This window comes from Juglans regia, chromosome 12 (genome assembly GCF_001411555.2).
Source record: "Juglans regia cultivar Chandler chromosome 12, Walnut 2.0, whole genome shotgun sequence".
Classification (NCBI taxonomy): Eukaryota; Viridiplantae; Streptophyta; class Magnoliopsida; order Fagales; family Juglandaceae; genus Juglans; species Juglans regia.
This window is the reverse complement of record NC_049912.1, coordinates 8,933,050-9,005,138: the sequence shown is the minus strand read 5'-3', so window position 1 is coordinate 9,005,138 and position 72,089 is coordinate 8,933,050. Positions and strand designations below refer to the sequence as shown.

At 38.3% G+C, this 72,089-nt stretch overlaps 2 protein-coding genes across 5 annotated transcripts; both read left to right on the top strand.

The window, feature by feature from the left end:
* Positions 1-35,876: 35,876 nt before the first annotated feature.
* LOC109001473 (probable inactive purple acid phosphatase 29) lies at positions 35,877-39,380 on the top strand. 3 transcript variants are annotated; one of them, XM_018978779.2, is made up of 4 exons: positions 35,877-36,524; positions 37,088-37,482; positions 37,642-38,092; positions 39,022-39,380. In XM_018978779.2, exons 1-4 carry the CDS (start codon positions 36,227-36,229, stop codon positions 39,054-39,056), a joined length of 1,179 nt encoding a protein of 392 aa, XP_018834324.2. In that variant the 5' UTR covers positions 35,877-36,226; the 3' UTR covers positions 39,057-39,380. The 3 variants fall into 3 exon arrangements, with proteins under 3 accessions (XP_018834324.2, XP_018834306.2, XP_018834316.2); XM_018978761.2 differs by lacking the exon at positions 39,022-39,380 and adding an exon at positions 38,425-38,685 and having other exon boundaries at positions 35,898-36,524; XM_018978771.2 differs by lacking the exon at positions 39,022-39,380 and adding an exon at positions 38,449-38,685 and having other exon boundaries at positions 35,899-36,524.
* Positions 39,381-55,862: 16,482 nt separating this feature from the next.
* LOC109001379 (WAT1-related protein At3g30340-like) lies at positions 55,863-58,287 on the top strand. 2 transcript variants are annotated; one of them, XM_018978630.2, is made up of 6 exons: positions 55,863-56,110; positions 56,750-56,812; positions 56,936-57,052; positions 57,143-57,551; positions 57,725-57,876; positions 57,976-58,287. In XM_018978630.2, exons 1-6 carry the CDS (start codon positions 55,911-55,913, stop codon positions 58,148-58,150), a joined length of 1,116 nt encoding a protein of 371 aa, XP_018834175.1. In that variant the 5' UTR covers positions 55,863-55,910; the 3' UTR covers positions 58,151-58,287. The 2 variants fall into 2 exon arrangements, with proteins under 2 accessions (XP_018834175.1, XP_018834184.1); XM_018978639.2 differs by lacking the exon at positions 56,750-56,812 and having other exon boundaries at positions 55,884-56,110; positions 57,976-58,154.
* Positions 58,288-72,089: the final 13,802 nt, after the last annotated feature.

Here is a 72,089-nt window from a genome sequence, read left to right as displayed (position 1 = left end):
TAATACTATTATACGGTCTAATATATTATTTAGCTTTACTAATATATAAGTCTATAACTATTTAACTAATAGTCTAATACTAATAGTTTAATATAGACTATAGTTATAGTTATTCTAATATAGTTATACGAAATCACTAAAAGTTTATAACTAATACTAATATATAACCATACTAATAGGCTAATACTAATACTATTATATAGTCTAATATATTATATAGCTATACTAATATACAAGTCTATAACTATTTAACTAATAGTCTAATACTAATAGTTTAATATAGACTATAATTATAGTTATACTAATATAGTTATACTAAATCACTATAACTAATACTAATATATATAATATAACTATACTAATAGACTAATATTAATACTATTAATCTATTATATAGTCTAATATATTATATAGCTATACTAATATATAAGTCTATAACTATTTAACTAATATTAATAGTTTAATATAGACTATAATTATAGTTATACTAATATAGTTATACTAAATCACTATAACTAATACTAATATAGTGTTGGGAATAACTGTATATCTAAGACTAACACGAAGTATAGTAGCGGAAATAAATGAAAGAAATTGATGACAATCACACAGAAAGAACACCAAGAATTAAGTGGTTCGATTCAAAATGAGCCTACGTCCACTGGTGGGGTCGGTATCGGAGATTTCACTATCAACAAAGAATCAAAGATGGAGTATAGATGAATACAACAAAACTTCACAAGGAAGTTATCTCTCAAACTCACTCTAAACTTCTCTCTCAAGAAAACACTAAAAAACAACACAAAAAAGTGATTTTTGAAGTCTTTTGAAGAAGTGGGCGTCGTTTGGTATTTATGGGAACAGTGAGAATTCACTTCTATGAATATTGGCTCGAGCGAACACTCGAGCGAGTGTCGAGCGAACGTAGGTTTAGTACACTTCGCTCAAGCCAATAGTTGAGTGAGGGTCAAGCGAAGCTCTCTGTCTTCATATTGCTCGAGCTGAATGTCGAGCAATGCTTGAGCGAAGCTCTCTGTCTGAATTCGCTCGAGCTGAGTGTCGAGCGAATGTCGAGCGAAACTCTCTGTCTTCATATCGCTCGAGCTGAATCTCGAGCGATGCTTGAGCGAAGCACTCTGCCTGAACTCGCTCGAGCTGGGTGTCGAGCGAGGGTCGAGCGAAGCTCTCTGTCTTCATATTGCTCGAGCTGAATGTCGAGCAATGCTTGAGCGAGGCTCTCTGTCTGAATTCGTTCGAGCTAAGTGTCGAGCAAATGTCGAGCGAAGCTCTCTATCTTCATATCGCTCGAGCTGAATCTCGAGCGATGCTTGAGCGAAGCTCTCTGCTTGATTTCGCTCGCTCGAGCTGAGCAAACCTCCGCTCGAGCAAACATACGACAAATGCACTGTTCCATCTGAATTCAAGCCACCTCTTAACATATATAACTATACTAGTAGGCTAAATGTATATTACAAATATTTATATATAGTGACAAATATTTATATATATAACTATACTAATATTAAATTTATTACAAATATTTATATATAGTTATATTAAATTACTATAGTCTATTAAATGTATTACATTGAAAATATATTAAATGTATCAGTATTACAAATATTTATATATAGTTATATTAAATTACTATAGTCTATTAAATATATTACATTGAAAATATATTAAATGTATCAGTATTACAAATATTTATATATAGTTATATTAAATTCATAATATCATTTAAGAATAAAACACATAGTCATTACACGGGTCCCGCAAGCTTCAGTGTTCAGCCTCATTGAATCATTAGTCAATAGTCATTGACTTATTACACTTCAAGTCTTCAACCCTAAAAAGTTAAAAACTAAAAGTAAAATCGCCTTATCTGCTCCAGTGCTCCAGCCTCCAGCCTCCGTCTCTCACGCAACGCCGTTTCAGCTCAAATCTCAGTCCCTCCCGCTCTCAGTCTCTCCCTCTCTCAGTCTCAGACTCTCAAGTACTCTCTCGTCTCTCCCGAGTCCAGTACTCGTCTCGTCTCTCCCGCTCTCATCTCTTAGTCCCCTGGGTAAGTTTTTTTTTTTTTTTTTGAAATTACATATTAAGATTTATGTGATTGGATTTTGTGATATTAAGATTTTTGTGATTAGGTTTTGTGATATTGAGATTTTTGTGAATATGTGATTGGGTTTTCAATTTTGTGATATTAGGGTTTTTGTGATTGAATTTTGTGATATTAGGATTAAGTTGAGGATAATTTATTTTAATCGTATCTCACAGAATGGATGTAAAAGTTGAGGATAATTTATTTTAAGATGCTAAAGTTCGTTCAGTTATTTCTTGTGGCAGACAGTTTCAAATCAAAGCACATAAAAAGTAATACAAAAGACAGTATACTAACGTTACCGTGTTTATAACCAACACTACTTAGTTATGATATTAATAATTTAATATATGTGCTATAAAGTTAAGTTCTTGTTCTAGGGTAATATAATTTCTCTACTGTGATTTTAGGGTAAATTAGTAACTAATCATTATTGGTTGATAAAAGTTACTAATCATTATTATTTTTTCTTAATGTTTATCAATTTTTTCTTAAAAGTTGCTCAACAATTAATGTTTATTTTTGTTACTAAAGAATCACATATGTATCCTTCAAATGAAACAGAAACACACGGCAATATTCAACCTACAATGGAAAGGAGTCAAAGGACTATGGAATCAATGGCGACTAATGATCCGCTTTCTCCCAAATCTAATGTAAGTAAAACAGATTTTTTTAAATCAGTTTCTTTATTTTATAAACAAATTTTTAATGATAAACTATGAAATTTACATTTTAAAAAAATCGAAAAACCGGACCGGACCGGACCGGAAACCGGTAAAACCGGAAGTACCAGTTTTGGAGGATAACCGGTGCGTAATCGGTTTTAAAAAATACAAAACCGGTAATTACCGGTTCGGTCTTAGATTTTGTCCAAAACCAGACAGGACCGGATCGGTTACACCCCTAATCTTGACTTTTTTTGTGTTGCATGTGAACAATAGAAAGGAGAAGACTGTCATTGGTGTGGCCGGGTCTTTGGTGGTGCAGTAACAACCTTAGTGCAGTAACAACCTAAGGTCATGGCTTAGGGTGTGAGTTAGGTGGTGGGCAAGATAACGACATCAATTGGCCATGGTGTAAAATGTGTGAGAGGTGGCGTGCTTCTACTGCTGGTTACTAAGGCTGTAAAAATAAACCAGAAAATTGATCCGACTAATTAAACCGGTTTGGTCCAGTTCGTAATCATTTCGGTCTTGTACTAGTTTCTAAAAATAAAATCTAGTTGGAAACCACTCTGGTACCCCTTTTCACATTTTTAAAATAGGTTTGAATCAAATCAGACTGGTTTATATATATATATATATTATTTTTTATATTATATATAAGTTTTTTATATTATATTATAGATATTATATACTAAACTACTAATTAATATAAAATAAATTTTTAATCTTAAACATGAACATTAATATTAAGTTATTAATATAAACTTTCTTTTGACATATATCAAGGATATATACATTTTTGGCATAATAAATTATAATATATATTATTTTTGTAAATATATTTTTACACATTTGATCATATATACTCATATAAAAAATCTAAACTTTATATAGGCTATAGTTAAATTCAATACTATACTAGTATGTGTTAATTATTATAGAATAATGTATACTATAATATAAGTAGATTAATAGTTTAGTATAAGTAAACATCATATTATTATTGACATAAATAATCCGTAAAATCAAAAAAATCGGATTGGACTTGATCGAAACTGAAAGTTTTGGTTTCAGTGGTAAATTGGGCCTGTATCGATTCTTAAATTTCTAAAACCGGTGTATATCAATTCGGTTCTAAAAAATATCCAAAACAGGATTCAAACAGATTACACCCCTACTAGGTTGGACCACTTAATAGGTCTGATTAAATTCTTGGGTTTGATTATATTTTTTAGAAACGATAGTTGTAGTCGTGAGTACGTAAGTGCCGCACAATCACTTTGAAAAAGTGAATAAATACGAGACCTACGTGAAAAAAATTAATTTTTTAATAATAAACCTTACTCTTTTTCAAAATGACTGCATAGTAATTACACACTCTACAACTACAGGTAGCACTACTCTATAAGCATGACTCAGAAAATCCTAATGGTCGGATAAAAAATAAGCATGACTCGTTCAATAAATATACGTGGGTTTTAAATGATTTCTTGGGCCTATTACTCGTTAAATATGAGTCTATTTATTCAATAAATTTCAAATGGGCTTTAACTAACTTATTTGGCCCAATAAAAATCTGTAGCAAAATTTGGAAGCCGTCGATCTATCCAAGATTATCAAATAAACCTCTATTGGGTTTCCTAAAATACAGTGAAATCCAAAAGATCTCTTCTCTAACCTAAAAAAATAGGAGCCCACCGATCTAAGAATGACCAATAGGCTTGTAATGATTTACGGCCTGGTGGGTTCAATGAAATTATAAATTGGGCTACTTGTTACAATAACATTATTTGAGCTCTTCCAAGATAAGGATCTTCAATATTATTCCATCTTTCCACAATAATATTGGTCTGTACTAACCTCATTTGCTCTATTTAATGAAATGAATAACGGGATCTTCGAGGAATATGAACCAACGTCGGAGGAACTTCTATGATTCTCTCTATTACCACTGACTATGTTTTTTTATATTTCAAATAGAGAATACTTTTGGCGCTATAAAAGAATTTTATAAAAAGAAATTCATAAACTAATGTGACTTTATGTGGTACATTAGATTGTAAAGTTACTTTTATTATAAAGTAGATCTAACGTATAATACATAATTATGTCAGTTTGGAAGTTTATTTTTATAAAATCCTTTTGTGGTCGTAGCTAGCACTTCTCGAAAAAAAAAAGAAGGAAAAAGTCAAGTTTATTTTTAGGGTTAATTACACTTTGCCCTCTCGAACTTTCACTCAATTCACAATGTACCCCGAAACTAATAATTGCATCAAAATGAATATGCTTACTTTCAAAACTTATCAATTCCCCATTCCGTCTACCAGTAGAGTGAAATGTAATGGAAATTGCCTCCACCTGCTTCTCACGTGCATAACATTCACTGCAAAGACAAAATCACCCCTGACTTCATCTACTTTATGGCCCCCATGCTCTTCATTGCAGTCAAAATCCCTCAAAATTTACCACACTTTGCATCTGGGCAATTGGGATTCTAGGGCTTGTATCTCGTGGAGAAGTAGAGTAGGGGCTTCGCATCCATTTGCTGAAGATTGGTGTGTTCCCTCATTTTTTTCTCAGGTGAAAGAACTATAGCATAAGCAAGTGATCCAATTATTCCAATTCTGCCATGATATTGTCTTAATCTTAATGTTATCATGCTTAGACAATGTTCTAGTTTATTTGCCATGATATATTGCCTGGATCTAGATATGCCATGACTTGGACTCATATACACAACTAACACGTATATTTCAGCAGGTTGTGAAAGATGTCCACTGTGATGTCCCCAGATTCCGCTTGGGATTGGACGGACCTCTGAAGCGTCGGGACATACAACCCAAAGTTACCTCCCCCGTTCATGACATATAAGATGCAATATTTCTAACATGCATCTAGCATTATGCAATATTCGCAGCGGATAATTTTTTTCTTTAGCAATACTATGCACCAAACTAAAATATCTCAAATACTTAAAACATACTCCATACTTAACGACATACTAAACAACTAAGATCACAATAATAGTCCATAAGGTTGTGATCAAAAGAGTGCTAGAGATTGAACTCTACAAATACAAGTAGAAATCTGAGGTAACTATTGTAATACCATCTACGTCGCACCGTCGCTTAGTCGGCCGTTTCTAGTTGGTCGATTCCCGGTTCTCCTTCAGATCCTATAACAAAATCTACCATTTGGGGGGAATGATAGTTGAGACTACCATAGTGAGATTTGATACAAATCTCAGCAAGTTAACGGAAAACTTCCACACAGGTTAATGATGCATGCATGGCAGTAAAAACATGAATGCATAATCAAATCATAAGTAATCATAGCATAACTTGACATACAACATAACATAACTGGCATAACTTAAACTGAAACTGAAGCTTAGCATGAACGTGACTTGAAACATATCATGGACTTGAAACATAGCATGAACGTGAACTTAAAATATAACATGGACTTGAAACATAACATGAACGTGAACATGCATAATTTGAACATGAACTTGAGCATGACATAACATAAATGTGAACTTGGAACATAACGTAAACGTGAACATAACATAACATGAACTTGAGACATATTCTTGTCTCATGGGATTACCATGATTGCGTGAACGTAAACTTGAACATAACATAACGTGAACTTGAAACATGGCTTGAACGTGAAATACATGAACTTGAAATCTTATTCAATAGACTTAATCATTAAAGTGACCATATGGGTGCTACACAGGTCCCCTTGAGCCGTGTGTCCCTGCCGATTACCGCATCACATCACAGGTTTCTATACCAGCTGTGAGTGCGTTAATACGTACTCCATAGTTGTTGTGGCCCCACGTATTCTACGTGTCACAATTGTTGTGTCTCACGTAGTGTATGCTCCACAGTTGTTGTGGCCCCATACTTCATGCTCCATAGCTGTTGTGGCCCCATGACTTATTTGTTTGTGCCACACTTACTGTGGACACACGTAACATAATGTGTGGCACCATCGGCGTTAGTGCCTGGCGCGTTCTAGTGACCAGATAATTAGGCCTCATTCGCAACCTGTTGACTGTACTTCGTCAACCCAGGGAATTTCACACCTATTTAGACACTCCAGCATGAACAAAAGAGTTCCACTAGGATATTACCCCATCCTAGCGCCTCGGGTTGTGATTGACATGAATAACTTAACTGGCATACATGACACTTCCTAATGTGACGTAACATGAACGTGACATAAAAGACAAAATTCTTGACGTAGCATAACGTGACATGAACGTAAGATGACAGACATGACATACTTCAAGACATAAATGTAACAAAGAACATTTCATAACATGGTATACATGTAACATGCAACATTTCATAACATGACATACCATATAACAGACAACATTTCTTAACATGGTGTAACATGTGACAGTGAATATTACGTGATATGAAATACATGTAATAGATGTCATACTTAACTTAACATGACATACTTGCAATGTATAGGAATACGTGACAGAATATCTTTTGTAACAGATGAATAATTCATGACAGAATAAATTTTGTGTAACAGATAAATATGTAATGACTTGGCATGGCACATATGATAACATGCATATATACAATTTAATTCCCTTACTTAGCACTCATATACATTAAACTGATAGTAAGTTAAAAGCTAACTTACCTCGATCATCGTGTTCTACTAAAATAAAGCGCGAAACAAGAGGAACTGTAAGAGGGTATTCTAAAAGTTAGAAATTAATTACTAACAATTAGAAATGTGAAAAGAGACAATTTAGAGTAAAATTACCATTTTACCCTCTACATGTGGGCAAATGACCATTTTACCCCTAACTTAAGGATTTGACATCCCAATTCCAAAAATTACCAAAATTTACATTCCTTATGTAAATTTTGTCCCAAACTCAAATATCAACTCAGAAAAATTTAAAACCAATCTCAACTATAAAAAACTCACTATGGCCAAAACTTACATAGACCATTTCTCTTGATTTTGGTTGCAATTTCTTCCATATTCAAAACCCATGATTAAACCAAAATTTTGTAACAAGGATCTTCCTATCCTAAGTTTAAAAATACACTTAAAATAGCCATTAAGAAAAGCTAATCATAACACCAAACTTTTTGTAAAAAGATCCAAACTTTTTAACAAAAAGTAAACCCTTAAATCACAAGTTTTGACCTTAATAAAAACATATCCAAGAATTCCAAAAAATCAGATCTTACTTCTAACATATTCATAACATCATCCTAAGATCAAACATGCTTTAAATCATCAAACAAAACTCACCAAAAATCATAAAACAACACTTGGAGTTTTTGGTTTTAAACTTAGTCCAAAACAGAAACTGTTTTTCCCAACTAACTTTGATCAATCTCTTGATCCATGGCTTAAAGACATGTGATCTTCAAACTAACACATCACATGGTTTAAAAATGTGTCCTAAAGAATATCCAACCATCAAACTTAAAATCACATGGCTAAAATTTAATAAAACACGGATCTAACTCAAAAACATCAAATTTTAGGCCTAACCGAAATCATCTTGCATAGAAAATTATATATTTAAAACTAATACTAAATATCTTCGAAATAACATCCTAACATGTATATAAGAGGCTTAGGATCATCATATAAAAATATCAAAGCATTTGGAATAAAATCAAACCACAAAATATTCCAACTTCCAGAAAACAGAAACTGTTTTTCCACTTCCAGTTTTCAAGTTTCTAACTCTAAGAAAATCTAACATCAAAAGCTTTATTTATGCAACAAAACCTCAATGACCATTCATAAACACATGTTAACAACACTCCATAAAATTTTCGGACCAAGATATATCCATTAGCTTGGTCAAAACTTCCAAAACATAACATACTCTCCAATTTCACGCCCAGAATGACCATTCCATGGTTAAAAATACTTTTGACCAATCAAATGACATGGAATGAGACTAATAAGATATCCACGGAAACTAGACTCAAATACGAACAATTTTATGAAGGAGTCATTGTGAGCTAATACTTACAAAGGATCGAAAATGGCCACGCAACAAGACCCAGAAATCTGCCCGAGAGCTCTTTTGGGTTTCTCTCTAAGAACGGGGGAAAGAAGTGATAAAATGGAATGAAAAGTGCCTTGCACGACTATAGACTCCTGGAGGGGGAAGTTGTGGGCTGAAATGACCCTTGATTGGAGGTGTCTATGTGACATAAAGTGGAGAATAGTGAGGGGCAAAGACTGCCTGCAGCAGCTATGAAAGATGGAGGTTGATGGAGTGGATTTCTTCTTCACAGCAAGGCACTATTGGGTGCAGCCAATGGCAGTGGGTGGTCTGCCATGTTGGGGAGGAAACTTCTCCAAGAAGCTTTGCCAAGGTGTCCAATTTCGTGGCCCTTGGTGGGCCCCACCAAGTGGGCTTCAATTTGGGGTTTAAAGGGGGTTTGGTTAGGGTTTGAGATGCTATCAAGCCCAAAATCAATTTTTCTTGGCCCAATCAAATTTCAAAGATTTAAAAGGTTGGATAATGATGTCATAACAAGGATTTGATTAATTAATAGCATGTGGAAGTGATTTAATCAAGTGATTAAACACAATACTAGAAATCGGGTTAAAAAGGGTTTGGAGACCAACTTTAGGGTTTGGGGAAACCGTTTAGGATTTCGGTTTCAACCAAACTTTAAGGGTTTCAATTGGATTCCAACCATTTAGGATTTTGCTAGGGTGGGAATCCTCTTTGGTCTGGCACAATTTAGTTGATCAGATGAAACAAAGCTTTGCTTATGTGACATGATCTCACACCTTGACTTCCTTCACAAATCTATCTAATGGTTTCTCTTTGTACCAAGTCTCTAATATTATTCATTATGTGTGGCTAAGATATTTCCAAGTGTCGAAATAAAACTCCTCCAACTTAATTTGGACATTTCACACTGTGATTTTGAAAACACTGCACTCGGTGTGCTTATCGAGGTTACTATTCACTTCAAAAAATGCATAATAAAATTAGTACTGAAAAATTCTAAATATTCATATTAACCTATAGTGAAAATCATTTACCGAAATTCAATCCCGAAGTACCCCTAAAAATAATTTCACAATTTTTAACAGACGTTTCGTCCGGAATTATGAAAATAAGCTATTGCGCCATAAAATCCTAAATAATCCATTGAGTCTAATGGCGTAGACCATAACGCATTCTGACACTTCTAACTACCTCAAATAATTAAATTCACATTTATAGCACCATAGTGAGTGATAACACTGACTATGTTGACAGACTAAAACCTGTGCGATTGGTTGATTCGTAAAAACTTATGGGGTTTTCATGAGATTCCTAAAGTCAATAGAAATTCCACCAATGAATTTCTAGAGGGCTGTTACATCCTCTGGTTCATCTAGCACAAATTGGGGTGGTAAAGCACCACCAAATGACCCATTTTGTTGTTGCAATTTGCGTGCACGTCTAAGAGTGTCAACTACGGACGATAACTACGAAATGAAGATCCTTATGATAGGTGTTGTACATTTTTTTATAGGTGTTGTACATATTGGACTCCTAGTTGTCAACGTGGGGGTGGAGATAGGTGTTGTACATTTTTTGATTGGGTAGATGATGATTTTTGCTCCACGTGCAGAGATATTGTTGGCCAGATACGAGATAGACTCCGGATACAGAGTCGTGAGCTAAATACTGAGAAGTCGGAATTGGAGGCTAACTTGGTGTTGGAGAGGGAGTGCATGGAGCATATCCAAGCACTGTTGTATAAGGAGAAGGAAAAATCTAAAGACTTACGCAAGAAATACAATAACTGCATATGGTGTGGTGTCACTGTAATTGTTATGGTTGTTGCTGTTATCTACATGAAAATGTCCCATGATGGTGATGAAGGTTGCAAGAATTTAATGATAGCATAGGATTGGTTAATGTAATTCTCTAGATGTGTATTGATTGTGGTTGTTGTTTTGAATTTGATTATTCTATTGGACATCACTTATCGGGTTGACTTTGGTTGTTGTATATAATTTGGACTTGTATTGAATTTGGTGGCAAGAACTTACTGTGTGCTGTTGGTGACTATTAGGTCAGACTACTGCTAATTATTTCATAGCTTTATCATATAGCATACATAAGTCTCTTGCCTCTCACACATAGCAAGAGTAGGTTGTTCCCTATCCAAAAAACCTCAGTACATAGTAGCAGAACAATGGTGGTTATAATGATTAATAATAATGTCACCATACATATCAAAATCCTTGAATTGGAATGTCACCATCACACCATAAAATCAAAAAAGCATAACTATTGGATCATTACAACAAAAGTAGTATATGTCCCTTTCCTAATATCTAATGTAGTCTATTTTTATTTCATGTGTACAATAGTAGTCAATATTGCCAGTTTGGTCTCTTCTGTTTCCCCTTTTGATTTTGGTTCATCCTCTCCACACGTGAAGATGACTCCATACCATTCCCTTTATACACTGATGCATTAGCCTTGGTAGGAGGCACTTGTACCAAGGCACTTGGGTGTTGGGTGGCAGTTGACTAACTCTGAATTGCACCCCTCTCCTTCCAGGATTGCCTCAAGAACACAGTTTTCTTTGTGCTGGATTGCTTGTATCGACATCTAAGTCAACCAACACAGGTGGCCGTGTACTAGTCTGTGAGTGGTGGCCGTCAAGTCTTGCAGACCGCCTCCTGGGTACTCGTTTGGCGATCAACTTTGGCACACGACCCACATTGGCTTGCAGTTAACTTGTTTGGCCTACTGCCTGCAAAGGCTCTGATAGGAGAGTCTGCATTGTTGGACTTGTTTGGCATGCTGCCTGTGAAGGTGACGACAGTGGAGTGTGCTCAGTTTGCCTAGATTGGGTTGTTGGCTGTGAAAACTCAGACAATAGAGATTGTGAAATGACCTAGTATCACATTTAAATGTAAATAAATGAAATCAAAATTCTCAAAATTGTTGTAAATTAATACTGTATAGTAAATAAGGAATATTTAGCCACTAAGCAGTTCGTTTGGAAATGAAGTAGCTTAAAATTCGGTTGCAGAAGTAAAGGAGGGCATGCTTGCATCCCGACGCAGACATTTTCTTCTATTGTGACTAGCTTTCTTACACCTCGAACAGGTCATATAAAGACCAGTGTTCCTCAATTGTTTGCTTGTTGTTGATCGTCCTAATTTCTTCTTCGATGTTTGTTTGGCCTATTGGGTTGCTTTCTAACCTCAAGAGCAGTGGGCTTCTCATATGTGGCAGTGAGCCACTGATCCTCACTAGGTATAGGGTAAATTAAAGACTTATATGCTACCCTCCACATCTCTACACTATAGTAATGATGCACATATTCCTTGGGGTCTTGGTCAGAATACACAATACATGAGTATGAGGGCATGTAATACCTTTCTTGTCCCATCTCAAACATGAGCAGGTCCTCTTGCCCAAATCAGCCACATATTGCCTACCAGCATTGTTAATCTCAAACTAACCACCTCCAACATACGTTTGAGTGTAATAGATGGATAGTTCATGCATAAGTTCAAGCTTATCAACTATTCGAGATGTTATTCTGTTCTCTCATTTACCAATTCCTTCCTTTTGCAACTGATACCACCTCATCAGTTTCTTCTGTATAGTCTCCACCATAATCACAATTGGCTTATCCAGTGCTTGCAGAATATACGTGTTGAAACATTCGCTGAGATTATTCACTACTAGGTCAGACTTACAAGATGTGTTAAACCATGTTTTAGACTATTGTGATGGGTCTATGACTTCAAGTAGTCATATGCAGTCTCACTAAGGACTTTCAGTTCCTCCATAACTCTCTTAAAGTCCCCCTCTTGGTGTATGTTGTGGTTGCCTGTCACAATTTCTCCTTCAATGCCACACCCTTATGGCCAACATCTCGAAAATTGGCATATAAATGCCTCACACAAATACGACTGTCATTGTAAGGCACCAACTCCTTCATTGCTGGCTTTAATCCCTACAAGAAATATTGGATCTGTGGCTCATTTAATAGGTTGACTTAACAGAATATAATTAAAAGTAGTCAATTATCATACCAAACATAAAGTAAAAAAAGGGATTTATTGGACCAAACAGATAAATTTGTCCCTTTTCCTATGCAAGGAACCACCTCTGTCACAACCTGACAATAGAAAACAACAGCATACAATAACACCTCGGATAGTTGTTCTCAAACTGGGACCACTAAAGCCACTCAGCCATACATCCAGCATACAACATTGGACCCACCCATGTCCAACATTGGACACAGACATCCTCAAAACTGAAACATTTGCCATGCAAAATTCACGTATAACGAATTGAACATATGTCCATGCACAAATATTGAAGATACGCACAGATGAAACAATAAATAAGCCCACAAAATAGAAGCTCCCAATTTTTTATGCTATAAACCCTAGCTTTTCCTATGCTTAAAGTTAATAATGCCTAACCCTGTAAACAATATATACACATGCCAAATTACTCATTTTCACAGGAAGAACATACAAATTTGATGAAGACAGAGATAAACTCACTTCAAGATTGACTCATCTCTGCGACACCCACTGTGCAAAGAAGATAGAGAGAAATTCAATGAAGACCACCCAAAATGTTTAAAGCCACTCACATTGGTGCATTTACCACGAAACACCAGTTCTCCTTTAGTTTGAGGTCGATGAAGTCAGGGATCTAGTTTGGTCTGGAGAGAAGAAAAGTTAGGGTTTTCGAATTTTCTCCTTCAGTTTGGGGTCGATGAAGTCAGTGGTTATTTTGTTTTTGGGTGAATATTATGCACGTGAGTAGCACGTTGAGGCAAATTCCATTACATTTCACTCTACTGGTAGACGTAAGGGGGGATTGATAAGTTTTGAAAGTAAGTGAGTCCACTTTGATGCAATTATTAGTTTCGGGTCACATTGTGAATTGAGTGAAAGTTTGATGAGGTAAAGTGTAATTAACTCTTATTTTTGTAAAGATTAAAATTAGACTTGAATGGTCTTTGGGATTGTGAAAATGGAAAGCTTTTTTTTTATAATTGAAAATCAAGGGCTATTTATTCAACAAATGGTCATTTAAATAGTAGGGAAAGTGTAAGAATCAATAAAAAAAGTGAAAAAAAAAACTACGGTAATTAGGAAAATGCTGAAGCGGCTCGATAAGGGCAAAGAATTGTTTATTTATTTATTTATTTTTTTGAAAATAAACTATTTCATTCATCATAGTAGTTGCTTGATACAAGGGGGACAGTCCTCAATCATTATGCAATCCTCTTGGCAGCTAAGAGCAAATTTTGCCAAGTGATGTGCAATTACATTAACTTCCCTATGGACATGTAAGATTGACCAAGAGAGGAACTTAGAAAGCAACATCTTAATATCTCTAATAACAAGGCCAGAATCACTCCAATTATCTTCCTTGTTTTGGATTGCCTTCACCACCAACAAGGAGTCACCTTCGAGTATTACATGCTGAAAACCCAGATCTGCACAGAAGGAAGAGGCTCTTCGAGTTGCTATGGCCTCACCAAGAAGTGGATCCGGGATCAGGTCCATCGAAGAACATAAGGATGCCAAAACAGCTCCTTCTGAGTTCCTAACAATTACACCAATCCCCACCCTTGAATTGATTTTATCAATGGCAGCATCCCAGTTGGCTTTGAACATATCTAATGGGGGAGCAATCCATCTGTTAACTCTAGCAGCTTGTGTTACTTTCTGTTTAGTACCATTCTCAATCCACAATTTAATAGAACTCAGTTCTGTTTGGATAAGTATTGACACCTGATAAGGGGATTGGAATTGCTGTTCAAAGAGCCAATTATTCTTCCTACTCTAAATGGTTTTTGCAGTAACAGCAAATTCTATGATTTCCAATGGAGAAAAGTGATCCATTAAAAATGTTAGAACATCTTTAAAGGATCCTTCATGCAGGCTTGATTTCTGGATTCTTTTTGAGCTCATAGACCATACATCCATTGAAGCACCGCAAGACCAAATAGCATGAGAGACTGATTCTGGGTTCAAAAAGCAGATTGGACAGAGAGGTGAATCTACTATCTTTCTTTTATGCAAATTCAGCTTAGTGGGGAGGGACTCACAAGCAGCTCTCCAGAGGAAGGATTTTATTGCTTGAGGTGCTTGGATAGCCCAAACTTTGTTCCAAAATCTTGAGCTTGAATTTTGAGTTGAAGATTGCCCCACTTTGTCTTCTATCAAAGAGCCTTGAAGGTGATAAGCACTCCTTACAGAAAATTTCCCATTGCTCGAGCACCTCCATGTCAGCATATCTTGACTCCTGCAAGGGCTAATAGGGATCTGGCTAATTAGTTTTGCTTCAGAGACAGAGAATATGTTATAAATGAGATATAGATCCCACTGCATGGTAGCTGGGTTAATGAGCTCAGCAACTTGGGCTTCAGCCTCTAGAATATGGACATGAGATTGCACTTTAAAAGTAGATGGGCATGGCAGCCATTGATCCTGCCAAATTTTGATTTTTCTTCCATCACCAACTTTCCAAATCAAACCTGCCTTAATTACTGGTCTGGCTAGAAGGAAGCTCTTCCACACATAGGAATCTTCCACACATAGGTAGTAGATAAGCAAACTGTACATTTCCATTTATGCTATGCTGCCATTGAAATCATCAAAAACACCCCTTGTTGTGTAAGAAGGGACAAAACTTATGCCTTCCTGGTTTCAATACTTGTGCTTCTTCAACGGAAAATTTAATAGGTTCCTTCTCTTCTTTTTTCCCTACCCATTATGACCTTTCTCAAGAATCAAAATGCTAGAGCTTGACCAAAACTAACCACAATTGCCACGTAAGACAGTTTGGCATCCTTGGTTGTTCTCAAAGTAACTCAAGAATCGATGCTTAACTCAAAAGCTGTGAAAATAGTGTCATGCATTTTTGTAAGAAATTAAAGATTATATATTGTTGCTTTATAATAATAGTTAACCTTTAAGGTAATTGGATATTTAGACACTTACAGATATTGTACTTATAGTAAATGACAATTATTTTCTAAATTATTGCATAAGTATGACCCTTTATTAGAAGTTGTATGGCAGGACTTGGTTTAGAGAGACGAGATAGAGGCCTAGACAGTCATGAATATTTGGTTTATATTTATAGTTATTCCATTAAACACGTGATTTTGAAAAGATTTTAATCGGTATTCTTAACCTTAGAAGGATGGGGAGTTTAAGATATAGTATAAATAATTAAATCTAGTTCTTCCTATTATTTTAGATATTTTAGACAAATGATAATTTTACCTGATATTAGAGATAGAGGTCTTGAATTAGAATCTTGATTCTACAACACTCTATTAATTAAAAATTCACGTGTTGAGCTTACTTATTGAGATGTATTATGATTGACTTGTCTGCAATCTTGAAATGTATTGCAAGTTGGGCTGTAAGGCTTGAGTGAATAATAGTGCTATATATATGCCATGTGGCTCGTCTTATTTAATGAAATTGTCGTCTTATTGGGGTGCGTTTATTATTGAAGATATTACTGCCACGGGCCATGACAGAGTAAGGAGTTCACGGACTAAACGGTTCCTAAAATTCAAAGATTTTCTTGTGCTTCTAGTTCTGATGGCATGTTCAAATTCGGCGCTTGCCGTTGAACATGTGAAGGAAAAAATCAATTAGCTGCCAAGAATGATCATCATGTTCAACGGTTGTTTCACTGTTTCGTTTCACGTGATGTGTGTAAGTCTATGCATGTCTGTTTTTTTAATATAGTAATGATATATATAATTTTAAAATGTGGGTATTGTAGTAAATTGTTACAATTCCATATCGATTAAATATAAGATTGGTTGATAGTTTATAAACTTCTAGACACCCTTCCTTTATAAGCTAGTTTTCAAGGAGGAGTTCTACCTAATGAGTTTATAACAAATGGTATCAGAGCCACTCCACATCTAAGGCCATGTTGCGACGGTTGCAATCGTATGGCTCGGGAGTGATGCCGACATGGCAGTATTTGCCCAGAACTAGGAAAAAGACCTAACGCACAGCCAGTCTGTGTGAGTGTCGGGACAGCCGTGGACGTCGACTGTGGAGCGTAGTGATTGTTATGATCCTACATCAACTAAGTATGGGATTGGTTGATGGTTTGTAAGCCCCTAAGCATCATTTTCTTATAAGCTAGTTTTCAAGAGTGAATTTTACTTTTCAAACATAAATCTATGAAAAAATTATTTAAAAAAAAAAATAAACTCTAGACTTTTCAAAAATAAAAGGTGCGAAACTCATGAACCCTGAGACTGAAAATATAATTTATCTTCCCAACGTATCACATTTTCACCTTTATATGCCCGCTTTTGTTTATTATAAGGCGAAACTCGTGATGTTCATGATCATATACATCTCGAAAAATGTCAATGATTACATCAAATTTGTCGTTTTTGTATTTTAATTTTTTTTTATTTAATAATTAATGAAGTGATTATTAATAAAATTTTATTTTTTTATTTTATTTTTTTAATGATTAAAAATATTTTAAAAAAACAAAATAAAAATAACAAACTAGGAGTAAACGCTGCATTAGTCATACATACATCTCATGCGGAAACAAACTGCAACTTTTTCGATCATCAGTTGACAAATTCGATAGGAAAATTTTATATACTATACTACTATCTCATTTTTATTTTATTAAATAAAATGTGACATATTTATTACTATTAAATAATTATTTATTATATATTTTTTTATTATATAATCGTGATGTATATGTCACGTACTACCATGATCAAAATAAGATGTGCCTACACTATTATTTTTGGAATAATTTTATGAAAAAAATGGACTTTTGTAATTAATTTAATATTATAATCAAAAGATTATTTATAATTAATTTTAATTATAAATAATTATTTTATTAAAATTAATTGATTATAAATAAACAATTTTCTTACGTTATACAGTTAGATGCATCGAGTGCCTACACTATTATTTTTGTCGTTGGATCCAGAATTTCACAAGTTTTGATATAACTGAGTAATAAAATATAACATTTTCTTTTGTACGATCATTCGTACAAACATGCAATTTTATTTTTTTTTTAAATCTTTTGATGCAATGCATGTACTCCACTATTTGGATTATTCTAAAAGATTTTTCTCTTAGAGCATAACTCCGCAAAAAAATTTAATTTTAATATCCCATTGTTGGAGACCCTATAGAGGACTTTTCCTGCCAACTAAGCTCAGCGCTTGTTACAGCTTTGGCTCGAGGGGGTGGGAGCTTCGGCTCCTTCCCCCTCTCCCCACCTCCGTCCGCTCTGTGCATATAGCCGCTCCGTTTTATGTTGTTTTGTTTTGTAGGCTAAATAAGGGAGAATAGCGGCTTTGGTCTTTTCGGCGACAATAGATCAGCACGCGCCTCTCCATGGTGTTGCCTAGCTACCGATCTTCAAGTCTACCGAAGACGATGCCATACGGAGAGGCAAGTTGCTCGCACGCGCGGCCAAAAAACTCGGAGGCGTTCGGTGAGTGGCCTTCTCGCGACGCCAGGAGGCCCTCCACCGTCGCCACGCGTGGCGCCTCTGGGGTCTGTGGGTCTGGAACTTCCAGGGTGGCGCATGTACTGCACGCGCCTCCGTAGCCGATCGGAGCTTTTTCCTTTGCTGTTGTTTTTAGTTGTGTTCCTTTGTATTTTCTTGTGTCCTGTTTTTTAAAAAAAATAAATAAAAAATTTTGTCCCTTTCGGACCTTGGTCCGAACTGGTGTTATGTCCCCATCTCCGCTTTGGCGGTGTATGGGGTTGGTGCACCCTACCTCGCGTAGTTGGGGTATGGGTTTTGTCACCAGGTTATTGTTTTACTCTGTCGGGGACAGAGATGTGAACGACGGATCTCTTAGACTTCGGTCTTTAGAGTTCTGTCGTCTGAGCTAGACCATGTCAGCCACGAAAGTGTGCTGAGGAGCTATTAACGTTTGTAACTGACTTTTTTAAGTCAAAGTTGTATGTCCTTTTTATGAATGGAATGTGATCCTTTATTATAAAAAAAAACATATGGTCACAAGCAATCATTTACGGCGACCAAAATTCACTGTGAATGATTGTTTGTGACCATGATTGTTCAAAACATATTTCCGCAACAAAATATCGCCAAAAATAGTATGTTACAAAGAAAAAAAAAATAGTATTGAAACATAATACTAAATAAATAAATAAACAAAGCGTAATACATTATATTACAGTCCATATAGCAATTACGCAATTGTCTAACTATACAATGCCAGATTTCAAGCTAGAATTTAAGAGGAGAAAAAAATAAACCATGTAGAGACATAATTCAAGATACAAACTTAGGCCTAGTTTGGATAGCAAGAATCTCCTATCTCATCTCATTCTATTTCATTTCAACATCTAAATACCATAAATATAAATACTTTTTAATTTTAAATCTTCAAATTTTTCATCTAATTATTACTTAATCATTATAACTTTTCAAAACTTCCAAACAAAACACAAAAGACAATTCATCATTTCAAATTCTAAAACAAAAATAATATTAAAAAATAATATTTTAACAATATTTTAATTTTATAATATTTTTATTCAGCTTTTCTCTCTTATTTTTCAAAACTCCATAAAATATATTAACTTAAACTATTTTACTACTATTCATAGATAATCCAATTTCATCTCAATATCTATGAGGGAGGGCCCAAAGAGGAAAGCCAGCTGTGGGTTGAGAGCCTGAGTCAGAAGACCAGGTACCAAGCTCAAACCAACCCAAGAAGGCCTTTTGACGCCAAGCTCGGATATGCCATGGAGAACATTTTGGGATTCGGCAACCTATCGAGCCCTACCGTATGGCACCAAGTGGGACACCCTACTGAAAGCGGACGGCTGGGCGTGCCCGATCGTGGTCTCGTCAGACTCAAGGCATGTCGCATGCAATGCACACGTCAGAAGGCCCGGCACGCAATGGCGTGCCCCTAGAGCATGTAGGACGGCTCAGCCACGACTTGACACCCAATCTTGGTCGAAAGGTGGCAGCATGTCTGAACTAGCACGACCTGACATGCCACGATCTCCCTCGGCCGCCTAAGCTATGGACTGACACGTTGTTGCAGCAGGAAGTGAGTGGTAGCAGGATTGACTCAGGTTCGACCTGACACGCCACGATCTCCCTCGACAGTGGAGCTCGGATAAGGTATAAATAGCAGTCTTCCCTTCCACGGGCGGTCTCTCTTGAAATCCTTTACTATTCTGTCTAATCTTCTGAGCTTTCTCATCACTAGAGAATTATTCACTGACTTTGGCATCGAAGTGATCTCAAACTTCACCGGAGTCTTTTCATTCTCTTAGTTGCAGGTGGTGTGGAGCTTGGTTATCACGGTACTGCTTGGGCTGCAAAACACGACATCAATAGTGACACCGTCTGTGTGATTTATTTTTACATAAAAGCGTGTATTTCACGTGCCGACAACAACGTGGTCCCAAACTACACGAAGGGGAGACTGCTAGGAGGAAACGATGGAATCAAGACTCGCGAGCATAGAAGAGACAATAAGAAAGCTAACGGAAGAAACTAGGATGCTCTGCTAGGAGAACGAGGCCCTCAGGCTCGCCAATGAGGAGCTGGCGGGGGGAGGAGAACTGATCGACAACGATAATGTGGATTCGCTGCAGGCCTCTACGAACACTGCTGCAGAAGAAGAGAGAAGCGAGATGCATCTCAAAATCCGAGAGCTCGGGGACAAATGTGCATAAATGGAGAACAAAATAGACACCCCATCCATTGTAGACCAGCTACTCATTAGTACCGACCTCCCGTACAGTGCTGGAGTCATGGTAGTACTGCTTCCCCTTAAGTTCAAAGTCCCCCAGATGGAAGCGTACGACGGGTCCAAAGACCCTCTGGAGCACCTGGAGATGTTCAAGACCCATATGACCTTGCATGGTTTCCCAAGAGAAGTCACTTGCCAAGCCTTCCCGCTAACACTAAAGGGGGCCGCCCAAACCTGGTTTGGGTCACTATCATCAGGAACGATAGAAAGTTTCGAGGAGCTCGCCCACCTCTTCATGACATAATTCCTGGCAAGTCGTAAGAGGAGACGCCTGGCAACTTACCTCCTAAAGTCAAATAGCGAGACGACGAAAATCTGAAGTCATATCTCTCGTGATTCAATTGGGAGCGTATGACCACAAAAGACCAAGATGAAAAGATCACATTGGCGACCCTCCTAGGAGGAATCTGGCCACGGAATCCATTTATGTCAAAGATAGCATGAAAGACTCCTACCATGCTAAGGGAGTTCATGGACCGAGCAGATGTGTTCATCAACGTTGAAGACACCCTTGAGGCCCTGACCGCCCCACGACGATCCTAGGTAGAGCAGGTGGATCGAAAGGTGTTAGGGCAAAGAGGAGGCTGCTACCGTGGAGGGGAAAATAGGGGGGCACCAGATGCGAAGAGAATGAGAGAAGCGCTAGCTCGGCCCCAAGGGGGAGCCACACTCACATAAACCTGGCAGTGGAAGGGAACCAACGCTCGAGCCCCAAAAGAGAAAGACCCCAAGAGGTGGAGAGCCACCTGTATTGCGAGTATCACATGAACAACCGACATAGCACCCGAGACTGCTATGCCCCGAAGAGAATAAAGGAGAAAGAGCAGTGGAACCGGGCGTGACGGTCGGAGAACTAAATGGATTAACATGGAGGTGGGCTCTAGGGTTTCCAGCAGGGAGTAAGCCCAAGAAAGCAGGGAGCAAGGGATGAGACGTGGAGAAGCCCCCTAGTGGAGGACAAACCACTCAGGGAGATCAGCACAATCACCGGTGGATATGCCGGAGGTAGAACCACTTCGTCAGCCCAAAAGGCAAACGCTCGAAGGGCACGCTACGAGGAAGTGTTCGCAGTCGAAAGGGGTGCAAGCAGGCCCTTACGGTGCATTGGAGGCACCACGACAACCTTCGATGAAGGGGATGAAGAAGGCATCATCCACCCATATGACGATGCATTGGTGGTAATAATGCAAGTGGCAAACTTTAAAAATTGAAGGATCCTAATCGACAAAGGTAGTTTGGCTGACATCATATTCTGAGAAGTCTTTGTCAGAATGTGCATCAATCCATATCGACTATGCCCAGCTCCAATGTTGCTCAAGGGCTTCATGGGAGACGTCGTTCAATTGATAAGAGCCATCACTCTTTCAGTCATGGCAGGGAAGGCGCCCAGGACCATGGCCACCATGACCGACTTCTTAGTCGTCAAGACCCCATCCTCGTACAATGCCATACTGAGACACCCCACCCTGAACAGCTTGAGGGTAGTAACGTCCACTTACCACCTCAAAATGAAGTTCCCCACTGACTTGGGGGTGGGCGAAATCAACGATGAGCTGGTCCTAGCCTGAGAATGCTACAACCAAGAGCTGAGGCATGAAGTCAAAATAGTCATGTCCATTGAAAGGATGAAAGAAGCGCCCAAGATGGGTTCACCTCCGGCCTTGACCAAATGGGATGAAGAAGTCCGCGATGAACAGGCCCTTTGGCTGGCTACACCCAATGAGCCTTTGGAGTTGGTGACAGTCGATCAGTAGAGACCATAACGACAACTCCAGATTGAGACTAAGTTGGACCCGAAGATGAGAGCGGCACATATCTCTTATCGAACATCGAGACATGTTTGCCTGGAGCCACGAGTATAATGCCCAGGATCAACAACTCCATCATCGAGCACCAGCTCTGCGTCGACCCAGTGGTTTGGAAAATCAAGCAGAAATGAAAAAGTTTTAGCGTTGAGAAGTATGGGGTGATAGCCGAGGAGGTAGACCGCCTCCTAGAGACAGGATTCATTCGAGAGGTCTACTACCCGGAATGGTTATCTAATGTAGTTTTGGTGAAGAAGGCCAATCGGAACTGACGGATGTGTGTCGACTTCATCGACTTGAATAAAGCCTGCCCAAAAGGTAGCTACCCTTACCGCGCATCGACCTGATTGTGGATTTGAAGGTAGGGCATCCCCTCCTTAGCTTTATGGATGCCTATTCTCGATACAACTAGATCAGGATGAACCTGAGCGATGAAGAGAAGACAATGTTTATAATAGACCGAGGCCTCTACTGCTACAAAGCAATGTCATTCGGCCTGAAACCTACCAACAGTTAGTCAACCGAATGTTCAAGCAGCAGATCGGCCAAAATATGGAAGTATACGTAGACGATCTGTTAGTGAAAAGTAAAGAGCCCAGACAACATTTGGCAGATCTACGGGAAGCATTTTTCGTCCTCCGGCAATATCAAATGAAGCTCAACCCGTTGAAGTGTGCATTTGGAGTGGAGACAAGTAAGTTCTTGGGGTTCATGATCTCCGAGAGAGGGATTGAGGTGAATCCCGAGAAGGTGGAAGCAGTGATGGGAATGCCTTCCCCCATAACCTTCATGAAGTCCAGAGGTTGGCTGGATAGGTAGAAGCCCTGAACCGGTTCATCGCTCGATCAACCGACTAATGCCTACCCTTCTTCAAAGTCTTAAGGAAGGCCCAAGATTGGGATGAGACCTGCGAAAAAACCTTCACCGATTTGAAGTTGTGCCTGAGTCACCCCTCACTGCTAAGCCAGACAAGACCTGGGGAGACCCTGACTGTGTACTTAGCAGTGTCCCCGCATGCCGTATCAATCGTACTTGTTTGGGAAATGGAAGAAGGGTAGAGACCCATCTATTACATGAGTCGAGCCTTCTGCAGAGCAGAGGCAAGGTACCCCCAGACGGAAATGTTGGTATTCGCCCTAATCATCATAGTCAGAAGATTAAGACCGTATTTCTAGGCCCACCCTATGAAAGTGCTCACCGATCTCCCTCTCAAGAAAGTGTTATAGAAACTAGACACCTCGAGACGGCTCACCAAATGAATGATTGAGCTCAACGAATTCGATATGGAGTACCTGCCTCGAGACGCTATCAATGGACAAGTGTTGGCAGATTTTGTTACTGAGTTCTTCACTAGCTTCCCAGAGGAAGTCCCGGATGCACCCCAAGGAAAGCCTTAACAAGTTTACGTAGGCGGCTCGTCTTGCCGGGCTAGCGGGGTAGAAGGGTTGCACATCATCACCGAGCAGGGAGAGGAGCACAACTATGCAGTTAAGCTGGCCTTCAAAGCAACCAACAATGAAGTCGAGTATGAAGCACTCTTAGTAGGAATGTCAGTTGCACGGTTACTAGAGGCTGAAGAAATAGAAGTAAGGGCAGATTCCCAAGTGGTAGTTAGCCAAGTATTGGGGCAGTTCACCACGAAAGGAGAAAGGCTGAAGAAGTATCTCCAACTGGTCTGCAACAAGCACAACCGTTTTCGCTGCTTTAGCCTTCAACATGTGCCAAGTGGAGAAAATCAAAAGGCAGACTGCCTGGCGAGGGCTGCGTCTGGGCAGGAGGAACTTCCTCTTCTAGAACACACTGTGGTCAGGATGGTCGATGCCCCATCCATTGGGTTGGAAGTGTCTGTTACGATCCCAACACCTTTCGAAGGGGCGACAGACATCCAAAGCTTCCTGCAGGAAGGGCAGCTGCCCAGTGACCTGGAAGAAGCATGAAAGGTCAGGAATAGGCGGCCCGATTCAAGCTGCTGGAAGGATTTTTGTACAAAAAGGTTTCTACGAGCAACTCCTTAGATGCCTCTCACTGGATGAAACTCAATACGTGCTAGCAGAGATCCTCGAAGGAATTTGTTGAAGCCACTTGGGAGGAAGGGCGTTAGCTGCAAGAGTAATCCAGGCTGAATACTACTGGCATCGTTCTCTCAGAGATGCGGAAGAATTTGCCAAGAAATGTCAGAAGTGTCAGGAGCACGGGCAGATTCCGCATTGCCCAAAAGAGGAGCTAATATCAATCACAGCCCCGTGGCCTTTTGCCCAATGGGGTCTAGACTTGATTGGCCCTTCTTGATGGCAAGGGGAGGAGCCAAGTTTGTCATAGTTGCAGTCTACTACTTCAAAAAGTGGGTCGAAACAGAGGCTCTCACAAGCATCACCTCTAGACCATCACGAAATTCTTGTGGAAGTCGGTAGTCTGTCGATTCGGCATACCTCAGAGCTTCATATCGAACAACAGGAGACAGTTTGACTGTACACACTACTTGAAATGGTGCACAGAGCTCGGGATTAAGGTGAAGTACTCATTGCCAGGGCACCCTCAAGCCAACGGATAGGCTGTGACAACCAACAAAATCCTCCTATCCACCCTCAAGAAAAAGATTGTGGCGCACAAAGGAGCGTGGGCAGAAGAACTCCCAATCTTATTAGAGGTGAGACGCCCTTCGCTCTCACCTATGGCAATGAAGCAATAATTCCCGTAGAAGTCGGAATGCCCACATTCTGTATCCAACACTTCCAACCGGGACACCACCAACGAAAGGCTAGCCGAGAGCTTGGATGTCGTAGAGGAGAGAATGGAAGAAGCAGCAGTGTGAACATCAAGTAACATGCGAAAGGCATAATAATACTTCAACAAACGAGTCAGGCCGCGCTCCTTCAAGGTAGGCGACTTGGTACTGCGACAAACAGGAATAACTATTCCGAAAGAACGAAAGTTGGGACCACGGTGGCAAGGCCCTTATGTAGTCACCGCAAGCAACCGAGTCGGCTCCTATGCCTCAAAGATAGCCAAGGACACGAGCAACCTCACCCCTGGAATGCCGAACACTTAAAGAAGTACTATGTGCAGAAGTATAAGGCAACACTTTGTACGAACAACTATGAATGAATGAGAACGTTTGGATGTTTATCTCAAATCTCTTATTGTCTAAACAATAAGCTGAATCCTAAAATTTGCAAGAAGACGGGTCCTTGGACTTAGCACCGACCCCCTCCAATTAAGCCAAGTCCTTACACTCACAAGAAAAAGGGTCCCTTGACTCTATAAGTTGAGTCCTCGCACTCACAAGAAGACGAGTCCCTGGACTAGCTGCGGGGTAAGGTCCCAAGTCCGCGAACTTGGCACCGACCCCTATCAAATTAACCCCAAGTCCTTACACTTGCAGGAAGATGGGTCCCTCAACTCGCTATGGGTAAGGTCCCAAGTCCTTGGACTTAGCACCGACCCTCCGTCCAACTAAGTCAAGTTCTTACACTCGCAAGAAACAGATCCTTTGAATCAATAAGCGAGTCCTCACACTCGAAAGAAGACGGCTCCCTTGACTCGTTGCGGGGTAAGGTCCCAAGTCTCCGAACTTGGCACCGACCCCTCGTCCAATTAAGTCAAGTCCTTACACTCACAAGAAGATGGGTCCCTTGACTTGTTGAGGGGTAAGACCCCAAGACTCAGGATTTGGTCGCAACTCCCCGTCCAACAAAGCCGAGTCCTTACAGTCGCAAGAAGAATGGTCCCTTGACTCGCTAAACATAGTACACTCGCAAAAAGACAAGTCCCTTGACTCGATAAGCCGAGTTCTCACACTCGCAAGAAGACGAGTCCATTGATTCGCTACAAGGTAAGGTCCAAAGTCTCAGGATTTGGTCCCTACCTCCAATCCAGCAAAGCCGAGTCTCTCGCAAGAAGATGGGTCCCTTGACTTACTACAGGGGCTGTAAATCTCAAGATTTGGTCCAGACCCCCCATCCAGCAAAGTCGAGTCCTTACAATCACAAGAAGACATGTCCCTTGACTCGCTAAATCGAGTACACTCACAAGAAGATGGGTTCCTCGACTCATTGCAGGGTAAGGTCCCAAGTCCCCGAACTTTGCACCGACCTCCTGTCCAACTAAGCCGAGTCCTCATACTCGCAAGAATACGGGTCCCTTGACTCATTGCAGGGTAAGGTCCCAAGTCCCCGGACTTAGCACCGACGCCCCATCCAACTAAGTCGAGTCCTTACAATCGCAAGAAGACGGGTCCCTTGACTCGTTAAGCAGAGTGCACCCACAAGAAGACGAGTCCCTTGACTTGCTAAGTCGAGCACACTCGCAAGAAGACGTGTCCCTTGACTCGATAAGCCGAGGCTTAACACTCGCAAAAAGATGGGTCCTTTGACTCACTGTGAGGTAAGGCCCTAAGTCTCAGGATTTGGTTCCGATCTCCCATCCAACAAAGTTGAGTCCTTACACTCGCAAGAAGACGGATCCCTTGACTTGATAAACCGAGTCCTCACACTCTCAAGAATACGGGCCCCTTGACTCGATAAGCCGAGTCCTCACACTCACAAGAAGACGGGTCCCCCAGCCCAAATAAGTCGAGCCCTAGTCAGAACCAGGCAACAAAATAAATAAAAGAGAGAGAGATGGAGGAGAGAAAAAGGAAACAAAAGAACACAACAGTTGCGAGAAACAAGTATTCGTTTGATTCATCAAAACATACACAGTTACAAGAAAAATCCGAGGAGTGCTAAACAAAGTACTACAACAAGGGAGGGGGGGGGGAGAGAGAGAGAGAGAGAGAGAGAGAGAGAGAGAGCCCATCACTAGGATGAAGGAGGGAGAGGAGCGCTTGAAGGGAACGAAGGAAACCCTAGCTTCCCGAAGTTTTTAATGAAAGCTTGCGCCTCGGAACTTGGAGGAAGGGAGGACAAAGACAAGGTGTGAAAATCCAGCTCGGGGTTATGCAACAGGTGTAGGTGCATCCGCTTATGGCCATCTTGATAGTCGTAAGACCAGGCTACATCCCGGCCAGTGTTTGCATTCGCAATCTGAGATCGAAATTCCCCAGAAAAATTGGTGATGTCCTCCAGACGAGACCTCAGGCTGACAATCTCCATGTTGCAAGATAGGACGTCAATGTTCTTTTGGATCCCCGACTGCGAAAGCTCACAGATGTGTGCCACCTACTGCAGTTGCTCTCTTAAGTGTTGGGCCTCCTGAGATTGCCTAAAATGCCCGAACAACAACCTTGAGTGCTGTTCAACGACTTGGGCCCCGACCCCGTCTAGATTCCTCTAACTCTTTTCGGGCAGACTCCGTCTCCTCCCTGGACTCTCGTAGTTCCTTCTGAACTTACTCTAATTTCTCCTGAGCGGATTCCATCTCCGCTTCCCGAGTGACCAAACTCCATTCGGAAGCAATGCGAGCCTCTTCGAGTCGTTTCTTCGCCAACGCCAACTGAAAGACATCCCGATCGGCATCGCACAATAAACGTTTGAGAGTCTTCTTCTTCTATTTGCGCCTCGCAGCAACCAGCTCCAGGTGCTGGTTTTGTTCCTTCACATATACCACCTCGTTGATCAACTCCTTTCGCTTGGTCTTGAGGTCTTTTATTGTTCGAGCCGCCTGCTTTAGCTTGAAATACCCAAAGCTCCCTAAGGTCCCAAGCTCCCAGTTGGCCTTCTCCAACTCTCTAGTTCCTCCCCGATCATCGTGGCCAACTTGTCTGCAGCCTACAAAAAAAAGAAATAATACAAGTAAAAGGCGAGGGACTGGAAAGGGCTTGGGAGAGTATGCTAAATGAAGGAAGAGCATACCTGGGTGAAAAGGGGTCACAACATTTGGCCTAAGTGCTTAGTGGCATGGGCACGAGCCTTGTCCAGAGTCGAGGTTGGGGCCTGCGTTCGCTACGCCCCGAAGGAAGATGAAGGGCCAGCGACCACTAGCTACCAAGAAACATCCTGAAGGGATCACCAGGTCTTGCCGCATGGCCTGGAGGCCACAGGAGATAAAGCTTCAGAGTCATCATCGTCACTTAGATCTATGATGTTGGGAGGGTCTTAGGAATCTGGGCCGCAGTCGGTCCTGCTCGGCCCAGTAGACGAAGGAGGGGGAACAACCCCCGTGACTAAAAAGGTAGGTCTGGCGGCCTCCACTGAGATCCAAACAGCAGTAGGAGCTTTGGGTCTCAGCCCTTTGCTTTCCTCACCTTCTCCATCTCATTCTTCTCCATTTCGTCTTCTTTATCTTTTTCTCCCTCATCTTGGAAGACGAATTCTGCCCTCATCCCTTCTTGGCTTGTGGCTCGACAGGGGTTTGGCTTTGCCTCTTGGCCCGAGCTCTGAGGTCATCTCATCTTCATCGCCCTCAGTGTCTCCATGACTTGTGTCCCAGGAAAGAGTCTGCTCTGCGTCTCGGGGCCCCACTGCTGAGCCTGCCTATGGTACCCTACAAGCCATCTCCTTCATAAGAGTGTCCTCAAAAGAAGTGAAGGGCTCGAATGAGCTAGGCCCATGAGGGAGGGGTGCACTACAGTGTAAAAAAAATGCCGCCTGAAGGTCGCAGGCATCCAATTAATCTGTAGAAGGAAGCGGCGGGTCATGAAAAGGATTCGACAGGAGTTGGCCGAGGGATCATCGGAGTAGAGGGTTCGGCAGCGAAGCCTGAACTGCTAGGAAATGACTTTGTGCTCCCCCACGTTGAAGGAACCAGAATCTCTGCACGTGTGAACTCTCGGTCGAATTGCATTTGGGAATGGCTTCTGGGTTTCCTGGCGCGACCGTGGTGAAGAGAAGAACCCCTAGCCCCACCACTTTGCTGAGGCGAATCATGACATACCTTGGTCGTTTTGCCCGATGACTGGAGGAACTCGAGGAGCGCTTCTGGGCCCAAGGAGAGGGGATAAGAAATTTCTCTCGATAGCATACAAGCGATCGGGCGCGGACAGGTAATTGCAAATGTTCTCGTTCGAGAGGATCAGATCGGTCTACGACTCGTCAGGATGGACCCGCACCCAAGCTGTCACCGACTCCAAGTGGGCCTCCTCCTATTAATTGAGGGTAAGTTTCAGGCTCTTTGCGAAAGGGGGGAATCCCCAACACGCCTGGATGGGATACTCCTTGTGAGCAGCCTCCCCCTCGGGGTACTCCCAGTTTGAGTCCGACACAAAGAAAAATTTCCGGAACCACTCCTTTATACTTGAGTGGTGCTGCTTGAGCGAGGCGATCTTTCAAACCGAAGATTGGGCTTGGAAACTACAGATGCGTCCCGACCGGTAGTTGCGGCGGTATATGTACAAGAACTCTCGAGTTGTTGGATCAGGATATTTTTCAGGAGTCTTGCTAAGTACCATCCGAAAGATGATACAACTCGATATAAGGAGCTGCCACACATTGGGTGGAGCTGCACCTGGGCCAGCCCAAGATAATTTATAACCTCATGAACTGGATGGCAGAACGGAAGACGGAGACCTTTGGCGAACATTAACTCGAAGAAAGCCACCCTCGTCGCGGTACCGTCAGGACTCACTACATGCTCCCCCCTCCCCCCAACCTCCCGATGACTCTCTAGAACAACAGAAGGATGAATGTTGTACTTGGAGTGGAATGCCCTGAGGTCGCCACCAGAGATGGAGGAAACCCAACATTCCCGCCGAAAAAGGGAGGAACGAGATCAGCCTTGGGTGCCATGACAGTAAAAGGGGTGCAGTAAGGAAAGGAGAAGAAAAGTGCAATGACTTGGAACATGGTGGTTGAAAAAACAAAGGAGAGAAAAACGCAACGGCTGGAGATAGAACGGGAGAAATGGTAGGAACACGGTGGCTAGAGAAGAAACACGATGGCTGGAGGAGAAACAAAGTGGAACGACTGAGGCATGAAGAACAGTTGAAGGAATAAATGGAGGAAGAAGCAGGAGAGGAGAACCTTATATAGGAGAGGAAGGCTGGAGGGAGCGTGGGAAACGAAGTGGTATTGATGAAAATGATGTCAACAAATGACAGGCGGCACCAATAGCTAAAACGACAGCACACATGACAATTGTCGAGTCAAAAGAGTGGACGACACATACCAATGAGGTACAAGGGCGTGAACTAAGACGACTGGCACGTCCAATCAATCGTAGGGAAATGGGATGATCATAGGAAACGAGGAGAAGCATTTATTGGACGAGCGAGTGGCCTCGGGAAGCCGAATCAGCAAGAACCTAACGGGTGGCCTCGAGAAACTTGAAGTGATGGAAGCGTTGCCCAAGATTAAAAGTGTTATGAATTCCCACTACGTGCCCATGATAGGAATTCGCGGGGTACTGTGAGAGAGGGCCCATCCTAGAAAGGCCCAGGCCCAAGGAGGTCAAGCTACGTAACCCCAGGCCCAAGGAGGAAAGCCAGCCATGGGCTGAGAGCCTGAGCAAGAGGACCAGGTACCAAGCACTAACCAACCTGGGAAGGCCTTTCGACGCAAAGCTCAAATATGCCAAGGAGAACGTTTCAGGACTCGACAACCTACCGAGTCCTACCATATGGCACCAAGCGGGACACCTTACTGAAATCAGACAATTGGGAGTGCACGATCGTGGTCTCGTCAGACTCAAGGTACGTCATATTCAATGCACATGTCAGAAGGCTCGGCACGCAATGGCGTGCCCCTAGAGCATGTAGGATGGCTCGGCCACGACCTGACACCCAATCCTAGCAGAAAGGCGACATCAGATCTAACCTAGCACGACTTGACATGCCACGATCTCTCTCGGCTGCCTAAACCACAGACTGACATGCTGTTGTAGCGAGAAGTGAGTGGTAGCAGGACTGACTCAAGTACGCCCTGACACGCCACGATCTTCCTCGACAGTGGAGCCCGAATTAGGTATAAATAGCAGTCATCCCTTCCACAGGAGGCCACGCTTGAAACCCTTAAGTATTCTCTAATCTTTCTGAGCTTTCTCATCACTAGAGAATTATTCACTGACTTTGGCATCAAAGTGATCCAAGACGTCACCGGAGCCTCTTTATTCTCTTAGTTGCAGGTGGTGTGGAGCTTGGTTATCGCGGTACTGTTCGGGTTGTGAAACACGATATTAACAATATCTACATGAAGTTTAAGAACATGAGAAAGAAAATGCAAAAGCCTATTAAAGCTAAACCTATGTTAACCAATAAAAATTACAACAAGAAATTTATAAAAAAAAACTCCTAAAACTCAAGGAAATGACTGGACCAAATAGATAGGCTAGCATTTGTAATGATTTTTGTTTTTAAGTTTCTACTCAAAGAATCCTGCATTGACAATGATAATAACACATGAACTTTTGAATATAAGGACCTATATTCACAAGAAAAATGAAAAACATCAACCTACATCCTCAACACACCGTGTTGAGTTGAAGAAAAAAAAAAAAAAAATTCTTAAGAGTGTGCTGCGGCTTCCGGCTGATGCCCAACATTACCCTATTCACAATGATAGTATGATATTCAATATTGAGAATTTCAAAACTATTTAGAATGTTTATTGCTTTTTTATTGGCATCGGTGTCTGATATATGAATGCACCTTGGTGCTTCAAAAGTGCGGAAGAAAAATGTCAAACTTAAGTCGTTCGGTTCATACGCCTCGTCCCAAAATCATAGAGCTCTTATTTTAGAAATAATCAATTCTATCCCTGAAGATTTTTTATTTATTTTTTAATCTTATAAGGATATTCCATTTAAATCCCCATTGATAATAAGTTTCAATCTGCATGCATCTAAATTACGTTATGATTTTGTCACCCATCACAAGAAATATAGAACTAAATAATATAGAAATAAATATTAATATATAATATTAATAAACATCAATATTATAAAAAAAAATAAACAATGGTATTAAATATTCATAAATCTAACAATTTTCTCTAAAAAAAGGCCAGAATCCCTGTTATTGCAACAATAGGGAAAATGCATGGGAAGCCGAGAGTTCTATCTAGAGTGTGTCGAGGTAGCTCCACATTGGTTGTGGAAGGAGTTGGTGGTTAATTTGTAAGTGTGAAGGAAAATTTTACCTCTTGAACTAGCTTTTGAAGTTGAGAGAGGTCTAAGACCACCCAACACTAATATCAAAGTTTAGGTTTACCAACACTCTTAGGCTCAACAGTTCGCAGGAGAAATGAGTTATCGTTACTCTAATCCAAGGTCTGATTTGTGAGGGATAAATTGTTGAGGTTGTTTCACATCAATTGTAGAAGAGGCTATGGTCAGTTTATAAGTGTGACGGAAAGCCTTACCTCTTGAGCTAGATTTTAAGATTGAGACAGGTAGAAGACCACCTAGCAGAGTGGCTCGAAAAAATCTTAAAAAATAAAACATTAAATACTTATTTGTGATTGAATTTATATTCTTATACAAAGCATGTATAAAAGGATTCAAAACCCATCTCAACTTATCTCATCATTACAACTTTCTCAAATTTCCATACAAAATATAATAAACAATTTAACTTTTTCAAATCTCAAAACAACTTTTTCAAATTCCCACATTAAATATAATAAATAATTTAACTTTTATTTTACTATTTACAAACCATCTCAATCCATCTCAACTCATCTCTAAATCCAAACCTCTCATTAGTAGAAGAACGCTAGTATAAATGAAAATTGTGACTTTTAAGTTCAAATATAAAAAGATCAATTTTACTATTTGAACTCAATAATTCTTCAATAAAGAAAAGCTATTAACCTCATAATGAACTCAAAGAATAATGTCCGAGATCGGTACAATTAACAAGTCAAAATAAAAACAATATATCTCGATTATATATAAGAAAAAAATCAGAAATCAATTAAAGGGAAACTTTTAATATTCACAACTATCTAAATTCAAGTGTTTTTTTAAATTAAAAAGTACATAATATATAAAAATTAGAATTATATTCACATAGACCATGAAAATATTCTAATTCTTTTTTTTTTTTTTATGTTTAATTAAAAAAAACCTAAAAAGGGATATTATAATCCTTTTAATTAATAATTTTTCCTATTCCTTAATCTTCATGCCAATTGGGTTAAGGAAGATATTACATACTGTACTTTTATTTCGTTCTCATCGGTAACTTTACATATCAACATTAATTCTTTAAAACAATATAAAAACATTATGTAAAAATAATATTCACAAAGTGTAATAAAAGTAGGATAAGTCATGTGTAGCGTTGTTCTTTTTAATTTTTTTTTCTCCATCGTCCTTGTGGGTGGCACAAGATTATTACGACCTATTTGGAACTAAAGTGAGATTAACTTAGTTTAGTGTAATTTTAAGTTGTATTTAATTTTTAAATTTTTAAATTTATCTCAATTCAAAGTCTTTTTATATGTGAGATCTACAAGTTTTTTCAACACAACACGTCTTTTACACGCGAGAGTCACAATCTTTTTTAATTTTTCATAAATACATCTAAACTCACCTTAACATCCAAATATATCTAAATTCATATTAGGTGAGTCTTACAAAACTTATTTTATTATTTTAATTCATTATTATTCATAAAGAATTTAACTCATCTCAATTCAGCTCAATATTCAAATAGACCGTAATTACCTGGCAAATCTTCGCTTGGACTGGTCCATGCATGTTGATGAGCTTGGTTTTATTTAAGGAAAATGTAGTAGTCACCGATATAACGTCTTGAGGTTTTTTACCGATTTGCATTTTGTTTGTTTTTTATTGTATTTTTTTTCTTAATGGTTAAGTATCTAATTTTTTTAATAATTTTAAGATTTTTATTTTTATTTTTTAATTGTTTGAGGGGTCTAAAAAATGTTTGAAAAAAAGTATAAAATACAAAATTTGACTTGTCAGCTTGTTGAACTGAGTTGAATTGAAATGATAAAATATTGTTAGAATCTTATTTTTTAATATTATTATTATTTTAAAATTTAAAAAAATTGAATTATTTATTATATTTTGTGTTGGAATTTGAAAAAGTTGTAATGACGAGTTGAGTTTTTTTTTTTACTTAGTTATTAAGAATGTATCTTTTAATAATATTGTGAATTTTTATATTTTTTTTAAAAATATTTATGATAATTAAAAAAATACATAAAAAAATTAATAAAATAAAATGTACTTTTCGAAACACATATTCAGAACATATTTTCAATAAGTGTAACACTGCTCAAACCTAAATATAGGAGCACACAAATGAAAAGTGAAGCAGAAGGTCAATATGGGAACAATAAATTTAAGTAAATAATAAAAAAAAAAACCTATAAATCAAGGTACAAAATAATCGAAAACATCCAAGATCAGAGTCATTTTCTGAAGATAAAAACGAGAAATCTCAAGATGAATTGATGTCAAATAGGTGCTCATTTTTGGTTGGTTTTGGTGCATTTTAATTTCAAAGATGCCTCAGTTTTGAATTGGATGATATGAACAACGTGGAGAAGGAGGAGAGATTGATCTTCTCCGTCGTCCATTCCTGATAGGCAAGATCATTAAGGCTGTATTTAGATGTTGAATTGATCTCAGTTAAATTGAGTTTTTTTATAAATAATATTGAGGTAAATAGTGAAAAATATTATGTGAAATTCATCTAAACTAAATTTAAAGTGTGATTGAATGTTAAGATAAATTTAATATTTTTTACGAAAAATTGATAAAAATTATAAATCCTATGTATAAAGATATTTTAAATTGAAAAAGATTATGAGTTTCACGTGTAAGAATGTTTTGAATTTAAATGAGTTTAATAATTTAAGAGTTGAGTATTTAGATATTAGACTGTGAGGTTGTATTTAGATATTGAACTGAATTGAATTGAATTGAGTTGAGATGATAAAATATTAATAGAATATTATGTTTTAATATTATTATTATTTTAAAATTTTAAAATATAATTATTTATTATATTTTATTTTAAAATTTTAAAAAAATTATAATGATAAATTGAGATGAATTAAGATGAATTTATTTTTGAAACGATTTAAAGTTAGGATAAACTCAACTTGAATTTGGAGACGAAACGCTGGATAACTGGGCTCCACTTGGAGTTGGATTTGTCGACGTTGGAAACGACGCGTGGTTTCCTTCCCTCAATCTTTTCATGTCCAGAGGAGGAGGGTCCTTTTATTTATTTAATTTGTAAGATTCCTTTTTAATTTTCGCCCTCCTCCTACTTTGTTAGGTGAAACCATTAATTACTCTTGCATTTATATACCTACTTAAATGTTAGAAGAACGTATGTCTGCACATCCACAGGAACAAACGAGCAAAAGGTCAAGAAAAGGATCCAATAAATTTAATCAAAATGCCTTGTGATATTCCTTTCAAAAAAAATATATTATTGGATCCTTTTCTTATTATTTCGCAACCTTAAATTACAAAATAAAAACATAGGAAAGGTCATTTTCTGAAGATAAAAACAAGAAATCTCGACTTGGAAGTTGATAGGTGGAGAGCTGGCTCAATTATTTAAGAGTGATAAAGCTTCCCAGAATTATAATAATTGAATGATTTTTTGATTTATTTTTGGAGTATGATGATCTTGAGGGTAAGCGAATGGCAGTGATCTTGTGGGCTATCTTTTCTGAGAAATATTTTACTGTACAAATTAACTAACTAAAATAAAGGAGATTAAAGATGCGAGGGAGATAAGGGCCTCCTAGGATGAGATGAGATGAACAACGCGGAGGGGAAGAGATCCTCGGTCAACCATCTTCAACTATAAAACCAGCGCAGCGAAAGTGAGCTTCACCTGCAATAAATGCTGGTAACGAAGGGGCGAAGTGGGCAGTGAGAGAGGAGTGTTTTGAAACAGAACTCCTGTCGGTAGGGAACAGCCGTAGCTGTAACGAAATGAAGAAACCATTGGTACTGATCGTGCTGCTTCTTTCTCTCTATTTGCTTCCCATCTGGGGCTTTGCTGCGAAACAGCAGCAGCAGCAGCAGCAGCAGCAGCCGCAACAGCTGCGGTTTGGGAAAGATGGGGAGTTTAAGATACTGCAGGTGGCCGATATGCATTATGGGGACGGCAAGACCACACCTTGCGAGGACGTGCTTCCCAGCGAGTTCCCCACTTGCTCTGACCTTAATACCACAGCCTTTATCCAGCGGATGATCCTCGCCGAGAAGCCCAATTTCATCGTTTTCACCGGTAATTTTCTTTTCTTTAAGCTTTGTTTTCCCCTTGATTTTCTTTCAATTTCTGGATTTTTCGAATCCTTCCCTTGTTGTCAATCTACTGAGACCATAGTTCTCAATTTCTCTGATTCGTAATCTTTGTAGAAATTCCTAATTTTCTTTCTATTTCTGAGTATTGTAGAAATACCTTCTAAATTGTGCCACAATGTTTTACCTATTGAAAGTTGCTTCCCATCGCACAATTGCTGGGGTGATTCATTACTAGTAACCAATCGGGCTATTTGAGAAGCAACCCGGAATTTGTTTCATCCAACTGCTCTTAAGTTTGCTCTTTTACTTTTTTGATAAGTAAGTTTGCTCTTTTACTTTGGAACATGAGAACATAACAATACAAAACTCATTCTTATGCTTGCGTAAGTTCTTCATTAAACAAACAAAACATTGTTATGGCATCATCGGCTAATCTAAGCATATATCCTTTTCGCTTCCCCAGTTCACCACATGAAACTTTCTTGAGCTTGTTAAGCCTGGTTATGGATCCAACTCAGCCAGTGCAATTTAAACATCTTGCTACAGGGGACAACATCTTTGGGTTTGACGCAACGGATCCAGCCAAGTCTTTGAATGCTGCCTTTGCACCAGCAATCTCATCCAAAATCCCATGGGCTGCTGTTTTGGGGAACCATGATCAGGAATCCACCCTCTCAAGGGAAGGTGTGATGAAACATATAGTTGGCTTGAAGAACACACTGTCTCAAGTCAATCCTGTGGAAGCGCATGTTATTGACGGTTTTGGGAACTATAACCTCCAAGTTGGTGGGGTTGAGGGCTCTAGTTTTGAGAACAAGTCCGTTCTCAACCTGTATTTCCTTGACAGTGGAGATTACTCCACGGTCTCATCAATCCTTGGCTATGGTTGGATCAAACCCTCTCAGCAACTTTGGTTTGAACGCACTTCCAAAAAGCTTCAGGTACTGACCTCACTTTATATTCAGTTGGAAGAGTATGGAATCATAAGAAACCTGTAATGATCAGCAGATCAAGAAACTGTGGTAGCCAGTAATCATGCCTAGATCTTAAAATTTCTGACATATGACAATCTGTTTATTAAGCATTTAATTTCATTGCAGAGGGCATATATGGACAAGCCTGAGGCTCAGAAAGGACCTGCTCCCGGGCTTGTGTACTTTCACATCCCATTGCCGGAATTTGCAAGTTTCGACTCGACAAACATCACTGGTGTGAAACAGGAAGGCATCAGCTCTGCTTCTGTGAACTCTGGCTTTTTCACGACCATGCTAGCTGCTGGAGATGTGAAGGCAGTTTTCACTGGCCACGATCATCTCAATGATTTCTGTGGCCAGCTGACTGGTATACAACTGTGTTATGCTGGGGGATTTGGATACCATGCTTATGGGAAGGCTGGATGGGCAAGGAGAGCAAGGGTGGTGGTAGCAAACTTGGAGAAAACAGAAAAGGGCAGTTGGGGAGCAGTAAAGTCAATCAGAACATGGAAGCGCCTTGATGATGCGCATCTGACTCCTATTGACGGACATGTCCTTTGGAGCAAGACTTCTGCTGGTAAGGTTTCATAAAGTTCTGTAGATGCTTTTTGCTCCATGGTTTTCTTAGCTTACCCTCAAGATATAGAGAAAGCATTCATAGGAAATCCATGTCGTGCTATTTAAGTCATCTATGATTCTATATATTGTGAGACTAACTGGACATATAATGAGAATGTGCTTCCTCTTATGCTTCAAAAGAGTAGCATAACATGTGTTGAATCGGCAACTGTTAAAACTGTTTTGCATACGTAGATCGTTAACTTGATATCAAACACTACTTCCACTGTCTTTTATGGTAATGATAGCAAGCACTACTTCTATGGTCTTATATGTTGATTATTTTCACAGAATCCCTGAATGTACAATGTGCAGGAAACTTTGCCGAGCATGAGCTTCATAGTTCATCTTGATGAATCATCCCATATTCTAGGACGTTTATTTTCAAAAAGCTCTGCAGATGTATAAGTTAGAACTGTTGGCTGCAATGACTTGCAACCTTAATTCAAACTTTGACATTTTTTTTGGTAATATTATGGTATTTGAAGTGTGCAGTTTGTAGTGTTGAAATCTTTACTATGCTTATACCAAAACATATTACTCATGCTTTCATTTCTCTAAGGTGGTAGAAACATAAGATCAACTCCCCTTGTCGGCTTGAAGTCCATCCTAGCTAATGCCCTTTGTCCATCTTGAAGTTCAAGATGAAACACCACAAGTCAAATCTCCTTTTCTCTTTTATACGTTATTTAGTGGACAAGATCTTGGCAACTGTCGTGCTCATTGAAAAAGAAGAAAACAGATCGGCCACCTTAGGTTGCCGTGTACTGAAATTTATCTTTTTGTACGAGTTAAAATGTACTTGTTAAATTGGCATACATGCAGCACTGTTTTTCATTACTTGTCACCTACTTTCCTCATTTTCTTATCCTATTTTGCTCTCGACAGGTAGCCGTAGAAAAAAACATATTGGTGGCCCTTGAGTAACTGGCATATGAAGAACTATATTTATATAGTTCATAGCTAACTTGGCCTTAAGGAGGAAGGCTTTGGAAATGGTTTTATGGGAACAATCTCATTTGAGGAAAGCTTTGGAAATGGTTTTGAGGGAACAATCTCATTTGTTGAACAATAAATATATCTAATGATTTTGTCTGGCAATGTATTGACAAGTATTGAAACTATAGGAGATGATGTAGAAGGGCCTGGAATAATGATGTTATAAAGGAAGTTGAGCGATTGAGGTAATTGTATGCCATATAATTTGTGTTTGAATATTTGGTAAGATTGAGGAGTTTATGAATCAAGACCAAGCCTCAACTAGACTGTTCATCTAGGTTCTGGCCTGGAAACCTGGGTATACCTAGACCGGGTTAGCATGGGCTGGAACCCAGATGAATCCGGGTTTTAAATTCGGAACCCAGGTTTACAACCCGAAACCCTTTTTTTTTGGCCTTCTTCGAATGTTTTAATGTTTGAATGCTTTTTGTTATTGATGGCCCCCAAGGAAGAAGAAACCTGATCACAGACAGCTCTTCCATATCCCCTTTTATTACACTTGGAGGGTAGATTTTGTGACGAAAAGCCTATCCTTTAAAATGGATTTCAAACCATGAGATAGCCAACAAATCTACACTTTTACAAGGACTCCGATCATGGAAATGGCAGTCTAATTTGGGTCAAATTGGTTGAGTCCAGAGATGAAAGAGTAGAAGATCGTGATCTATTTTTTTGGGATTTACAACTTTTTAAAATAAAATAAAACTTGTATTTTATAAAAAGAATATAAAATATGTATACCTACAAGCCAATCAAATTTGAGATTTTAAGAAACACAGGTATGAAATTAACTCACAATATTTAGGATGTATAAATCCGATTGTATTATTTAAACGATCGAAAAAAAAATTCAATAAGATTGAAATTTATTTGAGAAATATAAGAGACGCAAATAATAAAAAATTGTTCAATACTATACAACAGACCAACCTTTTTTTTTTTTTTTTTTCTATATATAAAGTAAATAGATTGTAGGTTAAAATGCATTGGAACCTTTTTGGCAATTCACTAACTGTGTGAAGATGACTCTTAATTTCGAAATTCTAGGAGACATTAATACGAAGTCAACCCATGAGCACTAACATTCAATTATGCATCTACGTAATTGCATAATATGATCTTAAATTGAATTGCATTGGATTATGTATATCCAAAAATTTAAATAATTATGAACAGTATTTCTATAAATTTGAAGATGCAATGTTTACTCTCAAAATCTTATTTTATTATTTGTTTCTCTCTCCTCCCCCATCTCTCTCTCTCCACCAGTAGATAGAATTTTAGGAAAAAAATTTTAGTGGGTGCTAAATGATAAAATTTGCAGTTGTGCTAATTGCAAAATAAAAAAAAAAATTAGGAAAAAAATAAATAATAATGAAATAATAATATTTTATTATTATTTAACTCAAAGATGCATAATTTAATATGAGAGTTTTTCTTGATACGCAAAATCAATCTTCAAAAGATGTGATTTTGCATATGCATATAGATAAACCAATGCTAGTGTTCTCGTGTCTAGATGTAATTGTATCAAGCAACTATCTTAACAAAGCAACTCTATAGGAGGGAAATTCATGCTAGAATTTTAGGAGAGCAAGTACGAAAACTAGTTCAACACTATATACTAGATCGATTTTTTCCCCTAATTCATAGAAGTAGATCGTAGGTTAATTGTTTCGAAATTTTTTAGAAATTCATTAACTACAAGAAGATGACTTTCATTTTTTATGAAAACCATTCTTTCTTATTCTAAAAAAAATAGATGGTATCTCCAGATTTCATTAATTTCCTTCACTTTTGACAAAAGAATGCCTTATTACAAGATAAAGCTTAGGCGTTATAAATAAATCCCAAATCAAGCTTATGAAATATCGTAGAGGACTAGTCATACATGTGTGTGCTATACAAGAAAATAAACTCGAAGAAAAACTACCTGAAAAAATATAAGATCCTTTAATCTAAAGTTTGGAAGACCAGCTTTAATATATATATATCACTACAAAAATTATGGCTTTTTGTGACATTTTAAGTCGTCGCAAAAAGTACTGAATGTGCCGCAAGAAGTTTGTTGCGTCCATTAATTTCTGCTGCTAGGGGGATGGTAATAATGCGTCTCAAAGCTATCTATTGCATTGCTTCACAATTGGTTGCAAATAATTGACTTTTGCGGCGATTCTAGTTGCTACAAATGATGTTCCGCCACAAAATGTGTAACGTCTCAATGAAAGGCTCAAACCACATGACATATACTCCAAAATGACTAATCAATGAAATAATTAGAGTCCTATTGGAACCTTATAAAGAGTAAATTTATTATTTCCAAGTAATGTGGGATCTCATGTACCACCTACACTTATCCATATCATATGGAGTATCACAAAAAGCCATTAAAACAGCTATTATTGTTGTCACAATAAGTATTTGCTGCGATTTTATTGTCGCAAATAAATTTATTAGTTAGAAAAACACCATAAAGATGCTTTGGAAGTCAAGAGGCTGATGAGAAGGAGGAGGCATGCAGCCATTTGCACCCAATTTTGCAAGACCATTTCCTTCCTGAAATGCTTGCAAAGTCTCAAAGTCCATATAGATAATTAAAAAAAGAATATCATGCTAAAGTTCAAAAATTTGCATTGAGGTTGGCTTTTGTGGCTAAAGCAATGAACAAGTAACAATAATTTGTCTTTAATAATTGGGTCTTCATGAACACCTAGTTGACAACACAGTAGCAAACGGACATGTAAGGTTAAAAGATCAGAAAAGATATTGGTCTCACAACCTAGTGAGCATGAAAAAGCAAGAATAAATTGCCATGAATGATCTCTGATAACACCACCACAGCCAACAAGCCTTAGGTTGCTTTTGAAGTACTGTTATTAATGTTTAGCTTCATTTTGTCAGATGGGGCAAATTACCATTGAAGCATCAATGGAGATTTGGCCTTCACCAATATGCATGTTTTGGGAATGCTCTGGAAGGCTTTAAAAGTGAGTTAACTTCTAGCAACCACTTGAGCACTATTCCGAGCTAAACATAGTTTCTAAAGGATTAAGGGGTTAGTTGAGCAAGCAAATGCTCTTGATGAAAAGACCACCAAGTAAGCAACTTTTCCCTCCAACCTAGTGCCATACAGTAGGAAATTCCAAAAATTTGAGTAAAATGAGACCAAATTGAGATAGCAAAAGTGCATGAACTAGAAACATGTATGAAAACAATGATAACAAGTTGTTTGATGAAATGCCTCTTCAAACGTGAGAGCCTTTGAGAGTGTTTTATTTATATGCTTTGCATATTACATCAATACATGAGGGTTTGTACTGATTGTAGACCTAGGATACATAAGGTAACATTGTAGAAATGGAAAGCAATTACAATACAATAATAGTGTTAGCTGTTGCATGATTCATGGACATGGGTTGATTGTTGCATGATTCATGGAGGAATGTAATCTGGTTGTAGCCGTTGGTTCTTTATATGGGAGGTAGCCGTTTGGTTCTTCACAAGGTAAGTTTCCTTCTTTCCTTTTAAATTGTCTTCTGTGTTAATATACCCCCGCAAATTGTGTCGAGGGACGAGGCCAAGTTTGGTCCGAAGATTAATAAGAGCAGGTCGGCCAAGGGGCTTAGTAAAAATATCAGCAATTTAATGAGAGGTTGAGACATGCCGAGTATGAAGGAGTCCAAGAGCGACACGTTTATGAACATAGTGATAATTAATTTTAGTATGCTTGCTCCTAGCGTGAAAGAAAGGGTTAACAGTCATGTAGAGAGCACTAATATTATCATGGGGTAACAATGGAGTGGAGGTGAGGTGAATGCCCAGATCACGTAATAAGAACGATATCAAAGTTTAGCTCAGCAGTTGTATGGGCCATTGCTCGTTACTTAACTTCAGAGCTTGATCGAGAGACTGTGTTTTTTTTTTTTTTTTTTTTGCAGACCAGGAGATACAGTTGCTTCCAAGAAAGACACAATAGCCAGTGGTGGAGCGTCTAGTAATGGGAAAACCTGCCCAATTTGCATAGAAAAAGGCATACAAATCAAGTGTAGAATGAGAACTAAAATGAAGACTAAGGTCAATAGTACCTTTCAAATACCGAAGTATGCCCTTGACCATTTTATAATTTGCTTCAATAGGTGAAGAGAGGTCAGGATGAGTAAGATTAAGGTATTGACGGGTAAGGGTATGGTATTGGAGTGCACCTACAATACTGCGGTAGTGAGCAGGGTCAGAGAAGGGTGTCTGAGAGGCAAGTCCTTTGGTCTTTGGCATCATGGGTAAGGCCATCAGTGGCTGAACTGATTGGTATACCAAGGATATAGTGTAGAGAACCAAGTTCTTTCATGGCAAATTGACTATAAAGAGTGGAAATAAATTCAAGAAGATACTCAGTAGAGGAGCCAATCAATAAAATATCATCCACATACAAGAGAAAAATAAGAGTACCATGCATTGAATGACAAACAAATAATGAAGAATCAGCAGTGTTACAAAGAAAGCCATAAGTTAATAAAAAACTGCTAAATTTGTCAAACCAAGCACGGGGAGCCTGCTTGAGACCATAAAGAGCTTTATTTAATTTGCAAACATAAGAAGAATGAGTTGAATGAATAGAACCTAAATGTTGTTCCATGTAAATAGATTCCTGAAGATCACTGGGAAGAAACACATTTTTGACATCCAATTGTCGAATCCTCCAGTGGTTGATGAGAGCAAGTGTGATTACAATACGGATAATACTTGGTTTGATAACAGGAGAGAATGTCTCATGGTAGTTTATGCCATCTTCTTGATGTTTCACCTTTAGCTACTAATCAAGCTTTCAACTGATCTAGGGAGCCATCAGCTTTGAGTTTGCTTTTGAAAATCCATTTACAACCTATAATAGACATAGTAGAATCACGAGGAGCCCGAGTCTAAGTGTTATTCACACGTAAGGCCTGTAATTCATCATGCATTGCTTGTAACCAACCGGGATGTTTAAGTGTGGAGCGATTAGATTTAGGCTCAACGGGAATGGAAACACGGTCATGCAAGTGAGCATATTTGGACCTAGGCTTACAAATACCAGACTTGGAGCGTGTGACAATGGTGGTAGTAGGGGTCACTGATGAAATGGTGGGAAGGTCAGTGGGTAGTAGGGGCGCAGTCGTGGTAGTATCAATTGATAAAGACAGAGATATAGGTAGACTATTGGCACTAATGGAGGGTGCATCAGGTGTAGGGGAAGGGGCTGAAGTGGACAGATGTGGAAGAGGAATATCTGCCGCTATGGTGGATTAGGAAGGTTCAGGTATGGTGGAGTCAGATAAAGGGGTAGAAGGGGTAGAAGGGGTAATCCACATATCAAAGGTGGAAAGGACCAGCTCGGTAAGTGAAGGTAGGTGAAGGTTACCAAGCTGTTTAAACGGAAATGTGGGCTCATCAAACACAACATGGTGTGAGATGAAAGTACGACCAGAGGGAGGGTGGTAACATTTGTAACCTTGATGCTTATCACTGTAACCCATAAAAACACAAGGTAAGGTTTTACGATCAAATTTATTATTTTTCGTATCCCAAGTGTAGGGAAAACATATTGAGCCAAACACACGTAAGGAACTATAGTCAGGATAGGTGCTGTGAAGGATAGAGAAGGGTGCAATGGTGGTGGAAGGGAGCATATTAATAAGAACAGTGGCAATGACAAAGACTTCAATCCAGAAGCGTTTTGGAATGCCACTGTGAAAAAGTATGGTCATCCCAAGTTTACGAATGGTACGGTGACATCGTTCAACCATACTATTCTGTTCAAGAGTATGAGGACAAGAATAATGATGAATAATACCTTACTTTTGTAAATGGGATGTAAATTAGACATTAGCTAATTCATCGCTCCCATTAGTTTGAAAATTTTTAATATTTTTACAAAATTGACGCTCAACATATTTCTCACTTGGTAAATTTAGAGAAGGCATCAACGTAAAGGAATAAACCACATAAATTTAGAGAAGGTATCAACTAAGCATGCATAATGATTAAATTTACCAATAGAAACTACATGATCTGGATTCCATAAATCATAATAAATTTTATCAAACGCATTATGAGTAATATTGCTAGAAGGTGAAAAAGGAAGTTTGCAAAATTTGCCTAATTGACAACTCTCACAAAAGGAAGAAGTTTTCTTAGAACCAGAAATTTGAATAAGCCCTTTAGATTTTAGGACTTGTAAAGAAGATGCCTGAGGATGTTCCAAGCACTGCTGCCAAACATCTTCAGGGACACGCCATAATTGAGTGGAAAAATGAGCTTCGTAAGGAGGAGAAACGACATAGAGGTTACCCTTCCGTCGTCCGGTCAACAGGACGCGGTTGGTCTCTCGTTCCTTAACAAAAAAATCAACACTGTAAAATTTGCAGTTATAAGTATAAGCACTGTTAAGTTGCCCAATAAATAAAATATTTTTTGCCAATGCAAGTACTAATAAAACATCACATAATTTAATCTTAGTAGTACCATTATCAAGATAAGTATCACCAATATGAGTAATAGCATGAGAACTACCATCTCCAATAATAACAGCATCATTACCAAAATAGCGAAGTAAATTTTTTAGTATACCTAGGTTGCCAGTCATATGAGTAGATGCACCAGTGTCAGTCGTCCATTCAGCATCATGAGAAAAATTCTCAAGGATCATTGCAACAAGGGCCTTAGGAATATCCTCAAGTTGATAAGAGTGATTGAACCAGTTCCAACATTTAAGAGCAACATGGCCTTATTTTCCACAAATTTGACAATTTTCAGTGCGAATAGGATTGTGGCCTTTGTTAGTGGGCCAGTCATCAGCATCACGTGGGTACGGCCCATTGTTGTTTTGTGCAAAACACATGTTTTGAGAGCCATCTCCAAAATAGGTCCTTACCGACTGGTTAGAGGGTTGAAACCCTTGACCTTTCGAGGAGGACCTTTTCTAAGATCGGCTGTTGTTCCGATGATCCGATTGAGGTGGGCGACGATGATCCTTGGTGGAGTTCGAGTTTCTTTGTTCATAGAGAGCAAAATTGTTAGTGGAATCATGAAGGGTTGATTGGATTTCATACCCTTGGAGTATAGGAATCACTTCAGTGTAGGAGGGCATGGATGGTTTCAACATCGCCGTTGTGAAAGGCTCGTACTTGGCTTCGAGGCTGTTCAGCAACGAAAAAACCTTCATTTTGTCTTGCATAGGGCGTCCGATTGAAGCGAGGTTGTCCCACAAGCCTTTGAATGTGCGAAGATGATCACCCAAAGGCGTTGATGGTTCCATGCGTAGTTACATTAACTGTTGTGTAAGGTGGAATTACAGTTCTTGGGAATCATGGGCGTATGCCACTTTGAGAGCCACCCAAACATGATGGGCTGAATCAAGTCCTACAACGAGGCCAAGGGCTTCCTCAGATAGTGTCCCGATAATCCATCCTCAGAGCAATCGATCCAATTTGCGCCATTGAAGGAAGGCTGGACTAGGTTCAAGTTTGCTCGAACCAGGGGCTAACTCACTGTTAAGGATGATTTCTGGGGGTGGGGATGCATCGATGAGATGCTCTACAAGGTCTTGGCTCTTAGCCAAGGCCAGGATTTGTTCTCGCCAGAGAGGGTAGTTGGTTGTGTTTAATTGCAAGGTAACAGAGTTACCGACGTTAAGGGCAATGGTGGCCATGGGAGGAAAACTCTCTTCTTTCACAAGGGCTCTGGTACCATGAAAATAGTGATAACATGTTGTTTGATGAAATGCCTCTCCAAACGTGAGAGCCTTTGAGAGTCTATTTTATTTATATACTTAGCATATTACATCAATACATGAGAGTTTGTACCGATTGGAGACCTAGGATACATAACGTAACGTTGTAGAAATGGAAAGCAATTACAATACAATAATAATGTTAGTCGTTGCATGATTCATGGAGATGGGTTGACTGTTGCACGATTCATGGAGGAATGTAATCTGGTTGTAGTTGTTGGTTCTTTATATGGGAGGTAGCCTTTTGGTTCTTCACAAGGTAAGTTTCCTTCTTTCCTTCTAAATTGCATTTTGTGTTAGTCGTTGCATGATTCATGGAGATGGGTTGACTGTTGAACGATTCATGGAGGAATGTAATATGATTGTAGTTGTTGGTTCTTTATATGGGAGGTAGCCCTTTGGTTCTTCACAAGGTAAGTTTCCTTCTTTCCTTCTAAATTGTATTATGTGTTAATATGCCCCTACAAACTGTATCGAGAGATGAGGCCAAGTTTGGTCCGAAGATTAATAAGAGCAGGTCGGCTAGAAGGTACATCATACAATAAATATAATATCAACATAAGGTTTTCTTGAAAAGACTGCATGCTCATAAATACATAACTAGACATGTACACGAAACATGCTGAATGTCTTAACTTGCCTTGCACTTTCCTTACTTGCCAGTAATACCCACTTTTGACCATGTGAGTTAGTAATCTTGAGAATCTGACTTCACCTGTGGCATAGGGTTAGAAATCCATACATAAGGATGACAACACTAAAGTGCGCTACTAGTGTGTTTATCATGACAATGTAATATGCGTTTACCTCATGGTACCATCATGCATATCATAACATAGGTCATTACATATCTTGACTATCATAGATACATACATTCATGATAAAACTTGCATGCTTTGTTATCATGATCAAACTTGCATGTAGAGGAAATGGTCGACAGTAGCCATGCAACAACCACCAAAACACCATTCTCACTATACGAAATCGTTGCTTCACCTCGACTATATCTCTCAAGTGCAAATCAGTTGTTAGTCTCTAGGCATATGGCTCACGTCCTCCCTCTCATTATGAGCTTGGACCATAACTTAGCATTCATGAAGCACAAACCAAGTGTAGGGTGCTTGTTTACATATGATGTAAAATCCAAACCCGAGTCTTAAAGCCATTTTGCCTAGGAAAAAGAAAGGGACCCAAAACAACGTTGCCTTGATCATTGCTCGCCCAAGGTGACGTTTGACGTGCTTGCTTGTGCTTCTCATCCTTTGCCTTTACTCTCCATAACATATTGCTCGCCTGATTGCCTTCTTTGCGATTACGTTTGCCTGCATCTTTGTTAATCTGTTTCTTTCATTCTATGCCGCTCATGCATCCCTTTGATTAGGCAAGGTCCTCACATCATACAAACCTTTTATGAAAAGTATTTTTGGCTATTTATAATTTTTGTGGTGTATATTAAACTGATATTGACATAAATCAACTATACCTTTAGAATGAGAGTAAGTGAAATAATTATTATGTGAAAATACGATGAGAATTCAAGTCACTTAATGTCTCAATACCAGCACTGGAAATGAAAAAGAGATGGACAAAAGAAAACTTTTGTGTCATCATCAACGTCTAAACTCAAACGTAATGGAATTCTAAAAGAAAAAGTTCTAATAGTAGCATATATATATATATATATATATATATATATATATATTTAGAAACATATAACATAAATGTTATCATGCCAAAAAAGCTCATGCTAATGTATACGTTTATGGTATATGATAGATGCATTAAATAAATATAGTAATAATATTTTTTTGAACAATAGAGTACTGTGAACAAAACAAAGAGGAAATTTAACGATATAAATTAAAATTTTTCATTGACTATCTAAAAAATTGATAATGTTATACTAGTCCCCATTAAATATTAACATATAGGTATTTTTTATTGAAGTTATAATATAGATTTTCCTCTTGCATGAACAAGAAAGTCCTACTGACTATAATCTGACCCAATTGTATGCTAAATCACATACAAATAGTGATGGTGTTTGGACCAGTTCTGAAGTAGAAGCAAATTATATAAGTTTAAATTTTTTATTTGTATTGTCTAATAATATTTTTGTTATTTATACTATCTTTAATCTTTTTTTTTTATAGGACAAGACGAGATCATTTAAGGAAACTATTGCGGCTCCATCTGATAAATCATTTGTCAACGATGTTCAGATCTTTTCTCGAGTTCTTGGACCACGTTCTGGATATTTGAGGGGCTTAAGACATTGCGTGAAACCTTCCTCAACATCATCATCCTCTTCTCAAGTTAGATCGAATAACAACTCTCAGGAATTAGAGAAAGCAATGCTCGAGATAGAACATTTGAGGTCCATGCAAAGAGAGTTGCAGACTCAATTAGATCCGACAGTGAATTTAGAGGCGATATTAGAACAAAACATGCAGAACAAGCTGGAGATTCAATCCAAAATATTTGAACAATAGCAATCAGTGATGTCCCAAAACTCTATGCCACCACAATCCTAAAACTTATTTTCTTTACTTGTCTTTTTATTATTCTGACTTGAACATTTAAACAAATGTGATGTTTTAATACAATATTTAATATTAGTTTCATATTTTGAATTAAGAATTATGTATCATGAGTACCGTTCGAAAGGTAAAGTACAATTTATTAACCTTCGAACGCATTTTAGCTTATGTTCGAACTAGCAACCAAAACCATTCGAATGACTTGAGAACAATCAATTATGTTCGAATATATAAATTTTTCGTTTGAACAAATTGCATGTCTTAACATTCGAACAAATAATATTTTGTTCGAACACATTTGTCATTATTTGAATATACCATACATCGTTCGAACACAAACATTAAACCACCTGTTCAAACAGATATTTTCAATTCGAATGTATATGAATCGTGTTTGATCAGATTAATTTTGTTCAAACATAAATGTATCTGTTCGAATAGAAATAAATTGTTTGAACACTCCGTCCATTCAAACAGGATCAAATAAATTTGATCATTCGAATCAAATTTCGATAGTGTTCGAACATATTCCAGGCCATTCGAACATAAAATGTTCCATTCGAACGATTTTTTGGAACAAAAACACTTCGTCTAAAGAAAATCTCGTTCAAATGTTTTCGACCAATTCTGCCCAATTTCATCCAAAAAAACCTTTTGAGACAGGCCTTTTGAGACAAATTAGAGACAAAAATTTCTCATCTCTAATAACCTTTTGGGACAAAATTGTGGTATTTTGGGATGAAAAATTTATTCCAAAAAACCATTCTTTTGTAGTGTAGGGAATATTACTAAGATCTTTATAAATCAATGACTTAATATGAAAATAAAGGACTTTATAGTAAGTCAAAAGATTCGACACAAAAGAAAAACCATACAACAAGAAACGTTCAATAAAAGTTTAGTTATGAGATGAAGAGATAAATATATAAATCAATTAGATAGATGACCAATTACATAATATCTATATGATATTTTTTATGTTATCTCGTTGAGTTAATCAATTTTCTCTAATTGGAGCTTTTTTCTTTAGAAATATGCATTGGATTTAAAGAGATACGATCTGTCAACCATGATCCTCTCTCCCATGATTTCCTCTCATGATTAATTATTTACTCTGTTTAGTTTACTTTCTTATTTTCCATGTATAGCACAATAGATAGTGATTATATTCCATGTATAGCAGAATAGACAGCCATGATGTTAGCTGTATATAACCGTCACTCACACTTGTAATTTCTATTTAAGATGAATATAATACCAAAGAACAGCATGTTAGCTTTTCTACATGGTATTAGCACCCCCAGAGTTATCACCAACGATGGGGTCTTCTACCTCTTTGATTCTTCCTGTGTCAAATTCTCATTCTCTTGAATTTTCACCTTCTCATACTCATTTACCTGATATCTCTATTAAGCTAGCCTCCAATAGTTATCTTTTATGGAAAGCACATGTCATTCCCATTCTGCGTGGCAATGGTCTTCTTGGTTATGTGCAAAATCAGGTTCCCTGCCCATTGCAAACCATCATCGGTGAAGATGGTGTGTCTCGAGCCAACCTAGCAGCAGCTACATGGCTGCATCTGATCAATAGCTCTCTGTTTGATGGTCCCCTGTCCCAAGTCATCAATAGTGAATCCTCCCCTAATGCTTGGCGTGTTTTGGAGACTCTTTATGGTAGTCATACTTGGGATCGTATTCAACAGATGAAGGGCGAGTTGCAGTCGCTCAACAAGGGCAGTTCCTCTTTAGAGGGTTATCTACACAAAGCCAAATCTCTGGCTTTGTCTCTTTGAGGTGTAGGTAAGCCATTGGATGACGATGAGTTCATCATAGTATTCTTCGGGGCTTAGGATCTGAGTTTGATCCTATAGTAGCAGCTTTAAATGTTCGGGATATTTTTCCACCTCTTGAAGGGGTCATTGGCAAACAACATGATTTTGAAATATGTCTTCAAGCAGCACGGGCAACTTCTCCCAATGTTGCTTTTACACAAATCGTGGCAGAACCAATACAAGGTCTCATGGAGCTCATGGTTCTCATGGTCGTAATATTTCACAAAACTAGCTCACTTCTCAAACACGAAACAAAGATGCTCGTTCTTCACGCTCAACTATAGGTAATGCTGAAAATTTCACTCAAACTTTGTCAAATCGTGGTGGAAGACAGCACTGGTCGCGGATGTGGAGGCATAACCAGCTTTCGATGTGGAGGCTTGAATCACAAAGCAGATGGTTGTTTTGCCTCAGATGAGGAAGTAGAACAATTCAAAGCTTTTGATGCCCTACAAGTTGTCGATACTACAGAGGATACTTGGTACCCCAATACTAGTGCAAATCATCATATGAAATCTGATACAAGTGAAGTACGAGGTATTCATTCTTATCTTGGAAATGATTCTGTTATGGTTGGAAATGGAAATGGATTAAGTATACCTAGTATTGGACAAGTCTCACTACCTGCAACTGATATTAAGCTTATTTTGTTCTTATCGTTCTGATATTAAAAAGAAATTGCTATCTGTCTCTCAATGTACAAGGGAACAAAACTGTTATTTTATCTTTTTATTCTTGGGGATTTCTTCTTAAGGACATGAGGATGAAGTAGGTGCTACTTAAGGGCTCCTTGGTCGATGGCTTGTATCCAATCCAATTACGGCAACATTCAAATTCTCTAGTTGGTTTGCTATCAAATAAAGCACCTAGCAACTTGTGGCATGCTCGGCTTGGACACCCTCAATCTCGAATTCTTCAACTTTTATGTTTATCATCTCTGAATAAAAATGTTTCATTTTGTGAAAGCTGTGTTTTGGGTAAGCCAACAAAGTTGCCAATTCACTCGCGAGAGACATATGCTACTTCTTTTTTACATACTCTTCATACCGATGTGTGGGGACTTTTATGATGGGTTTCGATTTTATTTAATCATTATCGATGAATATTCTTGATACATATGGCACTTTCCTATGACTCGTAAATCTGATGTAGCTACTATATTTCCTCCATTTCTTCAATGAATGGTTAACCAGTTCAATACTCGTGTAAAAATAATTCAAAGTGATGGCGACGATGAATTTGTTAACCAAAGTTTACAAGCTTATTTTTTAGCCCATGACATTATTCACAGATTCTCATGTCCTGGGACACCGACATATTGTGGACATTGGTTTAACGTTAATGGCCCATGCCTCCATTTCGCCACGATTTTGGACACCTACATTTACCACTGCAGTATTTCTTATCAATCGACTTCCTACTAAAATTCTTGGTAACAAGTCTCCTTATGAACTTGTTTTTAGATCACCACCATCCTATACTCTTTTACGAGTTTTTGGGTGTGCATGTTACCCATTACTTACTCCTTTTGGAAGGACTAAACTTGACTATAAATCCATCCGTTGTGTGTTCCTGGGATACTCTACACATCTCAAAGGGTATCAATGTTTTGACATGCAAACAGGCCGCATATATATCTCTCGACATGTAAAAGTTGATAAATTAACATTTCCATTTAGGTCTACACAAGGGTCCACTAAATCTGATTTGCATGCCTTCAAAGTTCCTGCTCTTCCCAGGCCTCTTCAAATTGCTGCGTTGCAATCTATTCTATCGGACTCTTTATCTGTAGCTGCTAATCACATTGACCATGTGCATCTTTCATCTCCTATTGTTCCAAACTCTGCATCATGCCTCAGTCCTTACCAAGCCAGGAGCTTCCTACTAACACTATCATTCATGATGCTTTAGAATTGTCTTCTCCAGTAATTGAGCAGATCTCACAATCTGCTCCACGTCGAACTCACCAAATGGTCACATGGGCTCAAACAGGTACATTAAAGCCTCAAGTTTTCTTCTCTTCAAGACATCCTGTACCTACATGTTTTTTAGCTGATCTTGCAAACCAACCACAAGGGCCTCGAACGTATAAGCAAGCTCTCACTGATCCAAAATGGCAGCAAGCCATGCAAGCTGAAATTAATGCTCTTCATAGCAACAACATGTGGACTTTGGTGCCTAGACGACCAGAAATGAACCTTGTTAGCAGCAAGTGGGTGTTTAAAATTAAAACACGATTTGATGGCTTAATTGAACGGTATAAAGCTCGACTAGTGGCCCGTGATTTCACACAACTTCTTGGCTTGGGCTATGATGAAACATTTAGTCCAGTGGTTAAAAATGGTACCATCCGATTGATTCTCACGCTTGGTTTGTCTCAAGGCTGGTCAATTAAACAACTTGATGTAAGTAATGTTTTTCTTCATGGTGATTTACAAGGGTGTGTATATTTATCTCAACCACCTGGTTTTGAAGACTCATCTCATCCTCATCATGTTTGCCAACTGCATAAAGCTCTCTACGGATTAAAACAGGCTCTAAGAGCTTGGTACATGAAGGTCAGTAATTATATGCAGCAAATGGGTTTCCATAGATGTCCCTATGATCAATCCTTGTTTTCTTGGCGTCAAGGTTCTGATATAATTGTGCTCTTAATTTATGTCGATGACATACTTATAACAAGGAGCTCTCCTTAAAAAATCAGCAAGTTTATTTCTCACCTCTCTAATGCTTTTCAAATGAAGGATCTTGGGGATGTTCATTACTTTTTAAGACTTCAAATTACACGAGCTGAGTCGACCATCAGTGTCACTCAGACCCGCTATCTACTTTCTCTACTTTACAAATTTGGTCTGGCTGGTGCGGAACCAGTCTCCACCCCTATGGCCTCTGGTACTTCGTTAACTGCTAATGAGGGTGCACTCCTATATGATCCAACCTACTATCAGCGCCTCGTTGGTTCACTACAATATCTCACTTTGACGCGCCTTGATATCTCCTATGCAATCAACAATATTTGTCAATTCATGCAAAATTCTCAGGACACTCATCTCATCGTCGTTAAGCGTATATTTCAGTATCTCAAAGGAACTTTTAGTATTGGCCTTAATTTTGTACAACCTCTTATTGCACTTCGTGGCTTTTGTGATGCTGATTGGGCAAGTTCTAGGGATGATCGACGTTCTACAACCGGGTTTGCTATCTATATGGGTGATAACTTGTTATCCTGGGGAGCTAAAAAGCAAGCTACTATGTCTCGTTCCACAGCGGAGGCAGAATATCGTGCGTTGGCATCAACCATAGCTGAACTTATGTGGTTTATGCACCTTCTGAAAAGCATTGGGTATTTCATTCCTATTCCTACATTATATTGCGACAACATCAGTGCTATCAACATGGCCAAGAATCCCGTTTTCCATCATCGCACAAAACATATTGAGATAGATGTTCATTTTGTTTAGGAACAAGTTGGTTGTGGTATTCTTTCTTTTGAACATGTCTTTGGTCCAGATCAAATAGCCGATATATTTACAAAACCATTGTGTGCTGCCAAGTTTCTACCAAATCGAAGCAAGCTCTTGATCAGTCCAATACCGCCTTGAGCTTGAGGGGGGATGAAGAGATAAGATCTATCAACCATGATCCTCTCTCCCATGATTTCCTCTCATGATTAATTCTTTACTCTGTTTTGTATACTTTCTTATTTTCCATATATAGCACAATAGACAGTAATTATGTTCCATGTATAGCATCAGAATAGACAGCCATGATGTTAGCTGTACATAACAGTTACTCACACTTGTAATTTCTATTTCAGATGAAGACAATACCAAAGAACAGCAGGTTAGCTTTTCTACAGGATTTGTTTTGGACCTTCTTCCACTTGGGAGCTTACGCAACTGCCTAGCTAAGCATGGCCTAGTGGAAGCTGATACGGCCCTGTATTCAGACAATGGCGACGAGCGTCGTGAATATTAAAAACCAATAATTCCAACTGTGCATAAGAGGTACAGCCAGCAGGCATCCTCCATTAACTTTGCTTTGTATTCGTTTTAGCGTTTTTAAGTAAGGTAAATAGTAATGATGCATGCTTACAGCAATGGTACTCAATTCGTTTCTCTCAAGTATCAGATTCCAATCCAGACCAAAAGAATGCATGCTTAGGCATATCTGTCACCACTTTCTAATGATGCACTCCCGCTGGCTGTCCTCCGCCACTTTCCGATGCTTACGGCCACTTCTAGTTATAATAATATAATATAGACAGAAAAGCTTCTGGGTGGCGTAAAGATAGTGATAGTATCACTGTGATACTATCCTCATAATGGTTAATATTTAAATGAATAAAGTCGGGACTAGTGATAAATCTCTGAACGTACGTGTAACCATGATGCATTAAGATGAGGTTAGCAATTGATGCTAAAACTTTACCTAACGCACGGGCCATAAAATTTTTATGTATTTATCTTAAAGATGCATGCATGGCAAAAGGGTTGATTTTATGCAGAATATTATTATTCATGTCTACCCCCTTTTGGGGAGGTGGTTTGCCTATATATACAAGCTGCACAAAACCATGTCTCTCTGCATTATGTTTCCAAGCGCAACAGATCAGAGGAGAGAGGAGCTGGCTGGTACATGCATGCATCTAGTTAAGATCATGAATAGCTTTGCAGAATGGAAGCTTGTTGCTGTCATGGTAGCGGTTACCTTTGCATTGTCTATTGTGAATTTTCTTCTTAAGAAAGTTCTTAACGAAGGAATGAACCAATTAATTATTGTTACATACCGACAGTCCATTTCTGCATTTTTCTTGGCACCCATTGCCTACCTCTGGGAAAGGTACGTTGTTGCTTAATTCTTAACTTTTTAATATCATAAAGGAAAAGTAGTACTATTGAATTCTCATTCTTTTTGGGGAAAAAAGGAAAAGAAACGATAGTTGTAGTCGTGAGTGTGCAAGCGCTGCATAATCACTTCGAAAAAAAGTGAATAACTATGGGATCCACATAAAAAAATTAATTTTTTAATAATTGATCCCACTCTTTTTTAATACGATTGCACGATGCTTGCATATTTCACTATAGCATTACTCGTACATAAATCTTTACGCGGAAAGCAAACCTGAACGTATTGGTTTTATCATATGTATTCACACTTCGATCGACTTTTAAGGTTGCGTATAATTGCAAGACTCAACTGAGTTCAGTTAAACTCAGTCTAATTTTAAGTTGAATCTAACATTCAAATACCTAACTCTCAAATTATTAAACTCATCTTAACTCAAAATCTTTTTACACGTAAGACTAACAATATTTTTTAACTTTTCATAAAAAGTACTAAATTCATAACTTTTTTCAACTTTCAAACGTAATTTATTACTATTTATAAAAAATTAAATTTAACTCAACATTCAAACGCAGCCTAAAACTCTAGAACGCGTTTGTCGAAAGCGACTAAATGGAGAATGGTTGCTTGCAGGAAAAGCAGATCTGAACTTACAGCTCGTATCTTATGTCAACTTTTCTTCAGCGCTCTGGTCGGGTATAATTATGCCATTCTACACTACTACTGATGGGCCTGATCTGCAGACTTGTCAACTTGAATTCTCGCCATTACAAGTACTACTGTCATTGAGAACCCTAAACAATTTCTAAATCTTTTCAGGGTAACGTTCACACAATACTTTTTCCTCCTTGGACTTCAATACACGTCTGCTACCTACGCATGCGCTTTCCTCAACATGGTGCCTGTCAACACATTTCTACTGGCACTTCCATTTGGGTAAATACAGACACATCTCCAATTATTTTTTGTTACTGAGAACATATACCACAATAATTGTTAAATCTACCATTTGCAACTCTTTTGCAGTCTAGAGAAAGTGAGAATGAAAAGCAAGGGCGGGAAAGCTAAGGTGTTAGGTAGTCTGGTATGCATTGCAGGTGTTTTGGTATTAACCCTTTACAAAGGAAAGTCACTGAATAAACCACAGTTGCGAGCCACAACTCACAAACCAAACCGTGCCGATCAGATGGTTTCTGCTAAGACAGTGAGGTGGGCAATCGGTTCGTTACTTTTGGCTGCTGGCAGTCTTTTGTGGTCCTCATGGTTCCTTATACAAGCAAGAATTGGCAAAAGATATCCGTATCAATATTCTAACATAGCATTTTTAAACTTGTTTGGTGCAATTCAATCAGCCATCTTGAGTTTCATCATTGAGAAAGACCTTGCTATGTGGGTTTTGAAAGGGAGGTTAGAGATTTTAAGTGTCATATATTCTGTAAGCACTCTCTTTAAGATTCGAATGTTGCAAAGCATGACATTCTTAATTTTCAGGATTCAAGCCTGTGTTTCATGTGTGTGTGTGTGTATCTCATTACTTAATATTGAGTAACGTTTAATACAAACTAGGGATACTAAATAAACCTAGGACGTTATTGTTGTTGAACACAGGGGATGGTTGGGTCAGGCCTGTGCTATGTGGCGATGTCATGGTGTGTCAAGCAAAGAGGTCCACTCTTCACGTCAGCATTCACCCCCCTCGTACAGATATTTATAGCCCTGTTTGATTTCTCTATCTTGCATGATCAAATTTACCTTGGAAGGTTGAGACTTTTATTTGGACGTTACATTTCCGTACATAATTTGTTGCTTATCAGATAAATAGACTACTCATCAACATTCTATTCATTGGTAATGAACAGTATTCTGGGATCTCTCCTAGTTATAATCGGCATGTATGTTCTTCTATGGGGTAAAAGCAATGACAAACAAGACCATGCAGCTGAAGAAGATGCAGATTGTCACCCGGTGTCACAAGTGATCATACCTGTCACAAAACAACCCATGGTGTCCTTGACCAGTTCCGAACAGTTATAATCCAATTCACCCATCAGTGATTCAGTACCTAGCTAGGCCATCGATCCAGACAATGGGTTTCTGGCTTGTTAAGCTACTGTAAGCCATTCTATTTAGTGATTTGATGAAATGCAGAAAGGAATTACAATTAACCAGAATATGGTTTTGTTTATATATATGAAATAAGACTACATTGATCCTCTATAACATAAATGACTTTTTGCAAAGAAAAAAATCGTTGCAAAAAGTCCAAGTTTTGTTGCAAACGAGTATTTGCAACAATAACATCTCGTTGCCCTACTCTCGCAAATGCCGCATTGGTGAAAGTTTATCCCGACGATTTTTTCATTGCAAATAGTCACTTTTTGCAATGAGATTTTATCATTGCAAATTGATTTATTGTCGTTAATGCAAATAAGGCTAGCAATAATATGGAAGTTCGTTGCAAATAGGGTTGTATTTTCAAAAGATCAGTATGTCTATATGCAATGAAATGTATATTTCGTTGCAAAAGAGTATGTCTAGTCCAGCTAGCTATTGTCACGCCCAAGACTTGGGTGAATCCTTCAACCAAAATCTTTGATGAAAATACTTAAATCGTGACAATTCCATTGGTGCCACTTGACACTTAATCTCAATATTTGCTTCTAATCGCTCCCTCATGCATGCCATCGATTCCTGGTACCATAATTAATTAACTACAACAAAAATGGGTTTTTGTGATGAATTTATTGTAACCAAAAGACTTTTCGCAACTAATTTTAGTTACAAATAATCATTTCGTTGTAATTAACTGGTCACAAATAAGCAGATTTCTTGTAAAATGACCATCAAATTTATTTGAAAAATAATATGGAAATAAATAGGTAATCTCATATATTCAGTAAGCAGTGAGCATATAATATTATCCAGAACATGAGATAGTGCGCTTGCAAATAATGTAGAAATTGTCATGTTTCTTGCTAAAAGACAAAGCTGGATTTTATATACAACCTTTAATGATAAAAAAAATAGTCAAAAACACCAATGGCATAAGAAGTAACATGAACAATAACAATATCGACATCAATATCAAAGGCCATGTTAATCCGCTTGTCAGGATTGTGTGAAACGCCCCGTACCCGGAAGGGTTGGAGAATTACTACCTATCACCTAACATCATCTCCCAACAATACAAATATAATGTCCAAAACTCCATAAACATAAATTCACCTAGCTCAGCCAAACATATGCAAAATCCTCAACAAGGTTTTTCAATGAAATAATCCAACAAGATAAATTAATAATTCCACAAATTATCCATAATAATATCAATCTCCTAGTAAATCAAATCAACATAATGAAAATGTCATCTAAAATAAATAAATTCCCCTCACAACTACAGTACCCTTAGGTACTCAATATACAATCCTCAACTAAACTCTGCCCATGTTTCCTAATCTTGACTCTCAGTTGCATCATCAAAATCATCTGAAAATATTATAGAGATAATGGGTGAGTTATCAACAACTCAGTAAGTATATACTAGTATGTAAATATGAGTCAGTATGAAATCCAAAATAAAACATGTTACCAAATTCTCAGAGTGAGGTTCAAAGAACGTGTTCCATGTTTAAACATAATTGAACAACATCATAATTGAACATGTTCCATGTTTAACCCTTGTGGTAGGGTTATGCAAACCCTGATGGCCAACCGAGCAGAAATAAAATGTGAATCTTCCTCTTATTGTTCTCGAAGTCCCAAGTGTACACATAGGAAAGACCACGTAAAAAATCAATTTATTTCTAAAGTGGATGTACCAGAACAAATATGTTAGTACCAATACAAATGGAGGCTACCAGAGGTTTTTCAAATGCAACATTTCATATCAAAACAAGTGCTGAACATAAATAGATAATCTTCAGATAATCAATTCAAAAATTTCAGATTTTCATAATCGCTCTTTTTACATAACTGAGGACAAAATGCTAAAAGTTTGCTCATGTCTACATTAGTCGTGACAGAAAATTTTTACTCTTATTATACATAAATCATGAGTAATGCACATCAGTATGATCATCAAGGAAGTCAATAAACTAAAATGGTGGCCTTTGGAGAAAATGTAGCAGGCATGCTGTAACGCCCCGGTCCCGTAGGGATCGAAGAGTTACTCCCTATAACTTAAAACTCACAATTCATCAATATATTTATAGACTCCAAAATATAACATCATCAGAATATTACAAAGTCTCTTAATAAAATCTGCCACTTCTCAGAAATCTTCTATGAGTAATTCACTATGCTTAAATAATCATTTCACCGGTGCTCCATAATCCTGATCCTTAGCTGTTCTATTCAAAAATCATCTGAAAAATAATTTGAGATAAGGGGTGAGTTATCAACAACTCAGTAAGTAGAGGACATATACTAGTATGTAAACATGAGCATTTTCACAGAGTTCAGAATGCAAAAACAAAACATTTCAGTATCAATATGCAAATCTCAAAAAATACATATTATCAGAAAATCAAAGCGACTTTTCAAATATTTCATATTCAGAAACCAACTTTTCATATTCAAAGACTCCTTTGGCACAACATGACTGAACATTTTCATCTTATCATATCATATCAGAGCATCATATCATAACAGAGACCATGTTTAACCCCCGTGGTAGGGTTGTGCATCATGCGGAAAGCCAAGCAGAACATAAATCACCATGTTACCAAAGCGATTGCACTCAGAACAGAAAACCACTATTATATCCCGTGGCGGGCCAGAGGTCACTATTGTATCCCATGACAGGGCCAGATGTCACTATTGTATCCCATGACAGGATCAGAGATCACTATTATATCCCGTGACAAGGCCAGAGGTCACTATTATATCTCATGACAAGGCCAGAGGTTACTATTATATCTCGTGACAAAGCCACATCAAAGCAAAACAAAATCAAAATCACCATATCAGAGTCAGAACAGAATCAGAAAGTAATGCCAAAGGTTTTTCATATGCCACATCATATTAAAATAGAGTACCGAATATTCAGATCATTTCATATTTTCCAAAACAGATTCAGAACATCTTCACGTCACATGCGAAATTTATCAAATTTTCATATTTACTCATTTGTCTCAGTTCAATAACAAAATGCCAAAAATAAGCTCATGTCTACACCAGTTATGACAGAAAATACTTTATTCTTAAACAGAATCTCATGAGTATTGCAGAAAAAAAAATCTGAGATTGTTTTCAGATTTCTTTTCATAAGGAAACATGCACATTTTTCCAAAAAAGACCTCAGTTCATTTTATTTTAATGCAAAGTCTAGCATAGGAACCCCGCTTACCTGGACTTCTTAGCTTTTTCATAATTTTTCTCAAAGATGTCGAACAATAATTAAGCGTCACCTCACTACAAGAAATCAGGCCTTTTCCAGCACTCAAAATCGTCGCAAATACATATACTAATCGCTGCATTTGATCATTTCCGGCGATTTTAGTCTGTCGCAAATGTTAAAAAATCGACAGAAATGGCCTTTTCGTTTACCATTAAAATCGCTGAAAAAAGTTATTTGCGGTGATATTAACCATCACAAAAAGTTAATAAATCACCGCAAATAATCATTATTTTTCCCAGTGATTTTAAATTATCGTCGTCATTAAGTATTTCCAGCGGGTAGGTTTCGCCGCAAAATATTATTTCCGGGATTTAATGTCGCCGGGAATAAATTTATGCTATCAAAAAAATATTTCCGGAAAAAGTGTTTCAGAAAATTAAAAAAAAAATCACAAAACATGCCTTAAAAAGGAAACAGATGCCTCAAATGAGATGAACTGGAGAAGAATGATAGGGAGAAACCTTTTTAAGTGTCTTAGAGTTCATGCATTTAGTTTCAACACTGCACACCAAATAATCAGAGCAGTAATAACAGACCTACCAAATCCAAAATAGATTGAGCTTCTTTCCTTAGAATAGAAAAATTAGCTCGAGCCAGGGCAGCCTTTTCTTTGTCCATATGCACAACAAAACAAAGAAAAAGAAAGAGGAAAGATTAACAAGATCACTATGAAGAAATATTCCAGAAACAGATGACAGTGCAAATTATAGAAACTTCTGCAATAAGATTTTAAAAACTACACACCTTTTGGAGATCCAGATCTTCACCATCTTGCTCATCAAGAAGCAGGTTTTGCAGAACTGTTGTTGGAACATCAGCGTCAAGTACATGCCGACAATACTGAAAATAGCTAAGAAGCAAGGCATATTGGCTGAACATAATAAGATAAATGGTCAGAACCCAATGAAGAAGTGAAAGCAGCATGTAACGTCACTGATTTCTTTACTGAAAGTCTAAAACACCTTACCGTCTCCTCAGGGCCTCAGAAGATTCATTTCTAAGAATTTCCATGACAAGTTTAAACAATATGGATTGACAAGCGCCATTTGATAATTGTTTCACCATGATCAGGTTGAAACATGTGACACTATCAGAATAAAGTCTGTATGCAAACCCAAAAACAATATTGCTTTTATCAGAATAAAGCTGTTAAGTACTACTTAATGCATTTATATTTTTTCGTAGGATTAAACAATGTATTTTCTTAGATTATATAGAATGGAAAGGGATTATAAGAAATTAGTTGAAACAGTATGAACTGGATAACGTAGAGAAGCATGGGTGTAGTACATTGTAGTTAGAAGTCAAAGTTACTGAAAGTTCCTGAGAGCAAATGGCTCTACTTGCAGGTGAAAGGTTCCGTGTAATAGTTGGAAAAGTCTGTATGCTTTAAATGAATGTATGCAGCACTTGTCAATAACACCCAGGTTCTCTCACTATCATAGCATTATAAAAACGAGGGCATGAGAAGAGGAAAATATAGTATCAAGTATAATCATTTAGGAAGCAACTATTGTATTTTATAAACTGTAAAGTCTAAAAGCTAAACAGCTCCACGACTGATATCACACAATATAGGAAAAGAAAATGAACGATAGTTCTCTCTAAATATTCACAAGAAGGCTACATGTTTAGTTACTAAAAGTAAACTGAGAAATACACATGGAAACAGTATGTGACATACCATAAGTGCATTGGCAGGCTGTAAAACAATTGGTAGAGAGAAGACTCGCAACTCACATAATTGCAAAGCTGAGAGATGAATTACTCGTCAAAGCTATAAATTATTAGAACCACTAAAATCATAAGGAAAGAAGGATCTATAAATAGGTTTAAACCCACTTGTTAGAGTTCAAAGTACATCAAACAATTCCTGATGTTTGCTACTTGTGCTGCAACAATTATTCCTTCATTTTTTCCTCTCTTAGTTCATGTTCAGCATCTAGAAAGATAGCAACAACACACTTCCAACTTCTGAAATTTTCTACCACAAATTCTATCACAGTGTCTTCCAACCTCATCTATTCTTACATTTTTTTTTTCTTCTAATTCTTGTTTAGTTGGGTGTGTATCCAAGTGCAAGTAAGCTAAATAGGGATTTAGATCCGTATCAAAATTATAGGATTTGAAGAAGAAGACTAACTTGAGAAAGTGACTGGTGATGGGGTTGAGCTAATTTCTGTATACTCTTCATGAATCAAGTTATTCTTTTTTTAGTTCATAAAGAATATAATAATACTACTTTACTTCTCTAGTGGTTAGTTGATCTCTCTTTAGATGACACATGGAGTAATTTCAACACTTGGTCACTCAATATTTTCTCATTGATGTAATGTTTTTAAGTTTTGATTGATATGCACTTCTTTTTGTCCATTCTTAAGTACTGGTTGCAAGAAAGGAAAGCAGAATACATACATATATGTATATATATATCCATTTGCTTGTCAAATTCCTTGATATGCAGACCTTTGCTATTATTTCAGCTCAACCAATCACCTTGCACTGAAAAATGTCTATGACCATATCACCTTGCACTCCATATGTCTGGATATATTACCCATTAAGTATAATTTTATTACCTATTGTACTGCTATTATCTCATCAAGAGTGATACAATTGGTGAAGAACGTTGTTGTTCTATATATGATCACTAACCTGCTCGGCGTACCACAAGCAATATTAACACGACTCTTTAACAATGATACATGCATCAAACCACGAGGGAAAAACATTAAATATACATATAAGGAGAGTAGATGATAGGTAGAAGGGTAAAATGAAGTACTGGTAAGACCATTTAAAATTACACAACTAGAAACTGACAAGAGTAGCATATCAATAACCATTAAGAAACCAATGGCATCAGAGACCAGGCACAAACTTTTGAAAATACCAAGGCTGTCTTCGTGTAGCCTCTCAAAGGCTCTACCTCAAATGAAGAGTTTTGGGCACACAAAAAAAAAAAGTGCACCACTATATAGTACACTTGCAAAAGTTAGATAATAAAACTTAGCAAAAGTCACCTATTATTAATTTCAAACGATCATTATCAAAGTAGATTACATTCTCCTGATCAAAATGAAGATCGATTACATTATGTTTGACAAAAAAGTCAAATGAGAGTTAACTTATAAAAAAGTCAAATGGGAGTTTTTTTCCAGCTTTGACCAGCGTGTCTTTATATTCAGTTGCACTTTTTGACAATTATATGGGATCCTCGTGCTATTATCTATCATGCTGGTAAGAAACTGCAGTGACTAAGGCACAAAATGACCAAAAATCAATGTGAAAGCTCCTGATAACGTTTTTCCGAATATCTAGCAAAAATAATCAGTACGATATAAAACTCATTACAACATTCTTCATGTTACTAAGTTTAAGCAATAAAAAGGATTTATTGGATAATTGAAGTGTTTGTTCTTACATAAACAAATGAAATGGAGGTTTGGCAAACTAATAAGATGAGACATTAATGTCAAAATAATAGAAGATCTTCTATTATTTTGTTAGACTTGTTTGTTTGTGATCTGATGATCACAATCTCAACTCTACAGCAACCTAACTCTACAAACCCATCCCTTCCTCATTACATCACAAGAGGTCTCTAATGATGCTATAGTTTGATGATTAACTCCATGCAGGGAACAATTCGTGGATGCATCAACAGTATCGGCAATATATAGGATCTAAATATTCAATGTTGCATTCCGAGAAAAAAATACCTTAATGCAGGATCTAACTGTCATATTCGGCTTTCCTACTCCTCCCACAAATCGAGTTGTTGGCTAATTGTAGGATCCTTCCTCCAAGTCAAAATTCTCACAATATTTGAAGGATAGTTGTGCCGAATACCAAACAGAGCAAGGGAGGGCCTCGAGCTGCTGGGCTAGGCGTAGAGGAGAAGGGGCTCTGACGGAGGATTGGCAACGGCGTCGAGGTGTGGGTGGTTGCAAAGGGCGCCCCCAGCGACGGCGATATAGAGAAATTCGAGAGAGAGAGAGAGAGAGAGAGAGAGAGAGAGAGGTGAGGCCAGAAAAGAGATTGGCGTGGGGGCTGGGGGAGAAGGAGGGGGTGGCAGTCGAGGTGAGGTCGCGGTGGCGTGCTGGGGCCGTTGGCGACGGGCTGTGCGCGGCGAAGGCTTGAGGGAGAAGAGGGACTGGGTAGAGAGAGGGTGAAGGGGGAGAGACGGCTGGAGGGAACAAAATGAGGGGAAAACCTAACGCTGGGGTTTTAAATTTAATGAACTTTTCCTGCGCTTTTGACTCGTCGCTAATAAGTTTAAATGGGTATATTGTTTTTACAGCGACAATGTTCGCCGCAAATAGTACATATTGTGGCGATTTTATTTAATTGACGGAAATTTAATGAGGCTACAGTTAATACAACATTGTTGCGACGACACAAATTGCCGCAACAGGTACAAATGTCGCCGCAAAAAGTAATTTGTGCATTTTTCCTCCATGATTTCCCATCATCGCAAAAAGTAATTAAGCAGTGACTTAAAAATCGCCAGAAATAACCTATATTTGCTGTGATTTTTTTTGCAACGATTTTAAAATCGCTGGAAAATGCCAAATTTCTTGTAGTACCTATAAAATAACCACGTAATTCTCGTAAATTTCCAATTAATCACGTATTACAATATATAAGCCTAAACTCCTAAAATAACCTATTTAATTCCTCAAAACCTAAAATCTCATAACCTCGAATTATAAAACATCGCTTTCTAAAATCATCAATATTGATTTAATAACCTTGACTAATACATTTAAAAGTTGACTTATTTATTATTGAAAACAAACTATAAAGTTTAAAACTAGATAATATAATTATCCCAAAATATTTTAAAATAAACCATAACTATTTTTGAATAGACTAAATCATATCTAAAGTGTAAAAACAACATTACACCAATATTATTTACTCTTAAAATAAATATTTACTTAATAACATGTTAAAATACTTAAATGATTTTCTGTAATCAAAATAAAAAGAAGTCTATTAACACATGATACAAATTTTAAAACACTTGGCATAAGTTGCAATTCAAAGGGTAAAAGAGTAATTAAATAAAATTAGCTTAGAAGCATGAAATACACTTATGTAAAAACTAACTTCTTTGAATAACACAACAGCTACGTACGAGGCGGAGGGCACGAAGGCAGCGAGCCGGGCTGTTGCTTACGGAGGTGGGGGCGTCAGCAGCACACTGGTTAGAGAGAGAGACCATCTAGAGAGAGAGAGAGAGGAACCTTACATAGAAAAGAGAGAGAGACAGAGAAAGAGTTCGGCGCGAGAGAGAGAGAGAGAGAGAGAGTGAAGCTCACCGTGAACCTGAGGTGGCGCGCGGCAGACAAAAAAAAGGCTAGGCGGAGGTCGACAGTGGTGAGCTCGATGGCTGGGCTGTGATGATGCTTGAGGCTGAGGCAACCGGCATTGAGGAGTTGCGGTATGTCAAATGCTCTGTTTCGGGTATTAAAAATAGGGGTCGTTCGTTGGTAGTGAAACAACGTCTTCCGTCGTGCAATGGGCTTGCCGTGTGGGTTGCGGTGTGGAAGAGCTTCGGTGGTGGTTGTGAGGTTTGGGCAGGGTGGCTCCGTGCGGTGGACCTACGCATGATTGGCTTTCATGGAGTGGCTCTCGGTGGAAGGGTCTCTTGCCGTGATCTTAGTGCTCTTGGTCGAGTTTGACCTATGCTGGCCGTGGGTGGTGCACTGCAGAAGTGCACGGTGCGGGGTGAAGGTCAGTGTAGTTGTTGACGGCAGGGAGGAGTGCAGCTCTGCACTGGTTGCTGCGGCTGAGGCCGAGACCGAGGTGATGGCGCACAGTGAGGCGTTGAGCCTTGGTGAAGGACGTTAACGGTGGAGGGTAAGGGCGTCGGTTCTACGTGCGTGGAGGTTGGCGTCGAACTAGGAGGGCCTGGGTGGTTCTGGAGGCTGGTTGCAGCGATGAAACAGGGCAGTTTTCGAAGGTCTAGGATGAAAGTGTATATTTATATGGGTGCTAAGAAAAAACCCTAGAGAAAGAAAAGAGATAGACGTGCATGGGGTAGTGTCGTGCATGGGAAAAAAAATAAAACAATAATAATAATTAAAGTCCAACAATAAAATTATTCATTAAAGCAAAAAGCAAATTTAAATACAAACACTGATTAATATCAAGAAAGCACATCAAAGTAAATTTTACAACTTAAAAATTATAAAATAAATCTAACGAGAAAATCCGATAAATTTTAAAACAAGACAAACAATATTTAAATTAATTAAAATAATCATTCACTAAAAAAGAACAATACATTAAAAAAAATACGGGGTATTACACATGCCACCAACTCATCAACCACCACCAGCAACAAGACAAATTTTTCCACAAACTCCCAGCGAAGAAAAGGAAAAGTTGATAGATGAGAAGGAAAGTCACACTGTTAACCAAAACATCTTCTAGGGACAAAACAATGTTGCAAGCCCCTATTTCATCAAGCTTGATACCCGTGGTGCACCATTTCATGGAAACCAAACCTACATGAGCATGGAACTCACTGAGCTTAAAAAAGAAACACGTGGTAGATATCCAACTCAGCAGACAAAGAATAAATAAACAATTAAAGATAGCAGTGACTGTCACATCTGGCATCCTATGCAGACTCAGATAATACAAGCTGACCTCCCCATCACAATAGTCAAGGCAATCTAGCCCCTCTAAGAGAACAGTGGAGATCTAATGGCTAGAATCAAGCCTCCAGCATTAAAACTTAGCCCACAAGCCCCCTCACCCATCACCTCACCTTCAATTAGCTCCCTCTCTGAGCAGCACAACCCTTCTGAACCCAACCTTTTCAAACAAATAATAGCATAGTTTGAGAAACTCCTAAGCCCAACAAGTCTAGATCCAAAATACCACTCAATTTCACTCCTAGTCAGCCCATCGGCTAACTCCTGTTTTGCTATAAGGCCTAACTCAAACTCACCAACACAACAAGCCCAGACCACAACAGCAATAAAGACTGAACCCAAGTAATAAAGCCCAGACCACACTTTTTTAAGGCTAAAGTGGCAGGGCCCAAACTGCCACCAAAGCTGAAATGAAGCTATTATCATGGAATTGCAGGGGTATAGCCCAACCCCATGCAAGCATAAGCCTAATGGCTAACATCAGGAGCTACAACCATGATGTTGTCTTCATCTCGGACACCATTTTGATGCATGTGAATATCTCTAGTATTGTTAATAGATTAGGTTTCTCTATGTATATAGATGTTCCCCCTAATGGCAGAAAAGGGGGGCTTTTGTTTTTATGGAAACATGGCCTGGATGTAGAACCTGTGCTTGTTAATAGTAATATTATGTCTTTGTTTATGTACTCTGACCCCACTCATAATCCTTGACTTTTTAATCTTGTTTATTGCCTTGCGCAAATTAGTCATAAATGGAAAGTTTTGGGAAACCATGAACCAAATTGCCAATAGTTTTAGTGGTCCAATTTTAGATATTGGGGACTTAAATTCCATATTGAGCCAAAAAGAGAAAATAGGTAATAGGTAGGAGACCCTTTGCCTGTTCCTCTCAAGGAAATGGTCTTAGACTTTATATGGAAAACATTGGCAAAATTGATCTAGGCTTCCATGGTCCTAAGTACACGTGGACAAACAACAGGTAGGGCCTAGGAAACATTAGGGAAAGGCTTGATAGAGGGATTACTAACCACCAATGGATGACCATTTTCCCTAATGCCACTCTCCATGACCTTCCAATTAGCTCATCTGACCACTTCCCAATTATTCTTGATACCTCAGGGAGAAACCAGCACAAAACCTCTTTTACATTTGAAGAGTTTTGGATAAGAGACCCCACCTGCCAAATGGTCATTCAGAAGGCCTGGACAATCCATTTTACAGGGATGCCTAGCTTCATTCTCTCAAAAAAAAAAAAAAAACTAAAGGAAGTCAAAAAGGCCCTCAAAGTATGGAACAAGAACCACTTTGGTCACTTTCAAACTGCCATTAGAAATCTCACTCAAGAATTGTCTCAAATCCAATCCAATGACCCAACCATTCAGTCCATGATTAAGGAAACTGAAATCAAGAATCACCTCAATGAGCAGCTTAAAAGAGAGGAGACCCTATGGAGGCAGAGAGCTAGACTGAATTGGTTAACCACTATTGACCTGAACACTAATTTTTTTCACATGTCAACCACCATAAGGAGGCACACCAATTCCATTGAGAGCCTTAAGATCAACCCTCATACATGGACAACTAAGATCTTGTAATTCAGAACAAGTTCCTTGAGCACTTTAATGAGATCTTCACAACCTCTAACCCAATCATGCACACAGAAATGAGTGACCTATTCCCTGACAAGATTTTAGACTTGGAGAACCAGTTTCTTTGTGAGGTTCCTTCAAACCTTGAAATCCTCTCAACTCTGAGACAAACCCTTTCCACCAAGGCCCCTAGCCCAAATAGCTTCACTGGTATGTTCTATAAACATTATTGGGACATCATCAAAGAAGACTTTAATGTTGCCATCAAGAACTTTTTCATCAATGGGAAACTGCTCAAAGAATGGAACCACACACACCTTACACTAATCCCAAAGACTAATCGCCCTAATACTGTCCACCAATTCAAGCATATTAGTCTCTCAAATGTCTGCTAAAAATTCATAGCTAAGATTCTAGCCAATGAGTTGAAAAAAGTCCTTCCCAAGCTCATTCCTCCATACCAAACAGCCTTTGTACATGGGAGGACCATTCAGGAAAACACCATCTTGGCTCAAGAGATCTTTCATCTCATTAAAAGGAAAAAGAAATGAAAAAGGGCTAATGGCTATCAAGATAGATATGGAAAAAACCTTTGACTTTATGGAATGGAAATTCCTACTTAGTATTATGGACAACCTTGGTTTCCATAGCAAGTGGGTTAACTAGATCAGAGAGTGTATCTCCACTATCTCTTACTCAATGATTATAAATGGAAACCCTTATGGTTACTTTCAGCCTTCTAGAGGACTTAGGCAGGGGGATCCACTATTCCCCTTTCTATTCATTCTTGGTACTGAGGTCCTAACACGTATGATAACAAGAGAGGAAAATCTTGGTCACCTCAGAGGGATCTCAACAAGCAACAATGGACCCAACATCTCTCAATATGCTCTTTGTAGATGATCTTTGTAGATGATCTTATCCTATTTGGTCAAGCTTCAAAGAACAATGCTCAAAGGTTTTATAACTGTTTGAAGAAGTAATCCCTTTGGTCTAATCAAAAGGTCCATACTGTTAAGTCATCCATTCATTTCAACTGCAACACATTACCTCAAATTAGAAGAGAAGTGAAAGAAATTCTTAATTTTAAAACTGCCTCTTCTAATATCAAATATCTTGGTCTGCCCCTCCTCTTTAAAGTTTCAAAAAATGCTCATTTCGAAGAAATGTAAGAAAGGATCACTCAAAAATTGGCGGGGTGGAAGGCTAAGCTTATCTCTCAAGCTGGTAGGACCACTTTAATAAGATCAGTAGCTAGCTCTATTCCTTCCTATCAAATGGCCACCCTTTCAATCCCGAAAGCAGTTACTCACTTTATAGATAATTCCTTTATGAAGTTTTGGTGGGGTTTTCCTACTCATAAATCACACAATTTCACTCCTAAATCATGGAATTCTATTTGCAAACCTAAATCAGTAGGTGGCCTCGAGCTAAGAATAACCTATGATTTCAACTGTGCTCTTATTAGCAAAATAGGTTTGCAAATGATTAATGAGAGTGACAATACTTGGAAGAGAATGCTCACTAAGAGATACTTGAAGAATTCTTCATTCTTTACAAATAGTCCAAGATCTTCTGACTCTTGGATTTGTAAAGGAATCCTAAAACAAAAAGATTTCCTGAAAAACAGTGTTTACTTTCAGATAAACAATGGTGTCACCACTAAGGTTTGGACTGACCCTTGGATCCCTACCCTTCCATCCTATCAACCCAATCCAAAATCACCATCCACTCTTACGGATCTTTCACTAACTGTCTCTGAACTAACAATGGAGGAACAGAGAAGATGGAACACCATCATTCTCCAAGCCCTCTTCCACCAAGACATTGTGAATGAGATTCAGAAAATGCCCAATTTGACTTTCATCACCAAAAGGATAAAATCATGTGGATGCATCACAACTCGAACAATTTCTCTGTCAAATCTGCCTATGCTACCCTCTCCATAACCAAGACCACACCAACCCCCTTGATCAATTCAATAATTGGAAAATTTTTTGAAAATTAGGATCCAAGACAAATTTAAACTATTATGCTAGAAATTCGTTCACAACATCACTCCTACAAAGAATAATCTGAAAAGGTTCATCCCTCTGAGTGAAGAAGACACCAAATGCCCCATTTGCAACACTGAGGAAGAAACACAAAGGCATCATCTCTTCCTGAATTGCGCCTTCACAAGAATCCTTTAGAGACAATCCCCTTGGTTGATAGATATTACTAGCTTTGCTAATAGGGACATCAAACATTGGATGGATTGTATAACCACCCCCTCTAGGAGTTTGAATATCCCCACCAATGATGAACATCACTTTC

What these genes read in the sequence shown, in the direction of transcription:
- LOC109001473 (XM_018978761.2), top strand. Translation starts at nt 36,227, where the DNA reads ATGAAGAAACCATTGGTACTGATCGTGCTGCTTCTTTCTCTCTATTTG. An exon ending in GCACTTCCAAAAAGCTTCAG is followed by an intron (nt 37,483 to 37,641) that starts GTACTGACCTCA and finishes ATTTCATTGCAG; the next exon opens with AGGGCATATATGGACAAGCC. An exon ending in TTGGAGCAAGACTTCTGCTG is followed by an intron (nt 38,093 to 38,424) that starts GTAAGGTTTCAT and finishes TTATTTTCACAG; the next exon opens with AATCCCTGAATGTACAATGT.
- LOC109001379 (XM_018978630.2), top strand. Translation starts at nt 55,911, where the DNA reads ATGCATCTAGTTAAGATCATGAATAGCTTTGCAGAATGGAAGCTTGTT. An exon ending in TTCTTCAGCGCTCTGGTCGG is followed by an intron (nt 56,813 to 56,935) that starts GTATAATTATGC and finishes AAATCTTTTCAG; the next exon opens with GGTAACGTTCACACAATACT. An exon ending in TTTTAAGTGTCATATATTCT is followed by an intron (nt 57,552 to 57,724) that starts GTAAGCACTCTC and finishes TGTTGAACACAG; the next exon opens with GGGATGGTTGGGTCAGGCCT.